This window comes from Bos indicus x Bos taurus, chromosome 4 (genome assembly GCF_003369695.1).
Source record: "Bos indicus x Bos taurus breed Angus x Brahman F1 hybrid chromosome 4, Bos_hybrid_MaternalHap_v2.0, whole genome shotgun sequence".
Taxonomy (NCBI): Eukaryota; Metazoa; Chordata; class Mammalia; order Artiodactyla; family Bovidae; genus Bos; species Bos indicus x Bos taurus.
In genome coordinates, this window is record NC_040079.1 from 14,247,148 (window position 1) to 14,308,095 (window position 60,948).

The 60,948-nt window shown below is 44.1% G+C and overlaps 4 protein-coding genes across 4 annotated transcripts; all 4 read left to right on the forward strand.

Annotated features, from left to right (window-relative positions):
• The first annotated feature begins 10,803 nt into the window (after nt 1–10,803).
• Nucleotides 10,804–14,979, forward strand: LOC113891115 (cationic trypsin-like). The gene is made up of 5 exons (XM_027538803.1): nt 10,804–10,887; nt 12,050–12,209; nt 13,124–13,377; nt 14,064–14,200; nt 14,735–14,979. Exons 3-5 carry the CDS (start codon nt 13,248–13,250, stop codon nt 14,882–14,884), a joined length of 417 nt encoding a protein of 138 aa, XP_027394604.1. The 5' UTR covers nt 10,804–10,887; nt 12,050–12,209; nt 13,124–13,247; the 3' UTR covers nt 14,885–14,979.
• Nucleotides 14,980–22,752: 7,773 nt separating this feature from the next.
• On the forward strand, nt 22,753–30,429 carry LOC113891840 (serine protease 58-like). The gene is made up of 5 exons (XM_027540317.1): nt 22,753–23,066; nt 24,784–24,937; nt 27,475–27,725; nt 29,627–29,763; nt 30,157–30,429. Exons 1-5 carry the CDS (start codon nt 23,027–23,029, stop codon nt 30,304–30,306), a joined length of 732 nt encoding a protein of 243 aa, XP_027396118.1. The 5' UTR covers nt 22,753–23,026; the 3' UTR covers nt 30,307–30,429.
• Nucleotides 30,430–33,968: 3,539 nt separating this feature from the next.
• On the forward strand, nt 33,969–40,126 carry PRSS58 (serine protease 58). Its single transcript, XM_027540318.1, has 5 exons — nt 33,969–34,355; nt 35,949–36,087; nt 36,530–36,789; nt 39,690–39,829; nt 39,912–40,126. Exons 1-5 carry the CDS (start codon nt 34,310–34,312, stop codon nt 40,059–40,061), a joined length of 735 nt encoding a protein of 244 aa, XP_027396119.1. The 5' UTR covers nt 33,969–34,309; the 3' UTR covers nt 40,062–40,126.
• A 12,593-nt stretch (nt 40,127–52,719) lies between these two features.
• LOC113890876 (putative DBH-like monooxygenase protein 2) lies at nt 52,720–60,504 on the forward strand. Its single transcript, XM_027538421.1, has 13 exons — nt 52,720–53,007; nt 53,876–54,022; nt 55,515–55,676; nt 55,920–56,003; nt 56,842–57,009; nt 57,203–57,305; nt 57,484–57,650; nt 57,963–58,054; nt 58,313–58,409; nt 58,546–58,605; nt 58,831–58,961; nt 59,858–59,972; nt 60,262–60,504. Exons 1-13 carry the CDS (start codon nt 52,720–52,722, stop codon nt 60,502–60,504), a joined length of 1,857 nt encoding a protein of 618 aa, XP_027394222.1.
• The last annotated feature ends 444 nt before the right edge of the window (nt 60,505–60,948 follow it).

The following is a 60,948-nucleotide window of genomic DNA, read 5'->3' on the forward strand; positions in this document are numbered from 1 at the left end:
AATGTCAGCATTTTAGGAATCAGAGAACTAAAATGGACTGGAATGGATGAATTTAACACCGATGACCATTATATCTACTACTGTGGGCAAGAATCTCTTAGAAGAAATGGAGTAGCCATCATAGTCAACAAAAGAGTTTGAAATGCAGTACTTGGATGCAATTCAAAAATGACGGAATGATCTCTGTTCATTTCCAAGGCAAACCATTCAATATCACAGTAATCCAAGTCTATGGCCCAACCAGTAATGCTAAAGAAGCTGAAGTTGAACGGTTCTATGAAGACCCCAAGACCTTCTAGAACTAACACCCCCAAAAGATGTCCTTTTCATTATAGGGGACTGGAATGCAAAAGTAGGAAGTCAAGAAATACCTACAGTAACAGCCAAATTTGGCCTTGAAGTACAGAATGAAGCAGGGCAAAGGCTAAAGAGTTTTGCCAAGAAAATGCACTGGTCATGGCAAACACCCTCTTCTAACAACACAGGAGAAGACTCTACACATGGACATCACCAGATGGTCAATACTGAAATCAGAATGATTATATTCTTTGCAGCCAAAGATAGAGAAGTTCTAAACAGTCAGCAAAAACAAGACTGGGAGCTGTCTATGGCTCAGATCATTAACTCCTTATTGCCAAATTCAGACTGAAATTGAAGAAAGTAGGGAAAACCACTAGACCATTCAGGTATGACCTAAATCAAATCCCTTATGATACTGTGGAAATGAGAAATAGAATTAAGGGACTAGATCTGATAGACAGAGTCCCTGATGAACTATGGATGGAGGTTTGTGACATTGTACAGGAGACAGGGATCAAGACCATCCCCAAGAAAAAGAAATGCAAAAAAGCAAAATGGCTGTCTGAGGAGGCCTTACAAATAGCTTTGAAAAGAAGAGAAATGAAAAGCAAAGGAGAAAAGGAAAGATATACCCATTTGAATGCAGAGTTCCAAAGAATAGCAAGGAGAGATAAGAAAGCCTTCCTCAGTGATCAGTGCTAAGAAATAGGGGAAAACAGTAGAATGGGAAAGACTAGAAATCTCTTCAAGAAATTAGAGATACCAAGGGAATATTTCATGCAAAGGTGGACTCCATAAAAGACGGAAATGGTACGGACCTAACAGAAGCAGAAGATATTAAGAAGAGGTGGCAAGAAAACACAGAAGAACTATATTAAAAAGATCTTCAGAACCCAGATAATCACGATGGTATGACTATTCACCTAGAGCCAGACATCCTGGAATGTGAAGTCAAGTGGGCCTTAGGAAGCATCACTACAAACAAATCTAGTGGAAGTGATGGAATTCCAGTGGAACTACTTCAAATCCTAAAAGATGACGCTATGAAAATGCTTCATTCAATATGCCAGCAAATTTGGAAAACTCAGCAGTGGCCACAGGACTAGAAAAGGTCAGTTTTCATTCTAATCCCAAAGAAAGGCAATGCCAAAGAATGCTACTACTACCACACAATTGCACTCATCTCACACGCTAGTAGAGTAAGGCTCAAAATTCTCCAAGCCAGGCTTCAACAGTACCTGAACCGTGAACTTCCAGATGTTCAAGCTGGATTTTAGAAAAGGCAGAGGAACCAGTGATCAAATTTCCAACATCCGTTGGATTATCAAAAAAGCAAGAGAGTACAAAAAATATATATATTTCTGCTTTATTGACTATGTCAAAGCCTTTGACTGTGTGGATTACCACAAACTGTAGAAAACTCTTCAAGAGATGGGAATACCAGACCACCTGACCTGCCTCCTGAGAAATCTGTATGCAGGTCTGGAAGCAACAGTTAGACCTGTACATGGAACAGTAGACTGGTTCCAAATAGGGAACGGAGTATATCAAGGCTGTAAATTGCCACTCCGTTTATTTAGCTTGTATGCAGAGTACAGCATGAGAAACGCTGGGCTGGATGAAGCACAAGCTGGAATCAAGATTGCTGGGAGAAATATCAATAACCTCAGATATGCAAATGACATCACACGTATGGCAGAAAGCAAAGAACTAAAGAGCCTCTAGATTTAAGTGAAAGAGGAGAGTAAAAAAGTTGGCTTAAAGCTCAAAATTCAGAAAACTAAGATCATGGCATCTGGTCCCATCACTTCATGCCAAATAGATGGGGAAACAGTGGAAACAGTGATAGAATTTATTTTGGGGGTCTCCAAAATCTCTGCAGATGGTGACTGCAGCCATGAAATGGAAAGACGCTTGCTCCTTGGAAGAAAAGTTATGACCAACCTAGACAGCATATTAAAAAGCAGAGACATTAGTTTGCCAAAAAAGTCCATCTAGTCAAGGCTATGGTTTTTTCAGTAGTCGTGTATGGATTTGAGAGTTGGACTGTAAGGAAAGTTGAGCGCTGAAGATTTGATGCTTTTGAACTGTGATGTTGGAGAAGACTCTTGAGACTCTCTTGGACTGCAAGGAGATACAACCAGTCCATCCTAAAGGAAATCAGTCCTGAATATTCACTGGAAGGACTGATGTTGAAGCTGAAACTCCAATACTTTGGCCACCTGATGCAAAGAACTGATTCCTTTGAAAAGACCCTGATGCTGGGAATGATTGAAAGCAGGAGGAGAAGGGGACGACAGAGGATGAGATGGTTGGATGACATCATCGACTTAATGGACATGAGTTTGAGTAAACTCCAGGAATTGGTGATGGACAGGGTGGCTTGGCATGTCTATGGGGTCACAAAGAGTCAGAGACGACTAAGCAACTGAACTGAACTTTAAATGTAAATGGATTAAATACTCCAACCAAAAGACACAAACTGGCTGAATGAATACAAAAACAAGACCCATATATATGCTGTCTACAAGTAATCCACTTCAGACCTAAAGACACATATAGACTGAAAGTGAGAGGATGCAAAAATATCTTCCTTGCAAATGAGAAGCAAATGAAAGCTGGAGTAGCAATCCTCATATCAGACACAATAGACTTTAAAATAAAGAAGATTACAAGAGATATGGAAAGACACTATATAATGATCAAGGGATCAATCCAAGAGGGAGACATAACAATTGTAAATATCTATGCACCCAACACAGGAGCACCTTAATACATAAGACAAACACTCGCAGATATAAAAGGAGAAAATGATAGTAACACAATAATAATAGGAAACACCACACTCATACCAATGGACAGGTCATCAAAACAGAAAATTAATAAGGAAACACAAGTCTTAAATGATACATTAGATGAGATGGATCTCATTTATATCTTCAGGACATTCTGTCCAACAGAAGAATACACCTTCTTCTAAAGTGCAAATGGAACATTCTCCAGGATAGACCACATTTTGGGTCACAAATCAAACCTCAGTAAATTTAAGAAAATTGAAATTGTATCAAGCACCTTCTTCAACCACAATGCTATGAGACTCGATATCAATTACAAGAGAAAAAAAAAAAAGCTGTAGAAACACAAACATATGGAGGTTAAACAACACGTTTCTAAATAGCCAACAGGTTACTGAAGAAATCAAAAGGGAAATCAAAAAATTTCTAGAAACAAATGACAATGAAAACACAATAACTCAAAACCTGTGGGATGCAGCAAAAGCAGTTCTAAGAGGGAAGTTTATAGAACACAATCCTACCTCAAGAAACAAGAAAAACACCTAATAGACAACCTAACTTTACACCTAAAACAACTGGAAAAACCAGAACAAAAACCCCCAAAATTAGTAGAAGGAAAGAAATCATAAAGATCCAAGCAGAAAGAAATGAAAAAGAAATGAAAGAAGCAATAGTAAAGATTAATAAAACTAAAAGCTGGTTCTTTAAGAAGATAAACAAAGTTGACAAACCTTTAGCCAGACCCATCAAGACAAAAAGAGAGAAGAATCAAATCAACAAAACTAGAAATGAAAAAGAAGAGGTTACAACAGACAATGTAGAAATACAAAGGATTATAAGAGACTATTATGAATGACTATATGGCAATAAAATGGATAACCTGGAAGAAATGGACAGATTCTTAGAAAATCTCAATCTCCAAGACTGAACCAGGAAGAAATAGAAATTATGAACAACCCAGTTATAAGCCCTTAAATTGAAGCTGTGATCAAAAGTCTTCCAAAAAACAAAAGCCCAGGACCAGATGGCTTCACAGGAGAATTCTATCAAACATTTACAGAAGAGCTAATGCCTATCCTTCTAAAACTCTTTCAAAAAATTACAGAGGAAGGAACACTTCCAAACTCATTCTATGAGGCCACCATCACCTTGATACCAAAACCAAAGACAACACAGAAAAAGAAAACTACAGGCCAATATCACTGATGAAGTGAAGTGAAGTGAAGTCTTGCATCACTGATGAATATAGATGCAAAAATTCTCAACAAAATTTTAGCAGACAGAATTCAAGAACACAAAAAGCTCATACACTATGATCAACTTGGGTTTATTCCAAGAATGCAAGGATTCTTCAATATATGCAAATCAGTCAATGTGATATACCACATTAACAAATTGAAATATAAAAACCATATGATATTAGGTGCAGAAAAAGCCTTTGACAAAATTCAGCACCCATTTATGATTAAAACTCTTCAAAAAATGGGCATAGAAGAAACCTACCTCAACACAGTAACACAAGGCCATATATAAGTCTACAGCAAACATTATTCTCAATGGTGAAAAATTGAAAGCATTCCCCCTAAGATAAGGAACAAGACAAGGGTGTGCACTTTCACCACTATTATTCAACATAGTCCTGGAAGTCCTCGCTTCAGCAATCAGAGAAGAAAAAGAAATAAAAGGAATCCAGATTGGAAAAGAAGAAGTAAAGTTCTCACTGTTTGCAGATGACATGATACTGTACATAGAAAACCCTGAAGATAGTATCAGAAAATTACTAAAGCTATTCAGTGAATTTAGCAAAGTTGTAGGATACAAAATCAATACACAGAAATCACTTGTATCTCTCTATACTAACAATGAAAAATCAGAAAGAGAAATTAAGGAATCAATCCCATTCACCATTGCAACAAAAAGAATTAAATATCTAGGAATAAACTTACCTAAGGAGACAAAAGAACTGTACACACAAAATTATAAGACACTGATGAAAGAAATCAAAGATGACATAAACAGATGGAGAGATAGTCCATGTTCCTGGGTTCATTTCAGTTCAGTTCAGTCACTCAGTCGTGTCCGACTCTTTGCAACCCCATGAATCGCAGCACACCAGGCCTCCCTGTCCATCACCAACTCCCGGAGTTCACTCAGACTCACGTCCATCAAGTCAGTGATGCCATCTAGCCATCTCATCCTCTGTCATCCCCTTCTCCTCCTGCCCCCAATCCCTCCCAACATCAGAGTCTTTTCCAATGAGTCAACTCTTCGCATGAGGTGGCCAAAGTACTGGAGTTTCAGCTTTAGCATCATTCCTTCCAAAGAAAACCCAGGGCTGATCTCCTTCAGAATGGACTGGTTGGATCTCCTTGCAGTCCAAGGGACTCTCAAGAGTCTTCTCCAACACCACAGTTCAAAAGCATCAATTCTTCGGTGCTCAGCTTTCTTTACAGTCCAACTCTCACATCCATACATGACCACAGGAAAAACCATAGCCTTGACTAGAAGGACCTTTGTTGGCAAAGTAATGTCTCTGCTTTTGAATATGCTATCTAGGTTGGTCATAACTTTTCTTCCAAGGAGTAAGTGTCTTTTAATTTCATGGCTGCAGTCACCATCTGCAGTGATTTTGGAGCCCCCAAAAATAAAGTCTGACACTGTTTTCACTGTTTTCCCATCTACTTCCCATGAAATGATGGGGCCAGATGCCATGATCTTCGTTTTCTGAATGTTGAGCTTTAAGCCAACTTGTTCACCCTCCACTTTCACTTTCCTCAATCAATATTGTGAAAATGACTATACAGCCTAATGCAATCTACAGATTCAGTGCAATCCCTATCAAATTACCAATGGCATTTTTCACAGAACTAGAACAAAAATTTTCACAATTCATATGGAAACACAAAAGACCCTGAATAGTCAAAACAGCCTTGAGAAAGAAGAATGGAGCTGGAGGAATCAACCTTTCTGACTTCAGATTATACTACAAAGCTACAGTCATCAAGAGAGTATGGCACTGGCACAAAAATAGAAATATAGACCAATGGAACAAGATAGAAAGCCCAGAAATAAACCCATGCACCTATGGGTACCTTATTTTTGACAAAGGAGGCAAGAATATACAATGGGGCAAAGACATCCTCTTCAATAAATGGTGCTGGGAAAACTGGACAGCTATGTGTAAAAGAATAAAATTAGAACACTTCCTAACACCATACACAAAGACAAATTCAAAATGGATTAAAGACCTAAATGTTAAGACCAGAAACTATAAAACCCTTAGAGGAAAACATAGGCAGAACACTCAATGACATAAATCAAAGCAAGATCCTCTATGACCCACCTCCTAGAGTAACAGAAATAAAATCAAAAGTAAACAAGTGGGATCTGATTAAACTTAAAAGCTTTTGCACAGCAAAGGAAACTAAGCAAAGTGGAAAGACAACCTTCAGAATGGGAGAAAAGAATAGCCAATGAAACAACTGACCAAGGATTAATTTCCAAAATATACAAGCAGCTCATACAACTCAATGCCAGAAAAACAAACAACCCAATCAAAAAGTGGGAAAAATATCTAAACAGACATTTCTCCAAGGAAGACATACAGATGGCTAACAAACACATGAAAAGATGCTTAACATCACTCATTATTAGAGAAATGCAAATCAAAACCACAATGAGATATCACCTCACACTGTTCAGAATGGCCGTCATCAAAAAGTCTACAAACAACAAATGCTGGAAAGGGTGTGGAGAAAAGGGAACACTCTTGCATTGTTGGTGGAAATGTAAATTGATACAGCCACTATGGAAGATGGTATGGAGATCCCTTAAAAAACTAGGAATAAAATCACCATATGACCCAGCAATCCCACTCCTAGGCATATACCCTAAGGAAGCCAAACATTGTTCACTGCAGCACTATTTACAACAGCTAGAACATGGAAGCAACCTAGATGTCCATTGACAGATGAATGGATAAAGGAATTGTGGTACATATACAGAATGGAATATTACTCAGCCATATAAAGGAACACATTTGCGTCAGTCCTGAAGAGGTGCATGAACATAGAACCTATTATACAGAGTGAAGTAAGTCAGAAAGAGAAAGATAAATATCGTATTCTAACGCACATATACAGAATCTAGAAAATTTCTAGATTTTTAGAATAAAAATTCCTTCAGTAAAAAAGAAGAAATTATTTACAAGGCAGCGATGGAGAAACAGACAGAGAATCGACTTATGGACATGGGGAGAGGGGAGGAGAGGGTGAGATGTATGGACAGAGTAACATGGAAACTTACATCACCATACATAAAATAGATAGCCAACAGGAATTTGCTATATGGCTCAGGAAACTCAAACAGGGGTTCTGTATCAAACCTAGAGGGGTGGGATGGGGAGGGAGATGGGAGGGAAGTTCAAAAGGGAGGGAATATATATATACCTATGGCTGATCCAGGCTAAGGTTTGACAGAGAACAAAAAAATTCTGTAAAGCAATTATCCTTAAATTAAAACATAAATTAAAAAGAAAAAAAAAAGAAAGTGAGAAGGTAACTACAGTACAAGCACTATGTAAGCAGTTTACATGCAACATGTTTGAAAAGTTGTATGGGAACTACTGAAGTCTGGAAATCATCACTTGGCATTTTTCTTATATTCCTGCTACTGCTTTAGATGAGTGAAGAACCATCACACTGCAGCCAGAGAGGTCTCAGGGGGTTTTGTTGGGAATTTGCCTTTCTTCCTAGATAACTGTCCTTAACTTGCAACCCTCATTCTTTCCCATCCCGATAGAAGGAATTCAAGTCAAAAAGCCCAGGGCACCACCATACAGAGACCTCTAGGACACAGAAGCACACAAGCCAATTATTGGGCAAACTCTTCTCTAGAATGTGTTTTTCGTATGGGTTAAGAGCCTTGATGAAGTTTGGGGGGAAGTTTCAGGGATGATATAGAATAATATAACACACAACACCTCGTTGTAGAGGTAACAAAATGGAAGATAATTAAATACGATGAGAAGATACCCCATTTTTAATTCTGGACCTGGCTCTCCTCTTACTCCTTAGCATTTCTTGATTTCTAGAAATTAGTGAATGGTAGCTTCCTGCCTCGTGTACAATGTACTCAGTGGGTATGAGTTCAATTAAGGACAATAAGGCACTTTCCATGGCTGCATCCTTAGAAGCTGCTCTGCTGTATTTTACCTCCATTGAGTCATCCTCAACTGGGGATGAAATGGACCCCTGAGAGAACATTCAGCGACATTTGGACACACTTTTGGTCATAACTAGAGGAAGATTAGTGCTACTTGTAACTTGAGGCCAGGGATGTTGATGAATATCCTGCAGTGTGCAGGCTAACACCCGACAGCCATTATCTGGCTCATACTATCAACAGTGCCAGAGTGGAGAAACTCTGCCTTCTACTAAGTTATCTTCATATCAGAAAACTTTCAAACGAAAAAGACATAGAACCTACTTTAGGAGTGACACTTTGCTAAAGAAGAAACAGCATTCTAGGATGCCATTCAGATGCATTGTATAGGTAAAGAATCTTGCTATAATCCAGCTAGAGGTTCATTCTCACTTAGATTCACCTCTCCTGGATACTCTGCTGTGCCATATTTATTATGACAATTCTTGCTCCAAGAATCCATTTCTTGGGTATTTCAGGATTTCATATGCTCCTTGTAATCATCCCTTAATTTGGTAGAATTCAGAGTTCTCTCCTATGGAGAAAAATTCAATGAGCAATCAAATTAAGAGGGGAAAAGGGGAATTTTACACAACCCAAGCTGAGGATTACAACCAGTGAGACAGACTCTAAGAAGCTCTGAAGACTGTTCCGCCTGTTAGACATCAAAGGCACAGTTATACGCATTTTCGAGTTCCAGGATCATACACTGAAATGACATGGTGATAGTTTACATGAAGTTCACCAAGGATACACAGTCTAGGTAAGCACGTACAAAGCGAGCAGCAAGACATCATGACCCCTACAGAGCTGGGAAAAAACATAAAACTTTTAAGAAGTTATGTTGCTGCTGTTGCTGCTAAGTCGCTTCAGTTGTGTCCGACTCTGTGTGACCCTGTAGACGGCAGTCCACCAGGCTCCTCTGTCCCTGGGATTCTCCAGGCAAGAAGACTGGAGTGGGTTGTATTGCTACCTTCAGAATAAAGGAAAAAAAAAAACAACTTTACTGTCTTGCAACCACTCCATTTTTGAGGAGCTATGAAAAGCAGAAGCACACTGCACATTAGGAGGAAAGGAAGAAGTCCAAAGTGACACAAAGAGAATGTAAAACTGTTTACTTTTTGCTGTCCTGCCTTAAAATACCTTATTTCATCATTCCTGTGTTATATGTATGGCATCATGTGGAAGGCATCATGAAGTGAGGCTTGCTGTGTTTGAATCCTGTATGGATCACCTCACAGAACTGAAAATTGGTGGAAAAAATCTTAGCTTCTCTAAGTACAACGTCTCCATCTATAAAAATGGCAAAACTTAGAGCACAGCACTCACAAAGCTGTTTGTAAGGACTGAATGAGCTGATGTATGGGAGGCCTGTCCACAGTGTTTGATGCATTATAAGCACTCAATAAATTCCCATTGTCTTTTCACTGGCCAAGAATTCTGTAGCATTTCAGCCTCCAGATTTTGGTGAACGGAATAGGGGAGTGTTACATAGTGGTTGACAGCATAGACACTGAAGCCAGATTTCCAAGGCTGGAATCCTGACCCTACCATGGACTTGCCTTGTGATGTTAGCAAAGTCCCTTGTATTTTTGTGAACCTTCAGTTTTCCCATCTGTAATATGGGAATCATAAGAGGGATCTTGTAGGTTTGTCTAGAGATTTACTAATTTAACATAGGCTAAGTATTTAGAATATGCCTATTAAACAGTAAGCTCAGATAAATATAAATTGGGCTCACTTTCTCTTTTCTATTTTGAACTATTGTGGTTTTGAATAAAATTTTGCTCTTTTCTTAGGACAACAAGTGTTCCTATTAATAACAAAACATTAACATGGGTATACAAGGCCAGAGCTACCACAAGACAGATGATATAATTGTGAAACAGGCAATATTAATTAAACAGCAAGGGTGTAGCTCTCAAGATAGTCCTCAGAGTAAAAGTTCACATTTGAGACAACTGAGGACCTAAATTTTTTGTCTGGGAATCAAGCCACCTGTAGCCCTGTTCTGTGATCTTTCTCCAACTTACTTTTTTATTTAGGGGAGCAGTGTCCACCAGGTGGACTCATTTCTTCCATTCCCATAACCTTCTGGAAAAGTGGACACAGGCGGATGTTTAAATTGGATGCTGAATTATCTTCAGTGTGGCATGGAATTGAATTCTAAATTTGGATTTGTGATTTTCCAGGGAAATCACATTCCTGGCACCTGTGGCCATGGATGTCAATGACAAACCTGGACATATAAATAGCTGTGGATGGAAACCCTGCAACCTAGTCCCTAGTCCAGAACCGGTGAGCAACCATGAAGACCTTCATCTTTCTGGCTCTCTTGGGAGCCGCTGGTGAGTCTTAACAGATAAGTGATCAGTAGGGGTCTATGACTTTTTTAAGGTTGTACTTTGTACTCTGGAAGCCAACAGTGAATGCCAAATATAATCTTTGTACTCAAGAGGCTTAAGATGTTGAAATAACAGTGTATAGTACACATGTCTGTAGACAACTAAATCTCATTTGTTGGAGATTATGGAAAGTTGGGGTGATCAGTGTAGAAAGATCAAGAGGAAGAATCTGCCCTGAATTTCAGGTATGGTCTATGAAGTGTGAAAAAGAAAAGATAGTCAACATTAAGGAAATGTTGTTTTGATCTTTAAAAGAATTTGTAGCTAACAATTGGAACAAATGATTACTCTTGAGCTCCTTGAGGCTGTGAATATCTCATCTGAGTCTCCTCTATACTAAAAAGCTTCTTATGAGGGAGCTTAACAGGCAAAGACACTCTATTTCTTATGAATAAAATCTTTGGGCTGGGTTTGACCACATCTTCACTAATTAAATTTTGGAGTAACACAAAGACTATTCAGTTTTTATACTATTCAATGTAATTTTATTCTTCAAACTTATTACAAAATTTCCTCAAATTTGATTATTATAAATGAATTCAGTAGGCCTACTTATATATCAAAAGTGTCTATCTCAAAGTTAGTTTAGAAAATATGAACAATGGGGCATATAGCATACAATCCCAGATATTTAGAGTTTTTAGGAACCATAGTAAGTCAGTGGTCCAAAATTTACAGTGCTGAATAAATTTAAAATGTTGGAAACATGATTGGGATGAGGAGAAAGATTGGAGAGAGAAACTTCATAATGTTCTATGAGATTATTTAGTGAATATTTTAGGTGAGAACCAAGAAGAAATTGGGGGAACAAAAGTACAAAACTCCTTATTCTTTTATAGGTCAGAACAACTCAGATGGCATTTAAGAGTTTGCTTTCTGTTACCTCTTGTGGTGTTTATGCTACACTGAACTCTACAAATAAACACAACCATGGTGACTGCAAAGCTTTATTGAACATATACTTAAATGTCTCCTTAGCAAGGCTTTGTGTCAAAAATATTCTTTATATTCTCAGGTAGTGGGCTTCAAGGCGTTTATTGTGTAAGGAGTCTCTGATATGTGTGTGTGTATCACATATGTAAAAAAAAGAAATCAGTATATTGATCAAATGTAAAGCATGCATTAAACATTAATAGTTATAATAACATAAATATTTAGCATATGTGTCAAGTGTATGGAGCAATAAGATTTTGAAAATAGTAATGCTAAAATCACAGATTCTTGATTATGCCTGATAAGAAAATAGGACTTATTTTTTTTTTCTGGTTCATCTGCAAAACCTTGCTACTGAGTAGAAATTCCACAATGAATCAGTTCTATAAAGAGTTTCCAACTTTCCTCTGTCAGTTGCTTTCCCCGTGGACGATGATGACAAGATCGTGGGCGGCTACACCTGTGGGGCAAATACTGTCCCCTACCAAGTGTCCCTGAACTCTGGCTACCACTTCTGCGGGGGCTCCCTCATCAACAGCCAGTGGGTGGTGTCTGCGGCTCACTGCTACAAGTCGTAAGTAACCAATACTCACAGCGCTCTTCTCCGAGGTCAGGGCATCCTCAACCATGCCAAAGACAATCATGGTGAACTACAGAGTCATGCTTAAGGGGGAGCATTCAGATACCAAGATCTCACTATCCCCCTACTCCAAGGCACTGTACGCTTTGAGGCACTTACCCACAAAAACATACCCTGAGAGTTCACTGATGTCTTTCCAAATGAGGGCCATAAAGACATAGGAAGAGAAATACTGAGTGATTAAATATACCTAGAGTACCGTAGGAGCTCTAATCATTATGACCCAACCAGGAGAAAAGTGGCATATGGAAGAAACAAACAAAGGAGATTTCCAGTACAACCTGAAGATAATCACAGCTCATTCTGTTCACTTAATACTGTCATATTTATGAGGCCAGCCACATCTCTGTACAGTAATTGACAATTGCAACTAGATTAATCAACACCATGTCCCTTTTCATCTCCTCTATTGTTGGCATCATTTGGTTCCCATTCCCATACCTAATGAATACAGTACCTGCAATTCAGGGTGGATTCTTCCTCTTAACAGTTTGTACACTGATCACCCCTGCTCCCTGTAATCTTCTCCAACAAATCAGATTTAGTTATCTGCAGACATACACAGTGCACACTGCTGTTTCAACATCTTAAGCCTCTTGGGTTGTGAGTCTAGGCTTGGACTGACACCTACCTAAGGAATCCTCTACCCTGCACCATACGTGGTAGCACTACCTTGAATGAACAATGACTTGTGGTGTGTGTGTGTGTGTGTGTGTGTGTGTGTGTGCGCGTGCGTGCATGCGCACTGTAAGGGCCTTCCCTCTGTGCTTGTGCTCAAGCCTGGGCTCCACGGGGAGGGGGAAGCCCTCACACTGCAGACTTAGAGAACTTGTCATCTTTTGATCCAGCGGAATCCAAGTGCGTCTGGGAGAAGACAACATTAATGTCGTTGAGGGCAATGAGCAATTCATCAGCGCATCCAAGAGCATCGTCCATCCCAGCTACAACTCAAACACCTTAAACAACGACATCATGCTGATTAAACTGAAATCAGCTGCCAGTCTCAACAGCCGAGTAGCCTCTATCTCTCTGCCAACATCCTGTGCCTCTGCTGGCACCCAGTGTCTCATCTCTGGCTGGGGCAACACCAAAAGCAGTGGCAGTAAGTCTCACGGGGAACACGGTCCCCAGGTCTGAGAATCCTAGAGGTGAAAACCAGGTTCAGGGTCAGGTAGCCCTATGTCACTCAAGGCAGCGTTCCCAGAGGAGAGTGGGGTTCTGTGGAATCTTAGGATATTTAACTGAAATGTGTAGGCTCCGTCTGCTTGACAACACAGAAAGAAAGCACTATGCTAACATTGCCAGACATGCAGCTAAAATATGAATCGTGATTTGCAGAGAAGCAAAGAATGAGGAGGTACGTAGAACAGAGGCTGAGGTTGGAACTGCTCAAAGTACAGCCCTGCTTCAGAAATAAAGTCTCTAGGTTGAAGATATGTGGTCCTGACTCTAGTATTAGTTGTTGTGAAGTCACTCAGTCGTGTCCGACTCTTTGTGACCCCATGGACTGTAGCCCACCAGGCTCCTCCATCCATGGAATTTTCTAGGCAAGAGTACTGGAGGGGGTTGCCATTTCCTTCTCCAGATACTAGTATTAGGGAGAGGACAATTTGCTGACTAAAACCACGTGGAAGACCCTCCAGATAATGGTTGTTCTTCCAAAATAGAAGCTACTAGCAATTAGAGGGAAGGAATGGGAATATTGGGAAGATGGGGAGAGGTATTGAGAAAGACATTTCCCAGAATGTATGGGTAATCCTCTTCTCTTTTCAATCTCGTCCCCAACAGCCAGCTACCCTGATGTCCTGAAGTGTCTGAAGGCTCCCATCCTATCAGACAGCTCTTGCAAAAGTGCCTACCCAGGCCAGATCACCAGCAACATGTTCTGTGCGGGCTACCTGGAGGGCGGAAAGGACTCCTGCCAGGTGAGCTGCTTCGCACCCCTTGTCCATCAGCTCAGCCTCACATATCTCCACCGCATTTCCCAGTTCCTGAAACTCAGAACATTGAAACGCTGTCTCTGGGACTGATCATGAGGGCTCAGGATAGGCTGGGGAAAAATAACAAGTTTTCTTTTTGCTGTGTTAATGGTTAAGGTTCAGGGGAAAAGGTATACTGATCTTGTGCAAACAGTATATCCTGGTGCCCTTCTGAGGAAGGATATAGGAGCAGAGAACTTTGAAAGGAGCCTGGCTGGATGGGCAGCATCGAACTTCCCGTTCCTCATCTCCTCTTGGCCTCACAGACCTGCAGTTGAGGAAAAAGGGGAGAGAGAAGGAGGGAGGAGAAGAATAGGAGTACAGTGTGGAGAATGAGAGTTGATTTCCCTGGGAAAGAGTTGGGCTCATAGAGAATCAGCATTTGGAAACGTGGTCCCCGGGGAAAGGAGGAACGCCTTTGAGCCTTTCTCCCCTCTGGGCAGAGCTGTGGGTTGTAACTGGCTCTTCCTTCTCACCCAGGGTGACTCCGGTGGCCCTGTGGTCTGCAGTGGAAAGCTCCAGGGCATTGTCTCCTGGGGCTCTGGCTGCGCTCAGAAAAACAAGCCTGGTGTCTACACCAAGGTCTGCAACTACGTGAGCTGGATTAAGCAGACCATCGCCTCCAACTAAACAGCTTCATCTCTTCATGACCCTCTCTGCTAGCCAGCTTCACCTTCCTCCCATCCTGAACGCACTACTTAAATAAAATCATTTATAAAACCAAATATGTTCAAGTGAAATTGGTTGATTTTTACATACTTTCCCTTCAATCTGGCTGTTGAGAAGATGGTGGACATAGAGTTGAACTATTATATGAAGATGGAATTTGAAAGGTGATTTAGTCATTCATTCAGCCGCATCAAAATAAATTACTGCTCACTTACCGTATGCAAGCCTCTGTGTGAATATTGAGGCTATAAAGATGGATAAGGTTATCAGTCTCTGCTACATCACATTGTTGCACAGATAATGACACTTAAATGCAAAACATTAAAACCAACTGCCCAGAATCACTGGACTAGCTATGAGGCTGAGATGAAGCCCCAGCTGTCTTTATTTGTTTTTGTATATTTATTTATTTTTAATTTGAGGATAATTGCTTTACACATTGTGTTGTTTTCTTCCATATATCAACATGAATCAGCCATAGATATACATATGTTCCCTCCCTCTTGAACCTTCCTTCCCAGCTGTCTTTTTTCCCAAGGCTTTGCCATTGTCATGACTTCCTCCTCTTCCTTCATTTCTTATCTACCTGAAACTCTGTGAGACTAGGTTAAGGGAAAGGCTAGATGGAGAGTGTTTTAAAAAATAACAGATCCTATATTTTCCAAGGGTTCACCTACCTATTTCTTGTATTCTCCAAGATGTTCTTCTTTTCCATAAGCAATTTTATTGCTCCAGCAGGCATGATTCCTGCCAGCAATCTGTACCCTTCTCCCACACTAGACCACCCCCCAAAACTCCAGCCCAAAATATGTACCATTTTGAACTATAATGTTTTTAAAAGGTGAAAATGTAGATAAGTTTGTGGAAAATTGATCTATTACTCTGCAGTCATAAAAGTCTAGGCTTACAAGGGTGTTGTTCTCTGTTATTTTCAGGCTTATCCCAAGATGAAGCACAGGCAACTCCTTTAGCCCTTCAACACTGCTCCCTGGATCATTTAGAGAATGACTAGGAGTACAGGTCTCAACACATGATTCCTATGTGTATTTGATATGAATCAAGAAAAAAGGTGCATCCCACGTGGCGCTAGTGGTAAAGAATCTGCCTGCCAATGCAGGAGACATAAGAAATGTGTGTTGGATCCCTGGGTCAGGAAGATCCCCTGGAGGAGGGCATGGCAACCCACTCCAGTGCTCTTGCCTTGAGCATCTCATGGACAGAGGAGCTTGGGGGGCTATGGTCCCTAGGATCGCGAAGAGTTGGGCCAGCCAGAAGCAACTTGGCACACACACACAGGAAAAAAGATACAATATGGTGTAAACATAAAAGCATTGGAATAGGAAGAGGAGGTCTGAAAGGTAAAAATGTTTGTAATCCCCAGTAGGATCACATGATACGATGATGGATGGGTGTTATCTTAGTTGGTGCTCTATAACCAGAAAACCACAGATTGGGTGGCTTAAATAACAGACATTAATTACAGTGTTTGAGGCTGGAAAGTCCAAGATCAAGGTGACACAGGAGGGGGCCCAATTTTGGGCTTGTAGATAGCTGCCTTTTTGTATCCTCACATATATGACAGAGCTGACTCTGGTACTTTAATAGGGGTGAGTGGAATGCAGCCAATAGCACACAGCTGTTACCCTGTTACCAAGCAACCATTACTACCAGATCATTAGAAGGAGACCTTTCACTTGGTGGGTGGAAGTTGCCCTTGGCCAATGGTCGTCTGTGCTGTGGTCCTTCCAGAGGAGAGTGTGGTAAGGGGTAAGTGGAGACCTTCTCCTCGAGCCCCTCCAGGCCTTCCCACCTTGAGTGGGCAGGTAAGCTGGGTGGACTGGGGGGGGACAGACTGGGGGCTGTGTCCTGCAGAGTGCGGAACCCTCACTGCGGCCACCCCCTGGCTGGAAGAGTCTCTCTCCCATCACTTCCTCTGCAACCTAAAGGCTGGGGCTGTCTGCATGGGTCCATGGTACATACCCCACCCTGCAACTTTGGGTGGCCTGAGGAGCCCGAGGACCAGCTGGGTCCTGGGCACCTGGCACACTCAGTAATGACAGCTGGGCAGGGTCTGGGGACCTGAACCCAAGGGAGCCAGGTGGGCTCTGTCTCATCAGCTGAGCCTGGGCACTAGTGGGGAGATGCAGATTGGATGCTGGTTGAACACTCCAGGTAACCGACCTGGACAGACACCCCTTTTTCTTAGCCAGGGCCTGGACCTTGGCAGGCAAAAGTAGAGCCTTGAGACCTTGCCCTTTCTTGTCAGAACAGAGAATAACATTTGTTTTGGTGGAGATTTACAGCAATGTGGTGACTGACCATGATCCTACCTTAAGAACAAAGGCTCTGACACAAGATGTTTATACTAACCACACCCCATCCCTCACTTTTCTTATAAAAGGGCTTTGCTGACAGCTTTCAGGGAGCTTGGGGTTTAAGCCAAACTCCCTGTTTAAGCCACCTGTTTCCTTGCATGGCCCTGCAATAAACTTTTCTCTTCTCCATACTCCAATGTCTTGATATTGTTCGGCTTCATTGTGCGTTGGGCATAGGGACTTGTGTCCGGTGACAGTATCGCCTTCTTGTAAGACCACTAATTCCATCATGGGGGCTCCACCTTTATGACCTCATCTAAGCCTTCCTTCCCTCTTAGAGAGATGGGAATACCAATCCACCTTTTCTGTCTCCTGAGAAATCTGTATGCAGGTCAAGAAGCAACAATTATAACCAGACATGGAACATGGACTGGTGCAAAATTGGGAAAAAAGCACATCAAGTCTGTATATTGTCACCCTGCTTATTTAACTTATATGCAGAGTACATCATGCAAAATGCCCGGCTGCATGAAGCACAAGCTGAAATCAAGATTTCCGGGAGAAATATCAACAACCTCAGATATGCAGATGGCACCACCCTAATGGCAGAAAGTGAAGAGGAACTGAAGAGTCTCTTGATGAAGGTGAAAGAGGAGAGTGAAATAGCTGGCCTAAACCAAAACATTCAAAACCTAAGATCATGGCATCTGGTCCCATCACTTCATGGCAAATAAATGGGGAAACAATGGAAATAGTGATAGACTTTATTTTCCCAGGCTTCAAAATCACCGTGGACAGTGACTGGAGCCATGAAATTAAAGGATGCTTGCTCCTTAGAAGAAAAGCAGTGACAAACCTAGACAGCATATTAAAAAGCAGAGACATTACTTTGCCTACAAAGGTCCCTATGGTCAAAGCTATGGTTTTTCCAGTGGTCAGGCACAGATGTGAGAGCTAGATGATAAAATAGGCTGAGTGCCAAAGAATTAATGCTTTTGAGCTGTGGTGCTGGAGAAGACACTTGAGAGTCCCTTGGACAGCAAGGACATCAAACCAGTCAGTCCTATAGGAAATCAACCCTGAAAATTCATTGGAAGGACGGATGTTAAAGCTGAAACTCCAATATTTTGGCCACCTGATGTGAAGAGCCAACTCATTGGAAAAGACCCCGATGCTGGGAAAGATCGAAGGCAGGGAGAGAAGGGGGCGACAGAGGATGAGATGGTTGGATGGCATCACTGACTCAATGCACATGAGTCTGAGCAAACTCCAGGAGATGCTGATGGACAGGGAAGCTTGGCGTGCTGCAGTCCGTGGGGTTGCAAAGAGTCAGACAGGACTGAGCGACTGAACAGCAACAAAGCCAAAGGCTCTACCTTCTCATAACATCTCCTTTGGTGTTAGACTTTGAATATTTGCATTTTAGTGGTGAGGAATACAAATATGCAGTCCATAACAGGTATCTTAGAAGAGGAAGCTATGGCAAGATGTATATTACTTCTACCAATTTTCTACGCCTTTGTATACCTCTGGACGGCACATTTGTACCAAGCAGTCCTGAGGTCTTAATATTGCCTTATCATGCCACTAGGATGGAGCCCAAATTCCTTAGCCTTGAGTTCAAGGCTCTTAAATGTTCAGTTATAATTAATCTGCCCTGTGTGTTTCCTTAGTTTTATTGAATTGACTTTATGTTTACTTATGGCCTAAAATAATTTCACACGTAACTTTTTTTTTAATGCTACCTTATGTCTACCTTATCTAAAGATCTCAGGCTTCCCTACAGAAACAAATGAATTTCAAGATTTTCTTGTTCCCTGTGAAATGTCTTTTTATCCTACCCATAACCACCACCAGTATACACCTGTTCACCTAATCACCTCAGCCCCCTTGCCTGTATCTAGGGAGAAAGCAGCTTTTTCCCCAGGAGTCCCTGTCAAATGTCGTAGGTGTCTCCTTAACTGAATTTGGTCACTTGCACATAATTGAGCCAATCACTGAAGGAGATTATGCTGTTGAAACTTATAATCAAGTTACATGGCACACCATCCAAGCAAGGAGTAGACTTTTCATTTTTCAATAAACATGGTCTACTTGGTATATGTTTGGTTAGGGCCTCCTGATGAAAGAGAAAGAGGAGAGTGGAAAAGTTGGCTTAAAGCTCAACATTCAGAAAACTAAGATCATGGCATCTGGTCCCATCACTTCATGGCAAATCGATGGGGAAACAGTGTCAGACTTTATTTTTTGGGCTCCAAAATCACTGCAGATGGTCACTGCAGCTATTAAATTGAAAGATGCTTGCTCCTTAGAAGAAAAGTTATGACCAACCTAGACAGCATATTTAAAAGCAGAGACACTACTTTGCCAACAAAGATCTGTCTAGTCAAAGCTATGGTTTTTCCGGTAGTTGTGTATGGATGTGAGAGTAGGACTATAAACTCAATGGACATGAGTGTGAGTAAACTCCAGAAACTGGCAACGGACAGAGAAGCCTGATGTCCTGCAGTCCATGGGGTCGCAAAGTGTCAGACATGACTGAGCAACTGAACTGAACTGAGTAATTCTAAGGTTAGCTATCAAAAAAGTGGCGGAGTGAATGTTGAGGCAGCCACAATCCCCGCCAGAGTAACCACGGATGCTTATTGATGTACTTTTCTACATAACCCTGAAAATCTGGAAATAACTTAAACACTCATTAATAGAAGATTGATTAAATAAACCTGGCATGTTGTACAGTGGAGACAATATATCTATTCATTTATCCAACCACTTACTAAACTTATTGAGGGTCTATGACATGCCTAACAATGTATTATCCACTAAAGATACATACAGCAGGGAACAAAACAGTTAAAACCCTGCCTTCATGATGTATTCATTCTCACTGGGGAAACAATAAATAGAGACTACAGAATATAATGCTAATCAATGCAAATGCCACAGGGAAGGAAAACGGGATCAAAGAATGGACAGATGGAAAACAAAAGTCTGCTTTCAAAGTGTAATTAAAAAAAAAAACATCAAAAGGCCTATGAAAGTATACTACAATTTAAAATAAAAATCCATATTGTAGGGTCAGAAAAGGTATCTCTCACCTGACTATGTTTACAACACACAGATACCTAATTCACGATTCAATAAAATCCAGAAAGACATGATATTTCATAGCAAAAATAAGGCAATGCACAACAACAAAGAGGTAACCGTCTGAGATTAGGAAAAGTTTTTTTGCTTGCTGTGTCTCATTACAGTAACAGATACATTTATTCTACTTATCACTTGCTCTGAAAACTAAGTTGGCTCTCAACTGCCAGCTTCATGGTTAGGACCTTCAATAGCGCTGTAAAAGTAATCTTTGCTCTTGAAAGTTTAGCTTCTTAATGTAAATGTATTTCATATGGGATAAAAGCAGGGTAAAAGTAAATTCACTCCAAATTGGCACATTCCATAATCTACTGGTTTTCCCATTAACAAGCAAAGAATTTCAAGGGATACTCAAGATGAATTTATCTAAGAATATTTGTTTTAATAAAGTAAATAGAAGCCTCTTTTCCCCTAGAAGTTTAATTCTTTATTTAAATGAAAATGATTGTAATTATTTTATTTTATGGCAAGTAACTTTAGTTTCAAAATCAAATTTTAAAAGACTTTAAAAATACATAAGATATTTACTATCTTGGTTATGATTTTAGTCTTCTCTTTAAAAGTCAAGAAAGAATGTCTACCTTGTTGAAAAAAATGCAAATACAAAAGTATTTAGTCTCAAAAATACTCATTTAGTCTTAAAAATACTCATTTATTAAAAGTCTAATCACTTTTTAAAATTTATACTCCATCTAAGCTGTGGAAACTTTCTAAACATATTTTTATCATATGATCCAGTGATCACACTCCTTGCTATTCACTCAAAGGAGTTGAAAATGTGTCCCCACACAAAAACCTGCCCATGGATGTATATAGCAGCCTAATTTATAACCACTAAAGCTTGGGAGCAACCAAGATGCCCATCCTATGATGTACGTACTAATATTCCTCCACTTTATAGATTAGAATACTGAGGCTTAAAGAGGCTGGATGCTTTTATCATGACAAGACAGCTAAAAAGTCCTAAAGCCAGGAATTGAAGCCTGAACTAACTCCTGAGTCTATGCTCTTCACTACTATTAATACATATGGAAATTTTACAAAGCTTTAAGGACTTAACAGCAATATCTGGACATAAAAAGCAAAAGGTGTCCCCAGAAAAATATGGGGATCCTAAGGTTATTGTTATTTAACAAGTGTTTATATAGCCTTACTATTTACCATTAGAACTCACTGTTTAAGCACTTTATAAATAGAAAATCTGAACAGGCCAATAATGAGTAAAGACATACAGTCAGTAATCAAAACCTCTCAACACAGAAAACAAGACAGGACCAGAGAGCTTCACTGGAGAATTCTACCAAACATTCAGATAATGAACACCAACCCTTCTCAAACTCCTCCAAAAACTGAAGAAGAGAGAACACTTCCAAACTCATTCTAACAAGGCCAGCACTATCCTGACACCCAAGCCAAAACAACACAAGAAAACTATAGACCAATATCCATGATTGAACCCGTTATTAGTTATATATTTCTGGATGGGCAGTCAGAAAGTTAAGGCTAACTTATAAAAAGGAATGGGATAACATGAAAAAGAGTAGCAAGTGTCCAACACAAAAACTTAACAGGTAAGGACATTTATTTTATTCAGATTACTGTAATAAGAGGTATTTGAAGATCAGATTGTCTCGGCAGAATGATTTTACCTTAAGACTTTTGTAGGGAGATATATACAAGTCACAGCTGGAGAGGTGAACAGTTGAGGTTGTATTACAATCAGGGAATTCTCAGTCAGCTGAACAGGAAGTGTTTATCTCTAGTTGTAGTTAGATTTGTTGTGGGGTGGGGGTAACAGTTGCAAGCTCAGCTAATCATTGATGAGAGACAGACTGGGGAATTGGAGGGTCCATGTCTGGCTATGTCAGTGGGTTCAGGTGAAAAAGGGGAAAGGCCTATGATTGACCTTGTCACAGGTCAACAAAGAAGTCATCCAAAGTCCTATGGGAGCCCTGAGAAAGAGTAGGCAGAGTCTCTTCAAACTAACGTGGGGAAGGGTCATTCTTTGTGGTAAGCCAAAACTTTTTCACCTACCACTGTTTTCTGGGAGCACAGGACTCAGATACAATTCAACACATCAGAGGAAATCTGGAGACTCAGTTTCAAGCCCCAACTTTGCTGCTAACTTCTATGGAGACCACAGCATCCTCATCACTAAAACGGGAAGGGGAGGATGCCTTGTTAACTTTATTTCATACCCCAATGTTTGAGGAGTCTCTGAGAAGAGAAAAGGGACTCTTGGGGAAACGGAGATGACAAGTCATGGCAGGGAATAAGGTTCACAGTCACAAAGGGAGGAGGGGACAACAGAGAATGACTATGTCACAGAAAGGGGAGGGGAATGTCAGCAGGTACATCATGACTCCTGAGACCTTTAGGGTCAGAGAAGAGGCACCAGGGGCTGGACTTGTCTGCCCCTTCCTCTTTCACCCACATCAGAGCCAGCTCCCAGCTGTGCCTTATCTAACTGGATTTTGATAAGGGCTAGTTTGAAGATTGTTCTAGCATCCTTGCTCCTTCCATACCCCCACAAAGTAATATTTCTCCCTCAGTTGTTCTTGCCGAGGCTATTTGGACTAAAGATTGAGACAGCCAAGAGCCTGATCTGACTTGTCTGCTGCTGGCGAGATCCCAGACTGTCATGAAGTGCTGTGTCTTCTTCATGCTCATGAGCACGGCTGGTGAGTCTAGGTCTTGTTGCTGCTTAGGGAGTGATGTGGTGATGTGCAGGAGGATGGGGCTTCCCAGGAGGTGTTAGTGGTAAAGAACTCACCTGCTAATGCAGGAGACATAACAGACGTGGGTTTGAACCCTGGGTTGGGAAGATCCCCTGGAGGAGGGCACTGCAACCCACTCCAGTATTCTTGCCTGGAGAATCCCATGGACAGAGGAGCCTGGTGGGCTATGGTTCATAGGGTCTCAAAGAGTCGGACACGACTGAAGCAACTGAGCATGCACGCATGCACATGGATCAGAGAGGGAAGTAGCTGACCAAAACTGAAGAGGAGGTGGTGGGCATTTCCTTCGATTAACTGTTAACGGAAGTGAAAGGTACCACTCTTGATGCATGGCTCACCCCATCAACGGTCTCTCTAAGCTTCTTCTGCACCTGTGAGCAAGTTAGCATGTGTCTTTATAAGTGCCCTGCACTGTCCCAGGACTCCTGGACAGAGAGCAGAAAAGTACATCTTCCCTTTCTCTGGGCAGATGGACTCTGGAGAAGTAAGTGCAGGTTGGGAAGAGGGGTGAGTCAGGGGCTGTGAGAGCCTCAGGTCCCTCCCCCAAGCTCTTCCACTCCTTTCAGCACCAAAGTCAGGTAGGATTTAACTTTTTACTTTCATTCCTGGCAAAAGTGAATTTAGAATACTATTTTTTAAGTAGTAATTCTTTTTTACATTTTTATTATACACAGCACTGCCAATCAGGGTTTATGATCAGCCTCAGATACGCCTTTGCGTTAGTTTCACAGACTTCAGTATACCTCCAACTCAAGCAAAGACACGTGTCAGTTTTCTTAGTGTGTAGAGCTTGGGTTGGAGAAGGCAATGGCGACCCACTCCAGTGCTCTTGCCTGGAAAATCCCATGGACAGAGGAGCCTGGTAGGCTGCAGTCCGTGGGGTTGCTGAATCGGACACGATTGAGCGACTTCACTTTCCCTTTTCACTTTCATGCACTGGAGAAGGAAATGGCAACCCACTCCAGTGTTCTTGCCTGGAGAATCCCAGGAATGGGGGAGCCTGGTGGGCTGCCGTCTATGGGGTCACGAAGAGTCGGACAGGACTGAAGCGACTTAGCAGTAGCAGCAGCAGTAAAGCTTGGGTGACATGCATGATTTCCCTTAGAAAAATGGGACAGATGAACCTATTTGCAGGGCAGGCATAGAGAGGCAAACACAGAAAAAGGAACTGTGGACACTACAGGAAGGAGAGGGTGGGACGAATTGAGAGTGTAGCATTGGCATACACGCACTGCCATGTGTGAATATTAATAGACGGCTGGTGGGAAGCCGCTGTATAGCATAGGGAGCTCAGCTCAGGGCTCTGCGATGACCTGGAGGGGCAGGATGGAGGTGGGGGGGAGGGAAGATCGAAAGGGAAGGGACGTATGTACTCCTATAGCTGCTTCGAGTTGTTGTACAGCAGAAACTAACACAACACTGTAAGGCAATTATCCTTCAATTAAAATAAAACAGGAAAAAATGGCAACCCACTCCAGTACTCTTGCCTGGAAAATCCCGTGCATGGAGGAGCCTGGTAGGCTGCAGTCCATGAGACGCTACTGAGCGACTTAGCAACAGAAGACTATTTTAGTTTGAAAACCTTAGGGTGGGAAAAACTATCCTGGCCAACTCTCACCTCTTGCCGTATCTCTCTACCTGTGACCCACTGATTCTTTAGGAGTCATTCTAGCAGCAGATTCTAACACTGAGAAGAGGAATGAAGTAGATTTTACTATTCCTTATATGGTCTACCTGCAGTCCTTCCCAGAACCCTGTGTGGGGACACTCATTCACCCACAGTGGGTACTGACCGCTGCTCACTGCCCCTCTCCGTAAGTATTTCTCTGCTCTTGGGAGCCAGGGGGGATCTATTTAAACAAAAGCAGGTCTCATGACAGTATGGAGATTCCTTAAAAAACTAGGAATAAAACTACAATATGACTCAGCAATCCCACTGCTAAAACATACCCTGAGGAAACCAAAATTAAAAACACACATGTACCCAAATGTTCCTTGCAGCATTATTTATAATAGCTAGGACATAGAAGCAACCTAGATGTCCATCAACAGATGAATGAAGAAGCTGTGGTACATATATACAATGGAATATGACTTAGCCATAAAAAGGAACATGTTTGAGTCAATTCTAATGAGGTGGATGAACCTAGAGCCTATTACACAGAGTAAAGGAAGTCAGAAAGAGAAAAGCAAATACCGTATATAAATGGATATTTATTGGATCTAGAAAGACAGTACTGATGAAACTATTTGCAGGGCAGCTATGGAGAGGCAGACATAGGGAACAGATTTATGGACACAGGGGTGAGGGGAGGAAGGAGAGTGTGAGACAAATACAGAGTAACATCAAAGCATATACACTACCATATGTAAGATAGATAACAGATGGGAATTTGTTATATGGCTCAGGGACCTCAACCCAGTTGAGTTTGGATGAGACATGGGAAATGCGAGGAAGGTTCAAGAAGGAGGGGACATAGGTATATCTATGGTTGATTCATGTTGATGTATGGCAGAAACCAACACAGTATTAGTAAAACAATTATCCTTCACTTAAAAATAAATAAATAAATTTTAAAAGCAGGTCTTGTGAGGCATCCTAGCAAGTTCTAACAGCATCCCAGGGAATCAGAAGACCCAGGAGGAGAGAGAGTCATCTTCCCAGTGGGGAAAAAGATACACATTTGGGCAGTTTAGGAGGAGATGAAGAGGAAGATGTCAGAAGTCTCTTTCTCATGGAAAATAAATAATAGACATCCATCCAACCTACTTGAGGGCTTCCCTGGTGGCTCAGATGGTAAAGAATCTGCCTGCAATGCAGGAGACCTGGGTTCGATCCCTGGGTTGGGAAGATCTCCTGGAGAAGGGAATGGCTACCCACTCCAGTATTCTGGCCTGAAGAATTCCATGGACAGAGGAGCCTGGCAGGCTACAGTCCATGGGGTCACAAAGAGTTGGACACAACTGAATGACTAACACTTTCAACTTTCATCCAACATACTTCTGGAACTTTTACCATATTCCAGGGACTGCTTAATGAACTGAAAAAGCAGCAAGGGAACAAGATGGTAATTAGTCTTCCCTCATGGAGCTCACATTCTGGTAGAGGAAATATGTCAAAGCAAATAAAAGTTCCAAAATAAAACATTGAAAGGAGTACCAAGCTGCAAAATACAGGAATAAAACAAGATACCTACTTTAGTTAGGGTGATCATATCAGGTCTGTTTGAAGAGATGAGACCTACACGAAGAGGAGGATGCAACCAGGTTGAATTAATTCTGGGGGAAATTCCAGGCAGAGGGAAGAGTGTGCAGAGAATCTCATGAGTAGGGGTGGGTGTTCACAGGCTGAGGTTGAAGTGTTAGGCAGAAGCCATGTGATACAGGTAAGAGAAGAAGAATGAAGAAGCTCTGCATGAGATGATGCTGTCCTTTACAAACCTGTATCTCTGTTGTGTGTGACAAATTGTTAGATAATTGGAACCTAGTCGCAGTTTCAGGAATGTACAAGGGTCACTTCTAACTCAGAGTTTTCAGCCATCTGGTTGTTCAAGACAGTTCATTCAAACACAGATCTAACCCCTGCTTTGTGTCAGTGAGAAATACAAAGGAAATATAGGCAGGAAATATAGTCCATCCACTCCAAGAACTGACATTGGAAAATTGGATTTTCTTCTCTCAGCCAGACCTAATGCACAAACTGTCTTTTGGCAGGCAGTGGCTCCTGTGTCTGTTACATGACCAGACTCCTGGCAATCGAAGTGGGTGGGTTTGAATTTGTCCAGGAAATATCGTAGAAAGTGGTCAGTGGGAGTCCTGTTAGACTGCTAAGAGTCTTTTGAATCTATAATCAATGTAGGCAGATTGCAATAAATACAAAGATATGGGCCCAAAAGGAGCTGGAAAGGGCCTAGAACTGTCCAGAAACAGCAGGTACAATATACTTGCTCCAGAGTTGTTTCAGACAGTGGAGGGCAGGCAAAGACCTCTGGAATAATGGATTCTGGTGCCATATCTGTTACCTATTCATTCAGATTATCCAGGTTGTCGTTGTGATCATTAATATCATCAAGGACAACAACTAGATTCCACTGAGTACGTTCTAGGTGACAGATACCATGCCAGATTTTATGTATCTACATTGACTCTAATACAACAATCCTATCAACTATTGTTACTACTATTTTACAGGCCAAGGCAGGTCACTTGGGTTCTCAGGTCTAAGAAATAAAATGAAGATGATTAGATGATTAAAGAAAGTCACCTATGACACTTCTTGTGGTTCTGACATTCTGTAAACCCTGTTGTTGTTTTTTTTTTTTTAATCTCCCTGCCTTCCTTCCTTCCATAGTGTTAAAATCCGATTGGGAATTTATCAACCCAACATCAAAAATAAGCACGAGCAGACCCAGAGTTACTCAATGACTGTGCCCTACCCTGACTTCAACTCAGAATATCTGAGCAATGACCTGATGATGATAAAACTGTCTGAGGCTGCTAAAGTCACCACCCAAGTGGGAACCATAGCCATAGCTATGGAACCCTTATCACTTAATGAATCCTGCTTTATCCCAACCTGGACCTGGAGTAAATACAAAAACCGTAAGTGTTTGACTCTGTGTTCTTCATCCTGAGAAGGTTTTGGTGCTGGGGAAAATGAGGAGGGATATACCTGAAGCGCTTCTCAGGTGCGGCTCAGTGGTAAAGAATCTGCCTGCAGTGCAGGAGATGCAAGAGACGAGGGTTCAATCCCTGGGTTGGGAAGATCCCTTGGAGGAGAGCATGACAATCCATTCCAGTATTCTTGCCTGGAGAATCCCATGAACAGAGGAGCCTGGCAGGTTCATGGGGGTCACAGAGCCGCACATGACTGAGCATACAGCACACACATACATGAAGGATGCAGCTTATACTACCTTATACCACCATTATCCTCCCTTTCATTAACAGAGGATACTGGAACCACCACTTGATATCTGAAATGATAAAGCTGAACTTATTGCTTATTATAGAAGAGCAATGCTGAGCAGACACCATCTCAGTGAGCAGTACAGAGCACTAAGCAGTGCTTATATGGGGTTTGTGGGAAGCTTTCCGTTGAGAGTTTGGAGGACTTTCAGAGGCTGAAGAGAGTTGATGTCATCTGTGGAGGCTTGATTACCTGGGTGAGAGTGTTTTTGATTGGTTGGCACTCTGCTATCTATTGGAGGAGTCTAACATGCTGACGTTAAAGACTGACACTGATTGGCTTGTTAAAGCCTACTCACTAAGGCAAGCTGTGGCTAGTAATCAGGTTTAAACCTTTCTCCTGTGGTTACAGAACAATTCATATGTTCTATAAAAACAAATAAAAAGCAGGATGCTGTTTTGGTCTCTCAGTCTGTTTTGGGAAGGTAACTTTTGTATTCTCAGTGCCAATGAAATTTGGCAACTTCACTTCAATTTAGAAGCAACATTCTAGAGAATCTAAGTGAATATATTTTCTGAACAAATTGAAGCTTTTAAATCTTATTCAAAGTAACTGCTTCACATTTTACAAAGTAATTTATGACACACCACTTGAAAACAAAATAAAACTACAAAAAGTTTCATCACATAGGCTCTGCATGTCATGTCAGAATCACAGTGACAAATCAATTCCATAAGCTCTCTAGGGCCAGCCTCCCAATATCTATTAAGAATTCACTATTTCAAGTAAGTAGGTTACTTTCACCTAACTTGTTCTAAGTATTTCAATTAGATTTCCAAAAAAGTTAAAACTGAACATAACTCTTCTCATCCTTTTCTGACCTGACACTTCCTGGTCTAATTTGATTTAAAACATTAGATTGGAAATGTATCTAAAATATTCTGCTTTATAAGTAATGCTAGGTTTAACTTGAGAGATCTCTAGTTGATTTTTTGCTTCCTTCCTCCTTATTACTCTCCACCAGAGATTAAAATTATATAATGTGTTGGTTAGACTCCTTACATCCTGAGGTTAACAGTATAGTAACAACTGCAATAAGTAAGATGAGCAATGTTACTTCTTAGGGGAAATTATATATGTATATTTATACATATACATACATACTTATAAATAATCCACTTATAAATGATCTCACTATAAAAAATGCAGTTTAAAACACATTAAAAATCATTTTCTCCCTTTATGATTAAACGTAAAGATGATGAAATAGGTCCCCAAAAGGAAGGTTTCTTATGGACAACAGCTTTCTGTCTCTCTCTCCTCACAAGCATTCATAATTTTCCTGTGGGTTTTTTAAGCTTTCCAAGTTATGTGCAGTACAGACAGAATTATAGATCTGATGATATCTGATGTAAGGCTCACGTAACGCTTTGAATCCACTGCTCAGACACAGAGATACTGAACAAGGGCCTCTAAGAAGGATGGAATGTCTGATACCTACTATAAATACATACAATGTATTCACAGAGCAGAGGCTGATCACAAGAGTATATGTGATAAGGAGAGTCACCCTGGACTTCTCTCTTTCCCGCAGTTAGTGACCCTGACATCCTGACTTGGATAAACCAATATACTCGTCCCTACGATGAGTGCCAGAACATGCAAGACGAAAGAATGGCAGCAAACGTTCTGTGTGTGGGGCAGCCTCTAAAGACCCTGTCTGATGCTAAGGTATCTCTGCTACTGCCAGACAAGCGCAGAGCAAGGGGCCCTCGGGGAAAGGTGCCCGTAGGAGACCAAACGGGACCCAAGCAGAAGGCCTGCGGTCTGCCTCTGCCTCCTCAGTCTGTGGATTGCTCATCCAGTCCCCTGCCTTCCTTTAGAGTGGGAGAGAGTCCGGGGAGAGTCACTTGTCCTTTCTCCTCCTACTTGCACTCAGGTTGGTCAAATTCAAACCTAGAGAGGTGAGACCTGCATGGATGTGAAGAGAGGGTTCTCCCCTCTCAAGAAAATGATTCCAGTCTGGTAGAAGCTTCTGCTATCACAATGTGCCACTTCTTAGAATAAATCCTTGTCGGATGAGGAACAAAGCAACGCTGACCCCCTGTTCCCTCTCTCTGGCAGGAAGTCTCGGCAGCTCCGGCCATCTGCGGTGGGAGGGTGCATGGAATCTTGAGTTGGGCAAAAGGAAGTGTCACTCTTGGAAATGAAGGATTCTTCACAGAAATCAGTTCTTATTCAAGATGGATCATGAGCATCATTGAAAGCTACTGAGGTGTCTCTGGTCCTCCATCCCCTCAGTGCAGTATCTTCATGATTTCCACCCTGGATCTACAACCCTTTTTATTATGTTTCTTGTTCTTGACCAGAATTTATTAAAAAGAAATGACGCTAAAACGCTGTGGCACTAAAAACTTATTTCTTTATCATATAAACTGTAAACATGATGAGAAATCTAACAACTTTCCCAACCATTTGTTCATTCAAAAATTGTTGAAATGTCTGCTGTTTGGTAGGTACTGCATATGCCTGGGGCTTTCAGGTGGCTTAGTGGCGAAGAATCCACCTGCAATGGAGGAGGCACAGGAGATGCGGGTTCAGTCCCTGAGTGGGGAAGATCCCTTGGAGGAGGAAATGGCTACCCATTCCAGTATTCTTGCTGGGATAATCCCATGGACAGAGGAGCTTGGAGGACTACAGTCCATGGGATCATAAAGAGTTGGACATCATTGAGCAACTGAGCATGCCTGCATGCACATATGCTAGGGGTACAAGAGTAGATATAATGCAGACTTTGCCATCAATTAGCCAGTTCTATTACCTGGTGATAATTACTACAGTGGAGATGAGCAATAAGTTCCATGAGAATATAGGAAAAAATCAGGGTGTCAGAGGCACAGGAGGTACCATCAAGGGGCCAACAAATTAGAGGAGAGTATTATAGAACTGAGGTATAGTTAGGTAAAAGAAAAGCATACAAACCATTATGTTTTGGAAAATACATGTAAATAAGTAACACTGAAAGGTGGAAAATAAATTGTTCATAGAAGGGAAGAGAGAATGTGATAGAAAAGTATTATTTATGCAGGTAAGGGTTAGATAGCAAAAGGCCTGACCTGTTTGGTAAAGGAATTTAGATTTTTTTTATCTTGTAGGCATCAGAGGCTTAGTCATTAAAGTCACCATGGTAAATAGAACATCAAATGTCTGAGTTGGGAGATGTAAGAACACAGAGTCTGTAAGCTTTAAACACAGTGACTGAGTAGAAACAGAAGGGGCAGAGTCAGGGATCACCCCTGTTTCTAACTTGAACAACAAGGTAGATGGTGGTTCTGCTGCTGCTGCTGCTAAGTCACATCAGTCGTGTCTGACTCTGTGCGACCCCATAGACGGCAACCCACCAGGCTCCCCTGTTCCTGGGATTCTCCAGGCAAGAACGCTAGATGGTAATATAAAGAGAAGTAATGTTTCCATCTGTAATGGATCAGGAGCAAGGTGGGGCATGCTATATTTGAGATCCTTGAAGGAAATAGAGGTGGCCATTTCTAGCAAAGATCTGGATCTCTGATGATAATGAAACAATGAGGCGGTTTCTGTGTTTATAGGCAGACTTAAGTAAATTTCTATGCTATTGGGAGGATCTTTGATCCATGTTAAGTGCATCTCTCACACTGGCATAAAGTGGCAATGTACAGCATCCCCAACCCATAGACCAAGACACCTAAAATTACAGAATTGACAAGATGTCAAATGACCTAAAAATAGGGGATCGAGTGATATATGAGAGACTATGGAGTTACATATGAGAGGCTATGGAGTTACACGGAGAAGGCAATGGCACCCCACTCCAGTACTCTTGCCTGGAAAATCCCATGGATGGAGGAGCCTGGTGGGCTGCAGTCCATGGGGTCGCTAAGAGTCGGACACGACTGAGCGACTTCACTTTCACTTTTTACTTTCATGCACTGGAGAAGGAAATGGCAACCCACTCCAGTGTTCTTGCCTGGAGAATCCCAGGGACAGGGGAGCCTGGTGGGCTGCCATCTCTGGGGGTCGCACAGAGTCGGACACGACTGTAGTGACTTAGCAGCAGCAGCATGGAGTTACATGTAGGAGAGGGACAGCGTGACATGGGATTATCTGTTAAAAAGGGAAAAAGGAACAGAGAGATGAGCAGAGAGACTCACCCCAGAGGAGAAAAAGACTGCAAAGAGTAAAGAGATTTGGAGTTCATCTCATGAGGGACATGGTGAATCTGTATCTGCAGAGATTGCTGAGACGGTTTGGTTTTTTTATATTGATACCCTCTGAGTGTGGATGCATTTCTCCTATCAAAGCAAAGCAAAACAAAATAAAACAATAACAAAACAGAAAAAAAATGGCTGGGTTATGATGAACACCACAGCTTATCCTGGCACATACAGGAAAACCAAATTCTCAAATTTGGACACTGCTGCTGCTGCTAAGTCGCTTCAGTCGTGTCCGACTCTGGACACTTTGGACACTAACCCCATTTAATTCAACATCGCTTCTTTTTCTTGTAATCTTTGGTCCATCTAAACCACAAGCCCCTCTGTTTGCTTGTCTTCTCCAGTGGGCTTGTCTCTAGTTACACCCTGCTTCCTGTCTCTGACTCCAGTGCTCCCAGCACTCTTTATTGAATCACATCTCTATTTGTTCCAGAGTTTTTAATAAAATGCTCATCTGATCACTTCTTTTACTTTTTTCTTTTTAAATTGATCTATACTTGATTTGGAAATGGCAACCCACTCCAGTGTTCTTGCCTGGAGAATCCCAGGGACGGGGGAGCCTGGTGGGCTGCCGTCTATGGGATCGCACAGAGTAGGACACGACTGAAGTGACTTAGCAGCATCAGCATACTTGATTTACTACATTATGTTAGTTTCAGGCCTACAGCAAAGTGATTCAGTTAACTTCATGTAACTTTCAGTCGGGGCGTTTGCAGGTGGCTCAGTAGTAAAGAATCAACCTGCCAATGCAGGAGACACGGGTTTGGTCCCTTGGTTGGGAAGATCCCCTGGAGGAGGAAATGGCAACCCACTCCAGTATTCTTGCCTGGGAAATCCCAGGAACAGTGGAGCCTAGAGGCCTATAGTCCATGAGGTTGCAAAAAGTCAGACATGACCCCATGAGCAGCTCACTCTTTGAGCAACTGAGCACTATTACTACTACTCTGCTTATAGACAGAAAAGATCATATGATAATAAAGTGAGAGGCTGCTGGCCACAAACTGGAATGACAGCTCTCACCAGGAACTGAATGTGTTAGTACCTTGATCATGCATGTTGAATTACTACAACTGATTCCATCATTTTCTTCATGTTTTACGTAACAGATCATAAAAGTCTGTTGTTGAAGCCACCTGGTCTGTGGTATTTCATTATAGCAGCTTGGGCAGGCTAATGTATTTGGTAAACTGTTCAGATCTTTGGCCCACTTTTTAACCTGGCTGTTTGTTTTTCATGTTGTTGAATGTTCAGATTCCATAGTATGTTTTGGATGCAAATCATTTAACAGATACATGTTTGGCAAATATTTCTCCCTAGAGAGGGGTATATCTAGATTTTTAGTTCTGAATATTTTGTTTCGCAATTGCCTGTTTATAGACCTGTTGTTCCCACTAGTCTATAACTCTTTGCAGTTGGGGCAGTGTCTTCACATCTGGGTACCTCTTACATCAGCATACAGCCCGCACACATCAGACACATAGTGTAAATCACCGGCTGGCTGAGAAAATAAATGGACAAGTAGTGACATGGAAGAAAGGACTCACGTATCTCAATGAGGAGTTTAGTGTCAGGGAAATGGGTCAAGATCAGCCCCTGAGGGTGGGGTGATTGTCACTGGAAATAAATGTCAGTGTCACACAGGTGAGGGTTAGCATCACAAAGGTAGGAGGAACCAGTCTGTAGTTCAGAGAGAGACATGGTGTCAGAGACTTACACAGCAGGGAGCACTGTGAATTTCAGCATCTCTCAAATTAGGTGCATCTTTCCCTGAAAAGGGGGAGAGAAATGCTGGATTCCAGATCTGTTCTCCACTGTGTTGAAGACCAAGTCATCTGGTCTTTGTTGAGGGACCTCTAATATCTGGCACCACATCCTACTCTTTTGGAACTCAATCCTGCAATTGAAAGAATTCAGATGACAGTTGTTCCAAGTCTAGAACCGCTTCCAGCTTCATCTTAGTGTTCTTCTCTCCTTCCTTGGCATCCTTTTCAAGGCACTGAACCTCATCTTTTGAAAAGGCTTTCAACATGATTATGAATTTAATCCTTCTGTGGGCTCTCTTGAACCTGCCTGGTGAGTAACTGCATATCTTTCTCCTTAATTGCCCAAGAGAAATCCTGAGGGAATCACGAAAGATGGGTGAAGACAGGAGCAAGGTTCCAGACTGCAAGCACAGGACTGACTCTTCTTCAGCATTCCCCACCAGGTTTCTTCCTGTGTCTTTGCCTTAGGGTGATTGCCTGAGTACTTTTGGGGGAGGCATGGACCCTAAAACCTGACCCTAGACTCTCTAAGGAAGACAGGGGCCTGACTCTGGGCCTGTGGCGAACAGGACTGATGCTTGGTATGGGCGAATGAAAAGTGGAGTCCAGGGTGGAAAACAGGGGTCCAGCTAATGGACAAAGCAGAACATTCAGGGGTTTAGGTCTTGTCCAGACATGGTTCCAGTCATTCAAACAAAAACCCTGGAAGTATTCATGAACCCCCTCTTATATCCCATATCAACCTGATCGGAACCTGTTGCTGTCTCTGTCTTCTAAACATTTCCTAAATCAAATCACATGTCACCACCTCCATGGATCGCTATGGCTCAAGACACCCTCTTCTGTCTTTATTACCAAATCATTCTCCTAACAGGGTTCTTTGCTTTATAAACCTACATGCCACACTTCTCTGTAAGGAAATTATCATCCTTTACACAACACCCTGAAGCGATTCCATGTGTCACTTAGGAGACAAGTTCATGTCCTTACAACACTCTACAAAATCTTGTATCACCTCATGGCCTCTTTTCCTTCCTGCCTCTCTCCCTGGCCTCTCTGATGTGCCTTAAACAGGCCTGAGGACTCTTGCTCCAGACATATTCTCTCACTGGAATTCCTTTCCCTAGACACCCGATTAACTCCCACGTCTTCATTACATCGCTGACCTCTCACATTGGCCCTGAGGTCTTCCCAACTGCTGATGCAATACTGCACAATGGCTCCCACATACCCACATGCATGCACACCTCTGATACTTCCCCTCCCTTGCTCCCTGCACTAATTGCCACTCAACATACTATACCATTGATGTATTCCTGTATTTACTATTACTGAATGTCTCCACTCATCAGAATGTAGGACTGCAGGGGCATATCTCTGTTTTGTTCACTATGTAGCCCAAGCCCTTAGAGCCTGCCACATACTAGATGCTCAATATTTATTCGTTGAATGAATGGTTACCTCCCTTGTCAGACTCTGTTAGCATTTGCTCTGTTCTTCAAATGAAACGTTATCATTCAGCCTTGCATTTTCAGGAGAAAGGGATAATATTGGCCAAAGCATTCTAAACATGGCAAAGATAGGAAGTTCTCCATGACCTGATGTGTCATATGCCTACTGAATCTTGGAAGGTATTTAAGGAAGGTTGTATTTGATCAATACTTTGAAGAGCACATAATGACAACTAAAAGGGAAAACACCTTTCATCTTATGAAATAAATATGTTTTTATCATTTTCTTCATGTTTTAGAACAAACTGATCCAGTTTACATATTCAACTTACAGATAAAATTCCTGGAGAGAAGGGTGGGGCAATGTGTCTATTGAGTTCTCTTCCTTTGTTTTTTTCAAATAATACCTGAAAAACAATCTCAGAATTTGTGCTCTATGTGTCTCTGTCCAGTTGCTTTGACCTTTGATCCAAACTACAAAGACGACATCACTCCCCCCTACCTGATCTACTTGAAGTCTGATTACTTGCCTTGTGTTGGAGTCCTGATCCACCCTCTTTGGGTGATCACAGCTGCAAACTGTAACTTACCGTGAGTAAGAAGCCTCCAACATCACCCTATGCTTTGAGTTCTCAGGTTGGGCACAGACCAGAATCCTCCCTGGGGTCCACTCAGTTAAATGGGATTTGAGAGATGTCCTGGGGATGTTCAGTAGTAGAGAAAAGGCTTTGTGGAAAAGCTCATCAAGGCCTATAGTGTGTTAATTGCTCGGTCATATATCCAATTCTTTGTGACCTCATGGAGCTTGGACCACCAAGCTCCTCTGTCCATGGAATTCTCCAGGCAAGAAAACTGGAGTTGGTTGCCATTTCCTTCTCTAGGGGATCTTTGCAACCCAGAGATTGAACTCAAGTCTCCTGCATTGCAGGCAGATTCTCTACCATCTGAGCCACGAGGAAAGCCCCATAAAAGTCCAGAAGGATGGATAATCCATGTCTGTTCAGTCTTCTCACAAACATCTCTATTGTTCTAGGAGGCTTCAGTTAATACTGGGAGTTACAAAACCATCCAATATAGATGAAGAAAAATATGTACAAGTGGTTGGTTATGAGAAGATGATTCATCACCCACAATTTTCCATCACTTCTATTGAGCACAACCTCATGTTAATCAAGCTGCAAACCCATATTGAACTCAACAACTACGTGAAAATACTCAGCCTGCCCAAAGAGCCTGCCGCTGAAGATGACACGTGCATCGTCTCCACCTGGGCCTACAACCTGTGTGACCACTGTGGGTGGCTCTCAGAACCAGACACGCGCCCCTCCGACTTCCACTCTTCCTTAGCTCCTGCCATTTTTCCCACTGAGCTTTCTTCTAACCTTTCCATTCATCCTTTCATCTCCTTTCCCTTCTCCAGAGTCTCATTGTAGGAGTCCTGACCTCTTTTCTGTATCTTTCTACATCTTTGCTTCCATATCTGATAGATGTGTTTGTGGGAAGAAGACATTTGTATTCTGGGCTTCATTTGCTGTATGACAGCTCATTGGTCACTTTACCTTTGAAGCCTTAATTTTCTTAATTCAGAAATGAGGCATAAACTACATTAGATGGTTTCAAACCATTGCAGGCATTAAAGAAACTTAAAGCCCTGAAATGGAGCAAAATTATGTTTATGTAGTAAACACAAGATAAATACACAATATTGTGCTAAATCATGCAGAACTTCTTTATGCAAAATTGTGATACAGATCAACAAAAGTTTAAGATTTTTAACTGGTAACATTTTAAAAATGAATATTCACTCACTTCATCAGAAAATTGGAAGGGATAAATTGGGAGATTGGAATTGACATATACACTACTATACATGAAATAGATAACTAATAAGGATCTATATATATAGCGCAGGTAAGTCTACTCAGTACTCTGTAATTATCTATATGGGAAAAGAATCTTAAAAAGAAAGGATATATGTATAATTGATTCACTTTGCTGTATGCCTGAAACTAACACAACATTATAAATAACTGTATTCCAGTAAAAGAAAAAAAAAGTAGAAATTCCTTGTCCTTTGAGAGACAACTTGAGTTTTGGAAATAGGCAAACGCTTTTCAGTTAAGCAGTATGTTTTATTTATCTGTGTTATGTCATTTTAATTAAAAAGAGACATAACTTACCAAAAAATGCAGTTTATTTTGATCTGGCTCATGAAGTAGTTAAGTGAGCATTTTTTAAAAAGGCCTTTCCAAAAGAAAAGTTGAGCTATACAGTTATTGCTAGACTAGAAAATAAGGCAAAGAATCTCATTTTCTTTTAAAAAATTAATATATTATTTTCAAATAAAGATACTCAAATAAACACACCCCTAAAAAGCAAAATCTCAAAATAATATACTTCCTCCCAAAGAAGAATCCTTGGCAAGAACACACAACATGTGCATAGAAACTTCTTTGTTCTTATTTCTCTCATTTTGTTGCAGGTTGGAAAAATTTTGTTATGGATCTTCAGAGTTCACAATATGTGTGAACCATTGATATAAAGGAAATAATTTGAATTAGAAATGAGGAGACCTAGTTTAAAATCAAAGTTTTATGGATTTAAGAGAAACCACTTTTTGCATGATTTTTTTTAAGCAGATACTGGATACTTTTGATCTGATGAATGAAAAACTAGGCTTAGATCTTTCTAAATTCCTTCAGACTCTCAAAATATTAATAAGAGAGACATTGTCTAATGGTACAAACTTGCAACTAGTAGATAAATAAGTTCTGGAAATCTAATACACAGTATAGGATGATCCCCTGAAGGAGGGCATGACAACCCACTCCACTATTCTTGCCTGGAGAATTCCCATGGAAGGAGGAGCCTGGCAGACTACAGTCCATGAGATTGCAAAGAGCTGGACAAGACTGAGCAGCTAAGCACACAAAGTGAATATAGATAGAGACATTGTATTATAATCAAACTTGCCGAGGGATTAGATCTTAATTTTTCCCACCAAAACAAAAGAAAAAAAGAAATTATAATTTTGTGGGGTGATAGAGGGGGACTATGGCCAATCATATTGATCTCTAGTGGTCTTGACCTCCAGTGGCTTGAAGTGGGGCTTGAGTTCCCAGCCAGGTTGAACAGTGAGGCCAGGTTGCAGCAGTGAGAACACCAAATTCTAGCCACTAGACCAGTGGTCAGTGACAAGGACCGTGGCTCTTCAGTTTTCCAGAAGGGAATTCCCACAAAGACAGAAAGTAGTGAAACAAGTAAAGTGTTAGGAGGAAAGAGTACAGTACGTGTTCATAGCCACACGGGCAGACTCAGACGGGGAAAGAGAGAGTTGAGACCTCATGGCAAGTTAAATCACTTGTACGGGGCGTTTTTTCCAGGTTCCCTGAGGCCAATCATTTTGATTTGCCAGGCTCACAGTCCATATTTGGTATATCTCAGGATTCTCCTACGTGTGGACATGCATCACTTAACCAAGATGGATTCTACCACAAAGGCCTATGGGTAGAGCATCCCTTGATATCACTCCACTTTGACCTCTAAGGAAACTTTCTATGCATATGTGGCCCAGCCTCCTCCCTTAATCGCCCTACTATTCTCCTCTTGGAGTTTTTGGTCCACAGAGAATGAATCTCCTATCATTTTACCATTGTGGGGGTGGGGGGGGGCATCTACCTCTGACTCAATACTACAATATTCAAATGTGTCAAATCAATATACTGTATACCTAATTTATGCAGTGTTTCATGTCAATGTGTTTCAACTGAAAAATTAGAACGGAATAGGTGATGAGTGTAAACTGTGGGACAAATCATAAACCTGAAAGCTCAAAAAGTAAAATAAAATTAAACTGAATAAATAAAAATTCCAACGTAAAGGATGCTTTTAAAATGTCTGAATTGCCAGAAAAAATTGTAAGTAATTTATTTCACTTCATTGCAGAAATGTCTTGTATTCCCATCTAACTTCCAAGAATTTAACCTCTTTTATAAATAGACGCTTTGTATCATGAGAAATTGTTAATCTGATCACTTCCTACTGTCTTAGTGGCCACGGTTTTGATTTCTCTGTGTTTGAACTCTTTTTTGTTTCTACCAGGAAAGGAACTATGTTGAAAACGAAGGAAAGGAAAGAAGGAAGATTGGTATCTCATAACTCTTAAGGAAGTTCTATTTCTTTCTTTCTTCCAGACAAGGACCCTGACTCACTGCAGAATGTGAATATATCTGTAATCTCCAAAGTTGAGTGCCTCAAAGCCTATAAATACATGCACATCAGAGACAGTATGATGTGCGTGGGCATTGTGCCAGGACGGAGGCAGCCCTGCAAGGTAGTGTGCTCTCTGTGCCTTAATGTCCCCATCTTATTGCGTCCTTTGCCCGAAAAATAACTCGGCTCCTTTTCCCTGGCAGGAAGTCACAGCTGCCCCAGCGGTGTGCAATGGCGTACTTCAAGGAATCCTGACGTTTGCGGATGGGTGTGTTTTGAGAGCTGATGTGGGCATCTATACCAGGATCATTAACTATATACCCTGGATTGAAAATACCATCCAGAACAACTGAGTTCTTATGGCAGGAATTCTAGACCCTGTGACAACACCCGTTCCTAAATCCAGCCTCAGAATTAACCAGGTGTCCTGAATTGCATCCCACACGTCTGTCTCACTCCTGCCCCACAGGGTGGGTGGCTGGTACCTCCCTGTATGTGACTATGCATGGCAGCACTTCCTCCTCCCCTACTGACGATGATGGTAAACTCCACACCTCTTGGAATTTATGAAGTGGCGACTGTGTTCTCGCTAATGAACTGATCATTGCCTTACTGGGGAAAAAATTTTAAAAAGGTTACTTGATTGCCATTTTGGGTAACAAAACACCTACTACTTGAAATGATTCAATCACATGTGCTTTGGGCAAGTTATACATGCCAGCTGGAAGTCTGAGAAGGATTAAACTAAATAGAATTCCCAGGAAGGAAAGAGGGTTTAAGGGGGGACATGTGTTACCCACACAACTCTCAGCACCAGACATGGATTCTGGACATTCATTTTGCAGCATTCTCAGTAGGGACTTAGCTCTGAGAGGTTAATACCAAAGGTAACTGGGGTTTAGGACACAGCAGATGAACAGAGAACACAGGATGGATTTTCCCAATGTACTCTTTCTATGATGCCAGCTGCCCCAGGAGCTTCATTCTCCTCCGGTTAAACACTCTTGCCTTTTTCTTCCTTCCTTCTTCTCTTTTCATCTCACTTCTGCAGCTCCAGTTACCACCTGAGAGCTTTACTTGATCGATTTCCATGGGGAGTGGCCTTTGACCCGTATTATATTAAGAGTGAGATGGGTCAGTGACATTTTTGCAAATTAGGTCTTTGCAAGAAGTCTCTGCACATGCTCCATTTGGTTCCATTGCTCACTTTGCTTGTGGAGCCATTTAAAAACAATGAGAACAATGAAGAAGGACTTTAGAACAGGTCAGCTTGTCTATCTGCTCATTCAAGTCTTCTGCAGTGAGAGTATTTTGGTGAGAATTCTCAGGGATACCATATTTTCCTCCTCCAAACTGACCTTGAAAAACTGTAGTACATTAATTCTTCCTCAAATAGCTTATCCCCATGTCCCCATTCTGCTCCTTCCAAGTGTCTACCAGGGCAGAGCATCAGCCACTCTCAAGAAATTCACATTAATCTTGATCTCAGGAATGGGAACTAGATAATGTTGATTGATCTTCTGGCTCCTGAGAAGAATTCAATTCTACTTCTTCCTTCATGGCATCTCTCCGAGGAGTTTTAATATCACAAGAGGAGGAGGGCATGGCAACCCACTCCAGTATTCTTGCCTGGAGAATCCCATGGACAGAGGAGCCTGATGGGCTGCAGTCCATGGGGTCACAAAGAGTCAGACATGACTGAAGCAACCTAGCCTGCCTAAGTCACCAAGTAAATAGGGGCTCTTCTTTTATAGGCTTAAAAGAAGACTCAGTCTTAGCACAGGATCCATTCTCTAGGGCAGTGGTTCCCAACCTTTTTGGCACCAGGGACTGGTTTCACGAAAGACAATTTTTCCACAGATCAGGGCCCAGGGATGGTTGGGGGATGATTCAAGGGCATTACATTCACTGTGCACTTTGTTTCTGTTATTATTATTACATCAGTTCCACCTCAGATCATCGGCTGGAGATCTGGAGATTGGGGACCCCTGCTCTAGGGCACCCAGGCTCTCTTTGGCTCAAAGGGAATTAAATCAGTTAATATAACTAACAAGTTTGCAAGTGAAGAAGGAGGCTGGAATACTTCAGCTTTATTGACTCACATCACTCCACTGCTATCAAATCTGTTGGGGTTGTTTTGGCTTACTTTTGGTTCTATCAATCAAATAGCTTGACCTGACTGTCAGCTTCTCTCCTGGGATCCCATTTTAATGGAGAGTCCTTGAAAGAATCCTCTTAAAGGCTCAAAACATTACCGTGTTGTGTCATTCATTTCCATTTTAGGAGTTGGAGAAGCAGGTGAAATGAGTAACTTGACATTGTCTATTTTCCTTTAGCAAGCTGCTGCTGCTGCTGCTAAGTCACTTCAGTCATTTAGCAAGCTATTACACTTTAAAATGCAAAAAAGTTCTTTTTGTTTGTTTGTTTGTTTTTCTTTTTTTTTCTAATTTTATTTTTAAACTTTACATAATTGTATTAGTTTTGCCAAATATCAAAATGAATCCACCACAGGTATACATGTGTTCCCCATCCCGAACCCTCCTCCCTCCTCCCTCCCCATACCATCCCTCTGGGCCGTCCCAGTGCACCAGCCCCAAGCATCCAGCATCGTGCATCGAACCTGGACTGGCAACTCGTTTCCTACATGATATTTTACATGTTTCATTGCCATTCTCCCAAATCTTCCCACCCTCTCCCTCTCCCACAGAGTCCATAAGACTGTTCTATACATCAGTGTCTCTTTTGCAAAAAGAAAGACCATGAGAAAATACTTGAGGAGATAATAGTGGAAAACTTCCCTAAAATGGGGAAGGAAATAATCACCCAAGTCCAAGAAACCCAGAGAGTCCCAAACAGGATAAACCCAAGGAGAAACACCCCAAGACACATATTAATCAAATTAACAAAGATCAAACACAAAGAACAAATATTAAAAGCAGCAAGGGAAAAACAACAAATAACACACAAGGGAATTCCCATAAGGATAACAGCTGATCTTTCAATAGAAACTCTTCAAGCCAGGAGGGAATGGCAAGACATACTTAAAATGATGAAAGAAAATAACCTACAGCCCAGATTATTGTACCCAGCAAGGATCTCATTCAAGTATGAAGGAGAAATCAAAAGCTTTTCGGACAAGCAAAAGATGAGAGAATTCTGCACCACCAAACCAGCTCTCCAACAAATACTAAAGGATATTCTCTAGACAGGAAACACAAAAACGGTGTATAAACTCGAACCCAAAACAATAAAGTAAATGGCAACGGGATCATACTTATCAGTAATTACCTTAAACGTAAATGGGTTGAATGCCCCAACCAAAAGACAAAGACTGGCTGAATGGATACAAAAACAAGACCCCTACATATGTTGTCTACAAGAGACCCACCTCAAAACAGGGGACACATACAGACTGAAAGTGAAGGGCTGGAAAAAGATTTTCCATGCAAATAGGGACCAAAAGAAAGCAGGAGTCACAATACTCGTATCAGATAAATTAGACTTTAAAACAAAGGCTGTGAAAAGAGACAAAGATGGTCACTACATAAGGATCAAAGGATCAATCCAAGAAGAAAATATAACAATTATAAATATATATGCACCCAACATGGGAGCGCCACAATATGTAAGACAAATGCTAACAAGTATGAAAGGAGAAATTAACAATAACACAATAATAGTGGGAGACTTTAATACCCCACTCACACCTATGGATAGATCAACTAAACAGAAAATTAACAAGGAAACACAAACTTTAAACGATACAATAGACCAGTTAGACCTAATCGATATCTATAGGATATTTCATCCCAAAACAATGAATTTCACCTTTTTCTCAAGCGCACATGGAACCTTCTCCAGGATAGATCACATCCTGGGCCATAAAGCTAGCCTTGGTAAATTCAAAAAAATAGAAATCATTCCAAGCATTTTTTCTGACCACAATGCAGTAAGATTAGATCTCAATTACAGGAGAAAAACTATTAAAAATTCCAACATATGGAGGCTGAACAACACACTGCTGAATAACCAACAAATCACAGAAGAAATCAAAAAAGAAATCAAAATTTGCATAGAAACGAATGAAAATGAAAACACAACAACCCAAAACCTGTGGGACATGGTAAAAGCAGTCCTAAGGGGAAAGTTCATAGCAATACAGGCACACCTCAAAAAAGTTCTTTAGTAGGAGCTAAATGATACTGAAAGAGGAGAAAATGTGACCCCTGCAAAGTTCTTCTTCAAGCCTTCTCTGTTCATTTGCATGTTGGATTTTTAAGAGAAAATAGGATGGCATCTATGACTCAGTATCCCGAAGGGTGGGATAAGTCTTTCTAATTGTAAGTCACAGCCTTAGGAAGCCTGCTGTTGTCAAGTGTCTGAGCCATATTCTCTATCAGCTCTGTAAGTCACGTTGCTAGAAATTTCCCTCTTCATCTGCCTCCTCCTTTATCTCTCTCACTTTGTTCAGAATTTCTGTAAAGAAAATAGGGGTGTCACTTATTAGCCTCCTCAGATCCTAATAAGACATTAGGATCTGAAGATCATGCTGATTAGTAAGGGGATACTTCCTATAAACACCATTCTCCAGGCTGAAAAGCTATGATCCCCAAAGCTGTGACTGGATGGGCCAGGATCATACAAAAGCCAGGTGAAGATCAGGCTAGAGCTTGCGCCTGTGCACAGAAATAAACAGCAGCTACTGCAATGATGAGGCTTTCAAAGACTTCATAGAATTTAGAGTTTCTTTCCTCTGTGTATTTCCTTCAAGGATGGGAGGGTTTGAGAAACTGTAAAATGAGTTCTGCTCAGTAGGAAACCAGGGTGGGAAAAAAGCCCTGGTTTTAAGTCATCAGCTATGACAACTGGAATAGAATAAAATTGCCTACTGGGGGCTTCCCTGGATATCCAGTGGTTAAGATTCCATGCTTCCAATGCAAGGGGTGTGGGTTTGATCCCTTATCAGGGAAGTGTCTACATGCCATCACAGTGTGACCAAAAGAAAACAAAGCTGTGGTTCTTGATGAAACTGAACAAGACAATAATAAAAATTTTAAATTAAAAAAAAATCATCCACTGGAAGCTAAAGATGGGGAACCAGGGATTGAGGAATCCCAAGGCCATCACTCCAGACCCTTTGAAAACTCAGTGCAGTACTAGGCACCTTGATTATCTCACTTTGGGATTTCTGGCAACTGCTCTGACCAAAATTCAACCAAAATGCCAAAGAGAGAGGACTCGGGTATCCAAATGCCAGGCTGTCGGTCTCCTCCTCCTCGTCGTCCTTGTCTTCTGGAGCCAGGCAGGTGTTCACCACCACACCTGAGAAGGGCTGAGAGAAGATCAATACTATGGCCGCCATCATGACCTCTGTGCAGGTCATGGAGATCCGCGGGCAGATGGCGCCCCCTGGTGGAGAAAGTTTCTCACTCCCCATAAGCGCCGAGGAAAGAGCAGGTAGGTGCTGGTAGTTCTGCCTGGCAAACCACCCACCCACTGTGCCATCAGAGATGGGGCTGCCTTTGAAATGCCTCCGCATTAACTCACGCCCACCCTGCATCCCAGTCACCTGCTGTGTGGACCACACTGTCTGGGATGGAGAAGCTCTGAGCTGGAAGCGGGGTGGGTCAACGGCAGTTCAGTCTCCCTTCTCTGCAGGGGTCTCAGGACCGGCGTCTTTCTCATAACACCCATCCCTGTGGTTCCTGGCCATTCATCTGGGGCTGAGCCTGCTGTTCTGCCCTCAGTCCACAAGTACCCTTCCTCAGGCTGCAGATCCATTTCTGAGCCATGGCTTTAGGTCAATATTTGGTGAGCCCTCCACTCTGGAACCCAGACCCTGGTCCTTTCTAGGTCAGGCCCTCTCTGTGGATCTTGCTTTTAAAAAGGTCAACTGGAGATTGAGGCGTGAGAAGTTCAGGAGGTGCTGAGTGCAGAGAATGTAGATCTAATTGGGAAAACGTGTGCATGCTTGTTTACGCAAGCAGTGTTTGTGGTGGAGGGGTGTGTGTGTGTGTGTGTGTGTCATACATTGAGATATTCACTCTACCTCTTTTCTGAGCTCCCAGGATCTCTTTGGGTGTCCTTCTTTCCTCTGGGCATTGATACTGGTCTTAAAATGCAATATGCTTCTTATACATGTGGAGAAAATAGTTCACAGTGATTAAGTCTTCCCAGGTGGGACTAGAGGTAAAGAACCCACCTGCCAATGCAGGAGACGTTGAGACCCAGGTTCGATCCCTGGGTCAGGAAGATCCCTGGAGAAGGGCACAGCAACCCGGTCCAGTAGTCTTGCCTGGAGAATCCCATGGACAGAGGAGCCTGGCAGGCTATGGTCCTTGGGGTCACAAAGAGCTGGACATGAGTGAAGCAACTTAGCACAATACCACCACTGTGGAGAGAATAGCCAACAGTGATCAAGTCCTTCCTACATGACTCTGTATTTTCCTAAAGGCTTCGCTTGAACTGGGTTGTTTAATCCAAGAAGCACCCTTCTGAGTCGGGAGTTAGCATCAGTACTTTGCAGACACAGAACCTAAGCTTCAAGGAGAAGAAGTCTTCCCCAGAGTCACAAGTGGCTGCTGGGGCCATGGATCGAGCTTGAATTCACTGGGCTGAGTGTTCTCTGAAGCACAGGGAGAGTCTGTTTGTAGTAAAGAGGCCAGAAGGGAAGATCCAGGTTGGGGAGGGCCATCAGGGCAGAGGGGGAAGAGGAGGAGGAGGCTGGGTCTGTGGTTGGCGCCCAGAGGGTGGTTTTTATTCATTTTCCCAGTTAGGGTGTCTCACTGTGTCTTTACTGCAGGTGCAGAAGAGCGTTCTGCCCTGGGTCACATTGGCCACGTGTAGGCTCAGCTCGCTCTCACTGACCCGCGTGGCCCGGTAATTCGCTCCAGGGAGGTTTATGACTTCCTTATCCCCGGTACGCCGCAGACTGGCCAGCACCTGTAGTTGCCCCCGGAGATCCTGCTGGTACCAGCTCATCCAGGGGTACTGGGAATCCTTCAGGATGCACCGCAGGGTTTCAGCCTGTCTGCGAGGTACCAGGACCCACCTGGGCTTTTGCTCCACCAAGCTCGTGGCTGCATCTGAAACACACAGGCCAGCCAGGCTGAAGCTCCTGGGGGCAGTGGTCACCACCAGATCTCTAGCTGCAGCCAAAACCTGAAGAGGGATCCCATGAGTAGTGCCGGAGGAGGCTCTTGCAGAAGGGGTCCTTTCACAGGGTGAGGGGACTGCAGGGCGCTCTTGGCAAGGCTGGAGTCAGGGAGCAGAACTTTCTGCACCTACAGGCACCCCCGTGACCCAGCCCCCTTTTCCTCCCTAAGTCCACCAACTGGTTGTCTCTGCCAGGCCCCTGACCTGTACTCACGGCAGCCAGGAGCACCCAGCCCCACAGGATGGGAAACGGGGCCATTCCCTCGCCTCTCCAGCAGGGCAGGGGGATGGGGCCACCAGGCAGGAGAGCAGATGCTGACCTGGGAAGCCTGATTAGAGGCTGAGACTCTCCGGGCCTGACACTCAAAAGGGAGTGGCTTTTCCAGGAAACTCAGTATCTTGTCTCATCTTCTCACTGAAGCTCAAACCTCAAACTGGAGTTTCCTGTTTCAGCACACCAGAGCGCACTCACACACACGTACACACTCCCCACACTCACCCCGGGGGCCTCGGTGAGTGTACCTGGACCTGCACCCTCTCAGCTGCTTTGCAGAGAGATTCCTAGAAACATGACACTGAATCTGTGTCTCAAATCTTCACAAGGAATTAAAATAACTCGATAAAACCAAGTCACAGGGCTTCCCTGGTGGCTCAGTGGTAAATAATCCTCTTGCCAATGCAGGAGACACAGGTTCGGTCCCTGGGTCAGGAAGATCCCCTGGAGGAGGGCATGGCAACCCACTCCAATATTCTGGCCTGGGAAATCCATGGACAGAAGAGCCTGGAGGGCTATAGGCCATAGGGTTTTCAAAAGAGTCGGACACGACTGAGCAACTAAACAACAACCAAGTCAAACTTGTAGATTGAACAGACATTTTCCTATATACATAGAGGCTCCTGCAGGGCAACTTTGGTGGTAGGTAAGGAACACTCATCTCTGATGACCTGTGTTTTCCTCTGTAAAAGCAAATACAAACAAAACAGAAGAAAATAAGGGAACAGACTTCCTTCCCCTCCATTTTCTTAGAGCATTTATTTAGAAAACTTCTAAGTTCTTTCTCTGTCTCTTTGAAATGTACATACCATACAATCCTTAAAAGCTAAATCACCTCTTTCCAGTATTAAGACCCAGGCATGTCTTTCTCAAGGACCTGCAACCATTTCTTTGGAATAAAATCATCAAAGAAGATAAGCCTAACTTGGTCTACAGCAGATGCCTGGCACCACATTGCAAAATGATTTCCTCATAAAGATATGATATAGGGACTTCCCTGGCTGTCCAGTGGTTAAGACGCTGCACTTTTACTGCAGGGGACCCAGGTTTGATCCCTGGTCAGGGAATTAAGATACCACATGCCACAGGGGGTGGCGAAAAAAATAGAAAAATACCATGACATTTATTTTTCCTTGGTAAAGCCGATTAGCAAACACAGATAGACACCCCAATTCCCAAGGGACTTCAGCATGGACTGTGGATTACCAAAACGGACTGCCAAGTCCTCTCATTTGAGGAATAGTTATTGCTTCTCTTAGGGCTTCCCTTGTGGCTCAGCTGGTAAAGAATCCGCCTGCAATTTGGGAGACCTGCGTTCGATCCCTGGGTTAGGAAGATCCCCTGGAGAAGGGAAAGGCTACCCACTCCAGTATTCTGGCCTGGAGAATTCCATGGACTGTATATTCCACAGGGTCACAAAGAGCCGGACACGACTGCACGACTTTAACTGTCAGTCTTATTTTTGATTGTATTTTCCCAGCAAATCACAGTGCTGCCACCTTCTGGCAGCATGGCCTTGGATCTCAGTTCATTTCTCTGTAAGATGGAAATAATCCTGGAAGCTAGTTCATAGGAGTAAGTGGGTTAATACATGAACATTTCTTAGAATAGAGCTCCTACTAAGACTCACTTAGTAGGAGTTGACCTCTAATGTTGCAATTGTACACTTCCAATTCAATAAAAATATGACAATTATAGTCACTTTTAGTGGTCTTTGTGGGCTTCCCTGGTGGCTCAGACAGTAAAGAATCTGCCTGTAATGTGGGAAACCTGGGTTCAGTCCCTAGGTTGGAAAGATCCCCTGGAGAAGGCGTGGCAACCCACTCCAGTATTTTTGCCTGGAGAATCCCCATGAACAGAGGAGCCTTGTGAGCTACAGTCCATGAGGTCGCAAAGAGTTGGACATGACTGAGCAACTAAGCACACACCCATATTGGTCTTTAATCTCCTGGCATGCTGCAGGCCATGCGGTTGCAAAGAGATAGATACAGCTTACTTACTCAACACCAACAACATGTATAAAGTAACTTCATTAATATTTTCTATATCACACTTTCAAGTTTGCATAATCTAAATGTGCACAAAATGTGAATTGCACTATATTCTAAGTAACATGTGCTGATTCCCCCCTTTTTTTGTTGTTGGGGAAGGATCTACCTTTTTTATATTTAACTGTTGACTACAAAATTATTCACAACCTAAAAGTTGAGAGTTATGGTTCATTTGATGGGAATTTTTATGACTTCAAGCCAAGGAGGGTACATCTCAAGTAACCCTGAGAACTGCTGCGGGGGAAGCAAGGGAGGGAGCCAAGGTATTTGGAGTTTTGCAACAAAGTTCAGGTAGTCTGAGCATCAATGCTGCTGCTGCTGCTAAGTCGCTTCAGTCGTGTCCGACTCTGTGCGACCCCATAGACGGCAGCCCACTAGGCTTCCCCATCCCTGGGATTCTCCAGGCAAGGACACTGGAGTGGGTTGCCATTTCCTTCTCCAATACATGAAAGTGAAAAATGAAAGTGAAGTCACTCAGTCGTGTCTGACTCTTAGTGACCCCATGGGCTGCAGCCTACCGGGCTCCTCTGCCTATGGGATTTTCCAGGCAAGAGTACCGGAGTGGGGTGCCATTGCCTTCTCCACTGAGCATCAATAGGTAATTGTTAATTAAAGAAAACCAGCTATCTAGAGTTAAGGAATTGAGCACTTTTCTTTGTATTGGAAATCATTCTTTTGAAATCCACCTCAGCTATCTGGGGCCAGTATCCTGTGTTTTCACTTCCTGAGTTTCTTCAGGGCTCACGGTAGGAAGTAGCTATAGTCTGAAGGCTGCTAGATAGAAGGTATTCTTTCTGAGTAGCCTGGAGCTCACCAGCTCACCATATGGTGGTGGCTGAAATTTCTGATGACTGTGACATCCTTTGTTTACCAACATGGCAGGAAATATTCCATTTCTCAGAAGTTTCAGGCCTGGAAGTGTCAGCCACTCAGTCGTTTCCAACACTTTGAGACTCCATGGACTGTAGCCCACCAGGCTCCTCTGACCATGGAGTTCTCCAGGCAAGAATACTGAAGTGGGCTGCCATCCCTTCTCAAGGGGATTTTCCTGACCCAGGGATTGAACCTGGGTCTCCTGCGTTGCAGGCAAATTCTTTACCATCTGAGCCACCTGGGAAGACCTGTTTCAGATGTACAGCATTATAATGCAACACCTGCACACTCTGCAAAGTGATCACAAGTCTGGTAAGCATCCATCACTGTGCTGTTGATGTCCTTTCTCTCAGGTAACCACTCCTCTGATCTCCTGTGCTGAGTCACTCTTGCCTTCAGCCCCCTTACCTATTCCCAGCATCAGGACTCCAGAGAAGGAGAGAAATGAGCTTAGGGAAGCATTGCCAAAATCACACCTCTTGAATACCAGGCTAACAGGCATGCCAAGATATGTGCTCACCCTCACAAGACTCAAGCACTTAATCCTGATGCTTGCTCCCATAAGAGTCACTCTGGGGTTTAGACGATGAGAGGAAAGTGGGCTGGGAGAGGGGAGAAAATGGTAATTCGGGGAAAAGGGGAGAAAGAGTAGAGAAAAGCCTCATGAAAAGCCACACAGAGGGGACCCAGGAGCAGGGATCCCCTCCGTTGCAGTGGTTACTGGCTCTCCCCAGGCCAGTGCTCTGGCCAGTGAGCAGATTGCAGGGAAAGGGATCCTGGGCCCATCTCGGTTTACAGGCCTGGCTGTCCTGTCTCCCAGCCCCTTCTCCCTTTTCCCTTCGCCTTAATCCCCAAATGCGATTGGGATCAGCATGTCTCTGACACCCCTGTTATCTCCTCCCCAGGCTCCTGCTCTTCAAGCTCGGTGCCTCCCCAAGCTCCTGCTCTGCTCTTGGCCCAGTTCCTATCCAGGGCCAAGGTAAGCCTCTTCCTTCCAGATGGCTGCCTAGCTCCTTACCTTCCCTGCCCTGCTCAGGGTGGGTGGTACGGTTGTCCTCTTGAGAAAGGTGCTTTCTCCCAGCTGCACCCCAGCTGCTACTCAGGTGCTCCCAGCAGCTGCAAACAACCTCAGCTAGGTTCTTACCAGCTTTGATGAGCTCAGCAGGTGATGAGAAGAATCATCTGCCCTATCTGGAGGCTCAGAAAGAGGCTCCAGTGTCTATCCACCCTCATTTAAGCTGAATTCCTGTAGAAATGTGTGGCCTGGACTCTGATGGAGGAGGCCTTCCAGGCTAGCCTTGTTTTGTTTTTTCAGATCCTCTCCATTGTCTGACGGAAGAACACTGAGGGTCAGGTGAGGACGGGGTCTATCAGACAATGGAAGAAAGAACTCTAGGGTGAGAGACTTTTGTCCCTTTCCTAAGGAGCAGCCAGTGAATGACACCAGCTGCCTCCACCAGGACAAGCTATGGTGGAAATGCCTGCAGGGAGAGGAGTTCTTGGTGCCTGTCGGTGACCTAAGGGTGTATTCACTCTCCCGGGCGCCTGGAGTCTCATGTTTGCTCTGCCACTGACTGGATGGAACTCAGACACTGATCAAGTCACTCCTTGATGATTCCATTTCCTCATCCAAAAATTAAATGGGCTGGGGTGCTTGGAAAATCAAGTGGATCTGAAGTTCTTTTTCATCCCAGTGTTCCGATGCTATAATATTCCTTCTGGGCTTCTGTGGTTTGCATCGCACTGAACAGCTTGCCAGCTGCCAGCGGGGAAGCTGGCCAAGCCTCTGGTGGAGGGTCCCTGAATATGATTTCTCTGAAAGGCAATTCATGGGAAGAAGGGGAAAGTGCAGAGCATCCCAAAGGCAAATTCATGTTTATTCCCCATTTTCTCCATCTCATCCTCCTTGTTTCTCCCCAGTGATGTGCAGAAACTTGAAGCTGCCCCAGACTTGCCCATCTGGAAAGCTGATTATGTCTCCCTCACCTCTACATGTCCTTCCAGGGATTAGTAGTCAAGACTCCTCCGGGAGATGGAAATCGAAGCCTTCCCCTCGCCCCCTGCCAGCACCTCTTCTCCTTCCTGCGCTGTAGGGAGGCTGGAGTCCCACCCCCACTCCCGGTCTGTGCATCACTTCTGGGCAAAGACAAAATAGAAACGCTCATGAAAACTGGGGTGGGGAACATGTGCCAGAGGGCAGAGGGAGGGCTCAGTAAGAACATCCAGGAATACAGGGATGGGGGGCAGGAAGGGAAAGAATGGAGGGAGGCAGAGAGAGAAATAAAGGGAGAGAAGCATTGCAAAAAATAAAAAAAGGAGGGAGAGAAAGTGAGGAAGGGAGAAGCAAAACCTCCTTGATCCCACGGAGTCCCCACGGGCAGGACACTTGCCTCGGGTTGGCAGGGGAGAGCCAGAGTGATTCATTCCAGAGCATTCCATGCCAGGTGCCTACTCCAGGGCAAGAGCACCTTCTCTCTGAACACCTCACACCTCCTGAGTTATGTAAGTGGCTCCACTCTGAACCCAGAGATAATCAGATCAGAGGGGCCCCAGTCTGCCCCTCCCCCGTGGCATGGTGCCTGGCGCAGATGCAGGAGCATATAAGTCCGTACTTCTTGAGTGTCCATCTAAGGAGAGGTGCTCCAGACCCCAGAAGCCATGGCCTGTGCCCTTCTCTCCTGGCTTCTCCTATTTACGGCCCTTGCAACTCCCTCCCAATGCAATCGCCTTGGCCCCATGCCGCGTCTGCGTTATTCCAGGTTTCTAGACCCTTCTAACGCTGTTTTCCTGCGCTGGGACTTTGACTTTGAGGCTGAGATCATCACTTTCGAGCTCCAGGTCCGGACAGCTGGCTGGGTGGGTTTGGGTGTCACAGATCGCTACAGCAGAGCGGGAAGCGACCTGGTTGTCGGAGGCGTCTCGCCTGACGGCAATGTCTATTTCTCGGTGAGTCTGAGGGTGGCTCTCTCCCAAGCATGTTGGGTCTCTTGCTGGGTGGAAGATGACTCTGAATCCAGGAAGGATCCATATTTTCCAAACATATTCGAGCATAGGCCCAGAACACCAGCTGATGGCTGACCTCTCCCTACAGAAATGGTCCGTTGGAGAGGTTGAATCTAGGTCTTCCAGACTGAATGTCCCTACAGTGCCCAGGGAATGGAGGCATTGGACTGAAAGAGAGAGCATCCTGGGCCACAGTCCCAGTGCAGGTCACTGGGGGAGAATCCAAGCTGTTTAGGATACAGTCGTCATCTTCTGTTACCTTTAGGCTGAGAGACCACAACATAAAATAGTCTAGTAATGACGTCAGTGCCCACAATAATAATAGCTTAAATTATTATGCACTTTTGGTTAAGCAGGGGTTGGTCCAAATCTTTGCATATTAAACCTCCCAGCATCACCAGGAAGTAGATGATTATTCTTCCACTTTATGGATGAAGAAGCAGCTCACCTGTCTCCCAGTCTCATTCTGAACTGCATTTATATGGGGAAGGGTCAATGTTAAGAGCCCCCTGAAAAGATGAAGAGCATAGAGCTTTCGGAGAATAAGTGGGTTTTTAAGACTTGGGGATATAGGAACATTAGGATTCGTGGAAATGAGATTTGAAATGGGAGAAGTAAAGCGGGATCAGATACCAGCCTTCCCTCTTCCTCATGAATCCCCCCTTGACGCCATGCTCTGTCCCAGGGGTGAACTATATTGTATATTCTGCTGATTTGGTACCTTAGCGGGGCTAAAGGGACTCAGGCTACTCCAAAGCCGTGAGCACTTAGGGCTCCTGGTTTTCACCCCGTGACCCTCCCTGGGCCCCAGGACCAGCACCTGGTGGATGAAAACACGCTGGAGGAGGATGGGAGCCAGGATGCAGAACTGCAGGGGCTAACAGAAGATGCCGTCTACACCACCATGCGCTTCTCCAGGCCCTTCCGCTCCTGCGACCCTCACGACCAAGACATCACGGTAAAAGAGAGAGGGGAGACGAGCATTTGGTCGCAAGCAGCCTTTCCTCCTGGGTGGTGACATCACCCCAACCTGGAGTGGCCGTGCCCGTCGGGCAGCCAGTCTCGGTTCCCAGGGCCGCCATCTCTCTCAGCATTCCCCAGCATGGCCACCCCCCAATCCTGCCGCCTGTGACTCCACCAGCCCTCTACGGGCCTCCCCCTGACAGCCCATGCCTCCTTCCCTGGCATCGCCTCTTGAAGAACCTTGCCTGATCTCCTTGAACTGCAGGGTGTCTTGAACCACCTGTGGACAGGTGACCACCTGTGGACAGGTGACCACCTGTGACAGCCAACACCTGTGGGCTCAGAGATGGGCTGGGAGAGGGGGTGTGGCTTGCCCAGAATCTCCAACAGGTCAGCCTCTAGGCAGAACCAGAACCCAACTAGTTCTGATCCCTAATCTCAAGCCCTCTCCATTCTGAAACTACAACGTGGCATTCTGGGGAGAGCTCCAAGGAACTCTGGTTCTTTATGTCTCAGCACAGAACAAAATTCAGCAAAAGGCAAAGTGATAGATGAGAAGGGATTTCCTAGAAGAGGACACCCGCTTACATCGGGTGGGTGATAGGGTGCTGCCCCTGAGAACCTAGTGCACTACAGATTTATAATCAAAGGCAAAGTGGGAAGGCGGGGGGAAGACCACCTTCTGCCTCATTCTTGAGTAGACATCACACTTCCATCCTCAGTTCCTCCTCCGCATCAGGTGGGGGAGTTTGCTTGTCTCTACGTGGTCAAGGCAGGACTGTCATGGTGCTATGGAAAAATTGTTTTGGGTCTCAGTACAATGAGGGTCTTTCACTTTCACATGTCACCTTTCCACAAATTACTGTTTTTTGTGTGTGGAGAGAGTATGTCCTAGGTGGTCATTAACTAACTGATCTCACCGGCAGGATGTGTTTCACACCACCATTGTTTTATTGTTTGGGTGCGTGTCTCCTGCTTCTGCTGCAGTTTTGTTGCTAAATAAGCCTCTTTGGCTTTGTGACTAAGTAAACCTGCTTTGGTCAGAGTTCCCTGGTGGCCTATAGGGGCTTCCCTGGTGGCTCAGGTGGTAAAGAATCTGCCTGCGATGCAAGAGGCCCAGGTTCCATCCCTGGGTCCAGAAGATCCCCTAGAGAGAGCACTGGCAACCCACTCCAGTGTTCCTGCCTGGAGAATCCCATGGACAGAGAAGCCTGGCAGGCTCTGGTCCATACCGTTGCAAAGGGTCAAACATGAATGAAGCGACTTAGCATACGCAAACCTGTTTTCTTGAGTAATCTTTAATTCACAGGGGTCTCTCATACTTTTAATCCCTTAGTGGGATTAACTATTTAATCACCCACTTTGTCCCTTCACTCTGTCCCTATCAGTTGCACTGTCAGCCGGTGACTTGTGTCAGTGGTTGGGTGTGGGTGTGTGCAAAGTGCTGCTTGTGGGTGGCAGCACCTGGATGCCCTTGACACCCACAGAGCGACACTGTGAGGGTACTGGCCGCCTACGGCCTGGATGACACCCCAAAGATGGATCGGGAACGTACTTTTGTGAAGTCCATCTTCCTGCTCCAAATCGTCCACCCTGATGATCTCGATGCCCCTGAGGACACCATCATCCATGACTTGGAGATCACTGATGTAAGACCCCCTCCTTCCTGCCCAGTCACCTCCAGCCCCCTCCGTGCCTTCCACTCAATCCAGACCTTCCTCTTGCACCCAATATTCAGTACATTCCTGGAACCCAGGCTCCTCTGACTCCCCTTGGTCCCCGAGGATGGTCAAACTGGCCCTCAAGTGGTCGCCCTTCCCTGACCTGTCCCTTCCCCTGCTTCTCTGGGAGCCTCCCTCCCACCCATTCAGCCTCTGCGTGTCCCCCTCTAGTTCCTCATCCCAGAGGATGACACCACGTACGCCTGCACCTTCCTCCCTCTCCCCATCGTTAGCAAGAAGCACCACATCTACAAGGTACCGTGAACCAGACGACGGGACGTTGTCTAGGTGGTTGAGACAGGCAGTGGGCACGGTTGACTCTGAAGAGGTGTAGGATGAACGTGTCCAGGAGGACCTGGGGGCCAGGCCAGGTCTGGTGGAGGTGGCAGTTCCAGGATTTCCTGAGCCCAGAGCTACAGCTCCCAGCACTGTTTTACCCATGTCCCATGGTGCAGCAGTGATTTTGATGATTGTCATTAGTTACTAAGTTCCTGCAAAGACCAAAGGATGAGCCCTACCCTGGGCCAAGAAATGTGTTCTTTTAGCCCTGGAGGAAGTGCAGGTTGGTGGGCGGGGCGTGGGGTGGGGGTGGGGACACGTGGCCAAAGGCTGTCAGGTCGGCAAAGTGTGGCTAGAGGAGACTCGGGTCGGTCACCTGATTTCACATTTGAGTGATTACAGTTTTGATTGAATAAATGAAAGTGTGGCCTTATCGTGAATGGCCAAAGTGTGCGAGCCATGGTTTTCTTTAGAGCATGACTCCAGTAAGCTGTGGCCACATGCTCAGATATAGGGAACTGATGAGGTTATTAAAGGAAAATCGGAAGTCTTGGGATATTCCTGGCTAGACCTGTGCTGTGTTCTCAGGAAAGGGTTTTAAAAAGAATGAGGGCTGAGAGAGGAGTCAGGTGGAGTGCCAGGGAAATCACAGGTTGGGGAAGGAGGAAACAGAGGAAATGGAAGAGGGGTAGAGACGTGGGCATAGTTTTATTAATATTTGGGGAAAAGAAAGCAAGGTTGGGGTGGGGGCTCGAGGGATAAGGACTTGACCTGGAAGATCTTGACTGTGCTGTGTCTTGCATCCGGTGCCCAGTTCGAGCCCAAGTTGGTCCAACACAAGGAGACGATTGTGCACCACATCCTGGTGTACGCCTGTGGCAATGCCAGCGCTCTCCCCACGGGCATCAGCGACTGCTATGGGGCCGACCCCGCCTTCTCCCTCTGCACACAGGTCATCGTGGGCTGGGCTGTCGGGGGCACAGTGAGTCTGTGTGATGAGGGAAATTGGTGGCTAAGGGGACATGTGTGGTCAGGCAATGGGGATTGGTGGATGGGTGGAAGATGGAGACAAGGGAGGTCTGGGATGGAGGCGAGAAGACACGGGTGAGCCCCTGGGGGTCCCCAGCATCTACTTCCCAGCCATTCTTGCTGCCAAACCTCCCTCCTTCCACCAGAGTTACCAGTTTCCAGATGACGTGGGCATCTCTATTGGGACGCCCTTGGACCCCCAGTGGATCCGCCTGGAGATTCATTACAGCAATTTTCACAATCTGCCTGGTGAGCCTCTAGAGCATTTATGGAAGCGCCTGTGGATGGGGCTGGCTGAGTCCTCTAGGCACTGATGCAGGAGGCCTGCTGACTCCTGCTCGCAGCCCCTCCCTTGCCTTCCCAGGCCTCTTTCTCCACAGCCTGTGACCCGTTCCCCGCCTCCTCTGATCGGTCCCGCCTGCCCCAGGTCTGTACGACTCCTCAGGGATCCGAGTATACTACACCGCACACCTGCGCAAGTTTGACATGGGCGTCCTGCAGCTGGGCGTCTTCACTTTCCCCATCCACTTCATCCCCCCCGGCGCCGAGTCCTTCATGTCCTACGGACTGTGTAAGACGGAGAAGTTTGAAGAGGTGAAGCCAGAAGGTGTTCCCCCCACCGCCCACTTCCCCTGAGATTCCCCGTTCCCAATCATAGATCTAGTGTGATCCACCAGCGTGCAGCCCGAGTCCCCAAGCCGGAGAAGGGCCACCACCTGGTCCTTTGGGCAATTGACCCAACCTGGCTGGTGCAGGGGAGGCGGGAGTCATGGCTGGGCCAGGAGGCCCAGCAGAGACTAAAGGGGTATGTTCCAGTCTTCAGAGGAAGGTGTCAGATAGTAAAGGAGGAAACCAAAGAGCAGAGGAGAGTTCCTAACGGACCAGGTGGTCTCCTCCCTGCCACAGATGAACGGGGCTCCAGTGCCCGATATCCAGGTCTTTGGCTACCTGCTCCACACCCACTTGGCTGGCCGTGCTATACAGGCGGTGCAGTACAGGTAAGAAAGACACAGATTGGAAGCACTCCCTTCTGTGTTTGGAAATAAATTTTAGGAACAGTTGTTTATTCTGCAGCGTGAGGTTGGAGCAGGAGAAGCAAGAACTGTTCCTGGAGTAGAGATGATGGAGGATGGAGGTTTTTGTTTTACAGGCTATCTGTGCCCACAGAACGAGCCCACATGCTGCTGCTTTGTTGACAGACCCCCCTCCCCGCACCGGCCTCACCTTACTCCTCTCCCCACGTTGTCTCCCTCCAGAAACGGAACTCAACTCCGCATAATCTGTAAAGATGATGCCTACGACTTCAACCTACAGGAGACTCGAGATTTACCTTATCGAGTGGTGATCAAGCCGGTGCGAGCCGGGCTGGGGGAGGCATGGCTGACATCTGGAGAAGGCAGGATCAGCACTTGTTATTGTTAGCCAAGAGGTCTAAGGCTGGACCGGTCCTTCTGCCTCTTACTTTCAGCGTTTGTTTCTCTCTGCACAGGGGGATGAATTGCTGGTAGAGTGTCGCTACCAGACGCTGGACCGCGACTCCTTGACATTTGTAAGTACCCATCTCCCCACCGTGGTTAATGACAATAAGCCTCAGAATAGCTTTACCCCTGGTCTTGGCTATCCCATGACTCAGATGATTCCAGTTGAAACCCGTTTCTTTCTCCAATGGTTAGGGTTGCTCTCACATCCCATGACTATAAGATGGGTACCAGGATTCGCATTTTCTCAGTCAGTGACTCACTAAGATTGTCGCTAGCTCTCTCTTCTTCTCCAGGGGGGTCCCAGCACCATCAATGAGATGTGCCTCATCTTTTTCTTCTACTATCCCCGAAACAACGTCTCCAGCTGCCAGGGGTACCCTGACATCATCTACGTGGCCCACGAGCTGGGGGAGGAGGTATCAGAGTGAGTCATCCTGGAAGATAAGATCAAGACTGACTTCTAGAAGTTAGATCACTTGTGTGCAAAGTATTTGCCTTTTCTCATGTATTTACCTGCTTCGAACACTGTTTGCTTTCAAGGAATGACTTTTAATTGGGGCTTTCCAGGTGGTGCAGTGGTAAAGATTCTGTCTGCCAATGCAGGAAACACAAGAGATGCGATTTCAGCTCCTGGATTGGGAAGATCCACTGGAGTAGGAAATGGCAACCCATTCTAATATTCTTGCCTGGACAATCCCATGGACAGAGGAACCTGGCAGGCTACAGTTCACAGGGTCGCAAACAGTCAGACATGACTGAGCAACTTTCACTTTTCATACATTAATAATTTTAATGCATAATCATTGACTAATGTAATGCCTTCACCATGATACTTATCAAGACCTATCGAGTTCATGGAGTCACAAAGAGTTGGAAATGACTGAGCACGCATGCAGTAACCTTTTAATTACTTGGGACTAAGGTCCTCCCTGAGGCTCTGATGAAAATGCTGAAGCTCCTTTCCAAGAAAAATGCACATATTTGCAAACACATTCCATTTCACAGACAATTTCAGGACATGTATAGGTTCCCATAAGTCATCCCATCAACCTTCTTGGACTTCATGGTCCCCAGATCAAGAAACACTTCTTTAAAAGAGTCAGCACTTCCTCTTTTTCACTTTTAAAAAATTCTCATCTCTAATTCTGATGATTTCACCTTCTGCCATGCTCACGGTTGTCTTACTGAGTTGTAAGACATTCCTTATGGTTTACGCCGATATCGAACTGATGCTAACAAAAGTGAGGCTACTTTTTACACATTTTGGCAAAGCTTTAAGTCACCCCTGAACTAGTGTCTGCTCTTTCTGCCCATTGGCAGCTCCATGGAGGGCATGATGGCCATGAGCAATGTGGAGTGGACCCCGGAGAGCATTAAGAAGGTTGAGAAGGCCTGCAAGGAGGCCCAGCAGACAGTGATAATAAAGACCATTGATGTAAGTGTCCCAGGAGACACTGCGCTCTCAGGGTTAGGGCTAAAGGAGTGAGGGATGGTTTGGATGAAAGAAAAGAGGAGAAAGGGGGTGTGGATGACAATGGCAGGAATGCTGGATCAGAGAAGAAGCTGAGCGAGCAGAGGAGGGCTGATGCTGCTCTGGGTGTGGGTGGGCATCTCCCAGTCAGCCTGTGAGGCTGCAGGGACTGGGGGTGACCAAGGAAGGTCTTAGAAGATGAAAGGAGGTGGGGGCGCTTCTAGTTTCACCCTTTTTCCTCCTTCTTCTGCAGGAGCTAGTGGAAAACACAACAGGCTGGATTCAGGACATCAACCCTACTCCCCGGGGTCCTTGTTTGGAGTCCTCTGGAGGCAAAGTGGAACCCCAGGACAAAACCCCTGCAGGCTTCAGGGCGGCCCCCATTGTCCTCTCAAGGGCCAGCAGTGCCACCCTGAGGTGCCTCCCCCTGGCCGCCCTCTTGTTTGGGCAGGGGGCCCTGTCTTGGCTCCTTGCCACCCTGCAGTCTGGAATCTGATACCGCCTCCTCAGCTACATACTTAGCCCCCTTCCCTGGTCATACCTCCCCTTATCGTCACACAAACTCCCCCTTGGCCCCCAAAGTCCCCATCTGTGCCCCTTCCCATGACCTCAGTCATGACTGGAGGCCTGGGCATGGCACAGAGACCACAGAGCCTGTCCCATGACAAGCTTGACAATCCATCCTTCAAAGCATCCTAGAAGCACTGGTAGGACCACACGTCCTCTAACGAAATCTGAATTCAAGGCTGAGTGAGGGACTGGGTCTCTGAGCAGTCCGGTACCCAGGCTCACTCAAGGAGATGCTATGTGGGGAGGAGCGTGCTTGAATGCGTAGAGGGAGCCCTGTAAACTCTCCTCAGCTCATGCTGGCCCTGGAGGGGCTCCTGTTTCTCTTTTCTGCTGACAGCTTTGTCCAACCCTCCCTGTGAGGCAGAGGCAG

What these genes read in the sequence shown, in the direction of transcription:
- LOC113891115 (XM_027538803.1), top strand. Translation starts at nt 13,248, where the DNA reads ATGCTGATTAAACTGAAATCAGCTGCCAGTCTCAACAGCCGAGTAGCC. An exon ending in CAACACCAAAAGCAGTGGCA is followed by an intron (nt 13,378 to 14,063) that starts GTAAGTCTCACG and finishes CGTCCCCAACAG; the next exon opens with CCAGCTACCCTGATGTCCTG. An exon ending in GCGGAAAGGACTCCTGCCAG is followed by an intron (nt 14,201 to 14,734) that starts GTGAGCTGCTTC and finishes CTTCTCACCCAG; the next exon opens with GGTGACTCCGGTGGCCCTGT.
- LOC113891840 (XM_027540317.1), top strand. Translation starts at nt 23,027, where the DNA reads ATGAAGTGCTGTGTCTTCTTCATGCTCATGAGCACGGCTG. An exon ending in CATGCTCATGAGCACGGCTG is followed by an intron (nt 23,067 to 24,783) that starts GTGAGTCTAGGT and finishes CTGATTCTTTAG; the next exon opens with GAGTCATTCTAGCAGCAGAT. An exon ending in GCTGCTCACTGCCCCTCTCC is followed by an intron (nt 24,938 to 27,474) that starts GTAAGTATTTCT and finishes TTCCTTCCATAG; the next exon opens with TGTTAAAATCCGATTGGGAA.
- PRSS58 (XM_027540318.1), top strand. Translation starts at nt 34,310, where the DNA reads ATGATTATGAATTTAATCCTTCTGTGGGCTCTCTTGAACCTGCCTG. An exon ending in GGCTCTCTTGAACCTGCCTG is followed by an intron (nt 34,356 to 35,948) that starts GTGAGTAACTGC and finishes GTCTCTGTCCAG; the next exon opens with TTGCTTTGACCTTTGATCCA. An exon ending in GACGGAGGCAGCCCTGCAAG is followed by an intron (nt 39,830 to 39,911) that starts GTAGTGTGCTCT and finishes TTTCCCTGGCAG; the next exon opens with GAAGTCACAGCTGCCCCAGC.
- LOC113890876 (XM_027538421.1), top strand. Translation starts at nt 52,720, where the DNA reads ATGGCCTGTGCCCTTCTCTCCTGGCTTCTCCTATTTACGGCCCTTGCA. An exon ending in ACGGCAATGTCTATTTCTCG is followed by an intron (nt 53,008 to 53,875) that starts GTGAGTCTGAGG and finishes CCTGGGCCCCAG; the next exon opens with GACCAGCACCTGGTGGATGA. An exon ending in ACCGCGACTCCTTGACATTT is followed by an intron (nt 58,606 to 58,830) that starts GTAAGTACCCAT and finishes CTTCTTCTCCAG; the next exon opens with GGGGGTCCCAGCACCATCAA.